The sequence below is a fragment of the Gymnoscopelus braueri genome (genome assembly GCF_963280865.1).
Source record: "Gymnoscopelus braueri genome assembly, chromosome: 7".
In the NCBI taxonomy this organism is placed as follows: Eukaryota; Metazoa; Chordata; class Actinopteri; order Myctophiformes; family Myctophidae; genus Gymnoscopelus; species Gymnoscopelus braueri.
This window is the reverse complement of record NC_137608.1, coordinates 53411855-53483943: the sequence shown is the minus strand read 5'-3', so window position 1 is coordinate 53483943 and position 72089 is coordinate 53411855. Positions and strand designations below refer to the sequence as shown.

General features: G+C 40.1%; 2 protein-coding genes across 2 annotated transcripts in view; both read left to right on the top strand.

Annotated features, from left to right (window-relative positions):
• Nucleotides 1-12612, top strand: part of LOC308089150 (HLA class II histocompatibility antigen, DP beta 1 chain-like) — a gene marked incomplete at its 3' end in the record, with an annotated part of 13596 nt that extends 984 nt beyond the window's left edge. Inside the window, exons 3-8 of the mRNA XM_080433717.1 lie at nt 883-966; nt 1806-1889; nt 2456-2710; nt 5168-5440; nt 8099-8312; nt 12579-12612. Coding sequence (XP_080289843.1) covers nt 1823-1889; nt 2456-2710; nt 5168-5440; nt 8099-8312; nt 12579-12612 — 843 coding nt within the window. The 5' untranslated portion in view covers nt 883-966; nt 1806-1822. The remainder of the gene's footprint in view (nt 1-882; nt 967-1805; nt 1890-2455; nt 2711-5167; nt 5441-8098; nt 8313-12578) is intronic.
• Nucleotides 12613-59097: 46485 nt separating this feature from the next.
• On the top strand, nt 59098-69159 carry LOC308089149 (HLA class II histocompatibility antigen, DP beta 1 chain-like; the record flags this gene model as incomplete). The annotated part of the gene is made up of 6 exons (XM_080433716.1): nt 59098-59255; nt 61128-61211; nt 64790-65044; nt 65997-66269; nt 67639-67852; nt 69135-69159. The coding sequence occupies exons 2-6, from the start codon at nt 61145-61147 to the stop codon at nt 69157-69159; spliced, it is 834 nt and encodes a 277-aa protein (XP_080289842.1). The 5' UTR covers nt 59098-59255; nt 61128-61144.
• Between the last annotated feature and the right edge of the window lie 2930 nt (nt 69160-72089).

Below are 72089 nucleotides of genomic sequence, written 5' to 3'. Positions count from 1 at the left end.
CTAAATAAAGACTAAGCTGTGATGACTAAAACTAAGACTAAATATATTGACAATTTCTTCAACAAATATAAACTAGACTAAAATGTTAGTGAGTGACGAGTGGAGAAGAGATCCAGTAGAACTAAAAGACAAGTCATTTTATGTCTGCGCTCGGGTGTTGTGCTCTGAAAATAGCAGATCTACAAGCTCACAACGCGTCGCGCTGCGATGCGTTGTGAGCTTGTAGATCTGCTATTTTCAGCACGCAACCAAGTGTAAAATCAGCCATAACGACGCCATCAAGGCACCGCCAAAACACATGTTAGTCGACTAAATGAACTGTAGATTTAGTCGACTAAAATCTTATGATATTTAGTCGACTAAAACTAGACTAAAACTAAAACATTTCAGTTGACTCCCCAAAATAATCATATTTGAACTCAGGACCCCCCACCCTGAAAAAGACTTGGAATTGTAGGAGTTGAGGCGTTACATTTAGTTTGACTCAGTTCGCACAGATAAATAGATCCACATGCTCTAAAAGAGCTTGTAGATCGGCTATTTTCAAAAATGTTGCTCTTTCTTATATTAATTGACAATTTGGCCAATGTTTGCCGAGTGTTTAGTATAGTTTGTTGATTACTTATGAAGCAGCAGCTATATAATGTTCATGATATGTGCAATAATCCAGACTGTCGTCTTTCTGGAAACAGATGATGTAACATCGTATCTTTAATCTGATTGGCTGATTATTCTAAACTACAGAACGAGTCCTCCTTCATTCTCTTTCAGACTCCAGAACTTCTCTTTCAGTAAACATCTGTTTATTCTGATCTGTTTATTCTGATCTGTATATTCTGATCTGTTTATTCTCATCTGTTTATTCTCATCTATTAAATTCAGTTTAGTTTTGATCAGTGGCGATAAAGATTACAGCCACCCTCCTCATCCTCTCCTCTGTACTTCATGTCAAAGCGATCCCAGGAAGTAAGTACATTATATTTATGTTATTATATAATATATACATTTATATACTGTTATTATATCAAAACAAATATGAACAATGCAAACTACAAACAAATGACGCACGCACACACACACACGCACACGCACACGCACCCGCACACACACACACACACACACACACACACACACACACACACACACACACACACACACACACACACACACACACACACACACACACACACACACACACACACACCTCTCATGTGAAACTTTGATCACATGACCAGTGTGTTTTTAAATACATTTGATGGTTTCAGCAGTGAGATGTAATGAGGCTTGGATTGATGTTTAATGAACATGAACAGCATTTTACCAGTGACGCTGAACACACAAACACACACACAGACACACACACAGACACACACACGCACACACACACACACACAAAAAACATCATATCTTTAATCTGATTGGCTGATTATTCTAAACTACAGAACGAGTCCTCCTTCATTCTCTTTCAGACTCCAGAACTTCTCTTTCAGTAAACATCTGTTTATTCTGATCTGTTTATTCTGATCTGTTTATTCTCATCTGTTCATTCTGATCTGTTTATTCTGATCTGTTTATTCTCATCTGTTTATTCCCATCTGTTTATTCTCATCTGTTTATTCTCATCTGTTTATTCTGATCTGTTTATTCTGATCTTTTTTATCCTGATCTGTTTATTCTGATCTGTTTATTCTCATCTGTTTATTCTGATCTGTTTATTCTCATCTGTTTATTCTGATCTGTTTATTCTCATCTGTTTATTCTCATCTGTTTATTCTCATCTGTTTATTCTCATATATTAAATCCAGTTCAGTTTTGATCAGTGATGATGAAGATTACAGTCACCCTCCTCATCCTCTCCTCTGTACTTCATGTCAAAGCGATCCCAGGAAGTAAGTACATTATACGTTATTATATAACATATATGTATATCTACTGTTATTATATAAAAACAAATATGAACAATGCACAATACAGCCAAATGACCTCACAAATGACCCTACAAACACACACACACACACACACACACACACACACACACACACACACACACACACACACACACACACACACACACACACACACACACACACACACACACACACACACACACACACACACACACACACACACACTCCTTTTACCTGTATATACAGTATTGGATCTTGAATGTTGGTCCAAATACATAAACATTAAAACAGATGTTAGGAACTGCTGTTGTAACATCATGAAATAAATCATTCTGTATTAATTACTTTCATAATAAAATAATAAAACAAAGAAACCATTTCAATCTGTTTCAGTGTGAATAAAACGTTTGACAGGAAGCTACTTTTAATATCCAACCTTTCACTTCATATAAGAACCAAACATGATTGTTTAACATGATGATTATGTGTTATTGTCACTGTGAAGAAGTTTGTTGTTGAATTTAATTTCATCTTTGTTTTATTTCCAGTGTTCCATGAGATGATTAATGTCCTTGGCTGTTCAGACACAGTTAAAGACTCATATAAAGAGTATATGGTGGGACTGGATGGTGAAGTGATGGTGTACACAGACTTCAACAAAGGGAAGATGGTGGATCTTCAGCCTCCATTTGTAGATCGTATCACCTTCCCAGGATTTTATGAAGCAGCTTTGAATCGGCAGCAGTACTGCAAAAACCAGCTGCACATCATTCGCACTGCCTTGAAGAAACCACCAGTGAAAGGTACATGAATACTATGAACACAATAGTTATTAACTAAAACGGTTGAATGTATTTAACATGAATGAAAATGTTTAAACATGTATATTATGCATTTATGGTTTTTAAGGTGAAATATTTTCTATATAATATTTATTTTTAGTAAACTTGAATATATGCTCGAGGTGCAGATAATAATGATTATACAACAGTTACCATCAAAATAAATATATCAAAATGTATTCATATTGTGAGACATTTTGTTCTAAAAAATATGGGCGTGGCATATCGGCTTGGGGGCGTGGTTTAAAGCTTTGGACGTCAAAAATAGCAGATCTACAAGCTCATAGCGTGGCACCGGGTGCCGCGCAATTAGCTTGTATATCTGCTATCAGCTGGGGGTGGACGTGGCCTATCATCTTGGGGGGGGGTGGTTTGAAGCTGTGAGTGTGGCCTATCACCTTGGGAGGTGTGGTTTTAAAATAATAATTCTACTGGGACCCCCCAAAATAATCCTATTTGAACTGGGACCCCCCAAAATAATCCTATTTGAACTGGGACCCCCCATATTTATCATATTTGAACTGGGGACCCCCCAAAATAATCCTATTTGAACTGGGACCCCCCAAAATAATCCTATTTGAACTGGGACCCCCCAAAATAATCCTATTTGAACTGGGACACCCCAAAATAATCCTATTTGAACTGGGACCCCCCAAAATAATCCTATTTGAACTGGGACCCCCCAAAATAATCCTATTTGAACTGGGACCCCCCAAAATAATCCTATTTGAACTGGGAACCCCCCATATTTATCATATTTGAACTGGGACCCCCCAAAATAATCCTATTTGAACTGGGAACCCCCCATATTTATCATATTTGAACTGGGACCCCCCAAAATAATCCTATTTGAACTGGGACCCCCCAAAATAATCCTATTTGAACTGGGACACCCCAAAATAATCCTATTTGAACTGGGACACCCCAAAATAATCCTATTTGAACTGGGACCCCCCAAAATAATCCTATTTGAACTGGGACCCCCCAAAATAATCCTATTTGAACTGGGACCCCCCAAAATAATCCTATTTGAACTGGGAACCCCCCATATTTATCATATTTGAACTGGGACCCCCCAAAATAATCCTATTTGAACTGGGAACCCCCCATATTTATCATATTTGAACTGGGACCCCCCAAAATAATCCTATTTGAACTGGGACCCCCCAAAATAATCCTATTTGAACTGGGACACCCCAAAATAATCCTATTTGAACTGGGACACCCCAAAATAATCCTATTTGAACTGGGAACCCCCCATATTTATCATATTTGAACTGGGGACCCCCCAAAATAATCCTATTTGAACTGGGACCCCCCAAAATAATCCTATTTGAACTGGGACCCCCCAAAATAATCCTATTTGAACTGGGAACCCCCCATATTTATCATATTTGAACTGGGGACCCCCCAAATCCTATTTGAACTGGGGACCTCCCAAAATAATGTCTGTGAGCTTGCAGATCGGTTATTTTCACGTTTGCCTCTTTCTTATTTATTTGACAATTTGGCCAATTTGCTATTAAAAAGGTCTTAAAAGTCATTACATTGTCACTTTATAAATGTGCAGATACCATGTATCCACTTATACTGTATGTTGGTTTGTTTACTGTTGAGTGAGAAAACAATGTTACCTATTAAGCTAATCATCTGGGGACCCCCAAAAAAAGGTATCTGGGGACCCCCCAGAAGTCAATGCATTCATTCAATTATTTGAATTGAATGATGATTTATTTGATACATTTGGGGGTTATATAAAATATTGCAATTTAATTTCAAAAGTAGTTGTTTAGTGTTTTCATTTAGGTTTGCAATGCAAGCTTTAATTACAGTATAAATAATGACCTTTATTTGTTTAATATAACTCAGCTGATTGTTGTAATGATTGACCTGGTATCCTATCGTTTCTTTGAGGCTCTACATTGTTCTCTCTACTCTCTACTTATGTGACTATTTACCTTGTTTATTGACTAGAGTTAGTGGTGGGAAAAGTACTCAACTGTTTTACTTAAGTAAAAGTATCATTACTGCAATCTAGAAGTACTCTGCTACAAGTAAAAGTCCAGAATTCCAAATTTACTTGAGTAAAAGTACAAAAGTATTGGCATCAAAATGTTCTTAAAGTACCAAAAGTAAAAGTACAAAAATGTTTGAAAATTGCAGGTCTACAAGCTCGTAGCGTGGCATATTTTCAAATAGCCTAGGTATAAAAAAAAGGGTTATCCTGGAAATACATGATGGGGTCAGACAGACAGACAGACAGACAGACAGACAGACAGACAGACAGACAGACAGACAGACAGACAGACTTTATGTAGTGACATATTTGGCCGATGGGGGGCAGTTAGCCTAGTGTTGATATTATACAGATGATAAGAAAACTGAACATTAATGACATTTTTAATTGTCTATTTCCAGATGGATATGTGTTCTATGAGACTCACCGTTGTGTGTTTAACTCCAGTGAGCTGAAGGACATACAGTACATTTGGTCAAATAATTTCGATGGTGATGAGCTGGTCAGGTGGGACAGTAGTGTAGATCAGTTTGTTGGATACACTGAGTATGGTGTGAAGAACGCAGAGCGCCTCAATAAAGATCCTACACAACTGGCTGTGATGAGAGCACAACGAGAGGCATTCTGCAAATCCAACACTGAGAACTACTACCCCCGTGTTCTGAACAAGAGAGGTGAGCTGATCTCAGAGCACTCAACACTCATCACCTCATAAACTATAACATGACATCATAATAAATCATTCTATTCAGAGATGATTAATGGTGTTAATATTGATCTGATAATGATTATAAAACATGACTTAATCTGCTGAGAAACATTTCAGATCCTCTTAAACACTTAAAGGGATAGTTCACCCCCAAAAAGATTTTTTTCTATCGATTAGTCACTCCATGGAGACTCGAATTCATGGATATTTATTTGTTTTTGTCGCATTTTTAAGCCAATAATTTGATGACCGGCAGCGGTTCCGGTAGGAGACACAAAGAGTCTCCTTTGTATCTCCTACCGGAACCGCTGCCTACCGGTCGGCTGGTCATCAAATTATTGTCTTAGGAATGAGACAAAAACAAAACAATATCCATGAATTCAAGTCTCCATGGGGTGACTAATCCATAGAAACAAATATTTTTTTGGGGTGAACTATCCCTTTAAGCCTGATTTATACTGTATCCTAACCAAGCCCCCAGAGTTGCTGAGAAACATTGAAGCTGCCACCCCAGTGGCCAAAGCTGGAACTGCAGGCGGGGAGAAATACATGCACGCGCAAAACATACTGAGAGATATTTATATTTATACATATAAATATGTAAACATATTATACATACATACATATGCATTTACAAATAAATGTGCATCTCGAGTGTATTTAATAAATATCTCGCGTTCAATCCTTGACACACGGGCTGCCGTAGAACGCAAAAAGGACACTATCGAACCAATAATTCTACTTCCGGCAGGTTTCCGGGTGCTTCAAAACGCCAGTGAGCACATTCATTGAAATGATAGCTGGGGGCGGGGCAATCCGCCCTCTAGTTATATTATACCTCTATGATCCTAACACGCTGTCACACAGTGGAAATAGCAGATCATCAAGCTCACAACATGTGGTGTCACCATCGTACACCGAGTATATATGAAACATATAGATCTATTTCTGAGTGTTTTCACCTACATATAATGACCTTCCTAAAACAGAGACACCAGGATTAATGTTTTTAAATTAACTTTAAAAAGAACCATGCAGGCTAAAACACACCTCTATACACTTAATTTGCACTATTTTCATTAAATGGTATTGCTTGGTTTATTTTTGTTTTTATAACTGTGTAACTGTGAATTATTTAATGTGTTTAAATTACATTATATATTTAGTATGTTAAAATTATATTATATAAATGCATTCTACTCTGTAGAAAACTGTAGACTATTGTAGAATCTACAGTATTCTATGAAATGTTGTTCTCTGGTGCCATCTGGTGGCCAAACACTGACATTTACAGTTTCAATTTCAATCAGACGCTCTTAATCCAGAGTGATTTACAGTAAGCAAGGAAAACACAAGGTAATACATCAAATGCATAGAAATAGTAATCTAGGATCATAGGTAAACCAATAACCTATCATCAGTCTAAACAGTATAATAAATAATAAATAATAATAAAATAAATAATCTGTACATTGAAACTATACAAACCGATAAAATACCAGGTCTACAATGAACCTGGCATCTGTCTACATAACATGATATCTAAATGACATTTTAGCCTTTGCATAAGCCTGCAAGGTCATCAAGGCTAGGTCTAGTGCTACAGGCTGAGGTGGAGTCTGAAGAGGTGTGTCAATGGGGAATTTTTGTTCCACCGCTTGGGAGCCAGAAGTGAGAAGAGTCTAGGACGTGTGGAGCTTTGTCCAGGGTGTTTTAGAGAAGGGAGAAGAGTCTAGGACGTGTGGAGCGTTGTCCAGGGTGTTTTAGAGAAGGGAGAAGAGTCTGGGACGTGTGGAGCGTTGTCCAGGGTGTTTTAGAGAAGGGAGAAGAGTCTAGGACGTGTGGAGCGTTGTCCAGGGTTTTTTAGAGAAGGGAGAAGAGTCTAGGACGTGTGGAGCGTTGTCCAGGGTGTTTTAGAGAAGGGAGAAGAGTCTGGGACGTGTGGAGCGTTGTCCAGGGTGTTTTAGAGAAGGGAGAAGAGTCTAGGACGTGTGGAGCGTTGTCCAGGGTGTTTTAGAGAAGGGAGAAGAGTCTGGGACGTGTGGTGCGTTGTCCAGGGTGTTTTAGAGAAGGGAGAAGAGTCTAGGACGTGTGGAGCGTTGTCCAGGGTGTTTTAGAGAAAGGAGAAGAGTCTAGGACGTGTGGAGCGTTGACCAGGGTGTTTTAGAGAAGGGAGAAGAGTCTAGGACGTGTGGAGCGTTGTCCAGGGTGTTTTAGAGAAGATTCAGACAGCTCCCCTGTGTTAGCTGATATGAGTGAGCGGGAGGGGTTGTAGGGTTGGATCAGGCTTGAAGATATGGGGGTGTCATATCTTTGGTTCCTTTTAGGCCAACAACAGTGTTTTGTACTCTGTGAGGGCAGCAGCTGGGAGCCAATGGAGGGAGAGGAGAACGGGGGAGAGCCGAGAAACGTGAACATTTTGGCTGGTTGACCAAGTGTATTGCGGCTTTCTGGATCATTTGGATCTAATTTGGATGATATACAATTATTAATGATAAAGACATGTTCCTATGACTGGCATATAATACTACTAGTACTACTACTACTACTACTACTACTACTACTACTACTACTACTAATGATAATGATAATGATAATGATAATAATAATCTTATTTATCCAGTGGAGCCCAAAGTGAGACTGAAGTCAGAGACTCCCCCTCGTCGTGGTGAACACACTCACATGCTGAGGTGCATTAGCTACGACTTCTATCCTGAAGTGATCCTGGTGACCTGGTGGATAGGTCAAGAGCCTTTGACCTCTGGTCTCTCCTATGCCGATCTGTCTGATGGAGACTGGTACTACCAGTACCACTCCTACCTGGAGTACACACCCAGGTACACACCTAACAGACACCTATACGTAGAAATACACACCTAACAGACACCTATACATTTATTATTTAAAAATAAAACAAGTGTTACTCACTTGCTGAAAATGGCCCATTAATTGGTAGGTTAATATTAAGTCACACACACACACACACACACACACACACACACACACACACACACACACACACACACACACACACACACACACACACACACACACACACACACACACATGAATACACACACAGGAATACGCTATAACGTGCGTATCTCGTTACTAAGTCTCTTCTGCCTCTTACCTTCCTATTTTTTCTGCAATGGGGAGGGAATAGTGGAATACACAATAAACACTAGAGCGGAGGAGAGCCCAGCGGGGCATTCACGCTCCTACACAATAATAGTCAAAAAAAATATGAACAAAGATCAACATGAATCAATGTGAATAGAATCGCGGCGCGATTCAGCATGTAGATCAGCTACTACTACTGTGTGTGTGTGTGTGTGTGTGTGTGTGTGTGTGTGTGTGTGTGTGTGTGTGTGTGTGTGTGTGTGTGCGCGCGCATGTGCATTACAGATCAGGAGAGAAGATCACATGCATGGTGGAACATCCCAGCCTGACCGCGCCTATCAAGATGGACTGGGGTCAGTTATTGTAATCTACTGTAATCTACTGTCTAAATAGCAGATATACAAGCTCATAGAGCGGCACCAAGTGCCGCACTATGAGCTTGTAGATCTGCTATTTTAGCAAATCTTTGAATATATATATTTTTTATGAACTTATTGATTTGATAAAAACATATACAAGACCAGATTGACTTGATAAAAGCAGATCAAAGAGTCAGCATGGTTTTATCAATGTGAAAACAAGACAGTTTTCTAAGACAGAACAAGCGCTGATGTTCTTTTTTACAAACTGCCTCACAGTTCTGAGTCTATGACTCTGTCCTAAGATACTTTCTGCACATTCCACAGCCTGCTTTATAATCATCATAGTAAAAGGTTGATTCATGTCTTCTAAAATCTATCATCATATCCTTTGTTTTGGATGTATTTATAGCTCTAAGAAGGACATGTCACATCAGGTGACAAACTCCTCAAGGACTGGACCAATAGGGTTGGACTCATTATTACTGAACAGACTCACAATGACTGTGTCGTCTGTTTATTGTTTAATGTAGCTTATTGTCAGACAACTCCATGTCAGAGTCAGTGAAGAACAAGGTGTTTTAATCTACTGTAATAATATGATATGATATCATATCATATAATATTTGTATTGTCAGATGACTCCATGCCAGAGTCAGTGAAGAACAAGGTGGCCATGGGAGCATCAGGTCTGGTTCTGGGTCTGGTCTTGTTCCTGTCTGGATTCATCTACTTCCAGTGGAAGAAACGAGGTGATTAGCATGTTTAATTAACTTATTTAATTAACATGTTTAATTAATTATTATACTACCAGTGGAAAAAATGAGGTCAGATCAACAGAGGATCACATGACATGTGGAACCCTCACAGAAATGCAAACAAACAAACAAACAAACATGTAAAACCACAACCTAAACAGGTTTATATTGGTTTAGAACCATAACCGGTTTAGACCAGTTTAGACGACCTAGTTAGAGGTCAAAGTGTGTTCTATGTAGTCACATTTAACTTTAATACATCAGTGTTACATTTAGTCCTAAATAAGAGTCAAATGTTCACATTAGTTCTGATGACTGAACCCTAATGTTGGTGTGTTGTTGTATTATTGTGTTATTGTGTGTACAATGTATGCATTTTATGTAGAAATACACACACAATACAACATTTATCTGTTTTTTGTCTCTCTTCTTCTTCTATCAGGTCGTATTCTGGTGCCGACAACCAATGACGATCTTTAGACTCCTCCCACACACCCAGGTTCACTTCCTCTTTCTTTTTAATAAACTTTTTTTTGTATAAAAGTGTATAAAACTAGAAAACATACACAAAACAACATGCTTGTGTAAGAAGTGAAACAACTAGCCTGGTCGTGTGAATTCACATTATCATGTGTCTTTTGCATAATTTATCATAATAATAAGGATAAGGATAATTCCTTTTAACAGGACGTTCATGAAAGTCCTTGCGGGCTTGTTTCCAATGAGGGTTAGGGTTAGGGTTAAGGGTTAATGAGCAATTAGGGGTTAAGAGTCTTGCTCAGGGACAAATTTCATTTCATCGACACGACACATATGCAGGCGTGGCCTGGAATCGTACCACACTGATGACAATGTGGTCAGACGGGGGGGGGGGGGTCCTCTTGGTAAACTAACAACTTGCTCATGATCTATTAACCATGTATAGCATAGTTTTAAATCATTAAACCATTAACAAACATTTGACAAGTTATGAGTAACACATTAACTGATCATTTGGGAATGATTAATTTACTATTATAAGGGGATGTTATTCTAAAGTGTTAACATGTTCACACAGTTAATACATTATAATTCTTATTGGTTTATTGTCTTTTCACAGAACACCTGGGTGTGTTTTCAGAGAAGCAGAGAGTCATCGCTGCCCTCTGGTGGAGAGAGGAGGAAAATTGTGTGTCCATTCATCTTTAAATACATTACATTACAGTCATTTAGCAGACGCTTTTATCCAAAGCGACTTACAATAAGTGTATTCAACATAGGTAGGGAACGAAAACTACTAATCACCAGAAGTCTTTAGTGCATTTTCTGCAAAAACAAGCAACCAAGAGTATACCTAGCGCTAAGGTAAAAGTGCAATATATCAGCCACCTATTTCCTTAAACAGATGAGACAAAAATAGCTAAATCAAATGAGCATGAGCTAAAACAAATAAGTGTATCGACTAAACAAGATCCAATAAACAATACAGCAATAGAAAACAAGCGTTCGTACAACTAGTTAACAACAAGTAGGTCAGGCAGAGAGGAAGGGTAGTGTTTCCTGAAGAGGTGGGTTTTCAGCCTGCGGCGAAATATGGGCAGTGACTCTGCTGTCCTAACATCAGTGGGAAGTTCAATACTCACAGCAGCAAAATGATGACATCATCCTCCTTTTTTACAAATGTGTCCTTTAAAAATGCTAATTGGCTAGCCAAGGCTAATGATAATTAGTGTGCGCCCATGTCGACGTGGTTTTGAGGTTTTTAGACATAGTTTCTGTGAGGTTAAAGGTCAGGGTTTAGGGTTAAGGTCAGGTTTATAGACATCGTTTTTGTGAGGTTAAAGGTCAGGGTTTAGGCGCCACCTGGGCGACACACCAAAGGAAGAGGGAGTCCCAATTAGTGTGGGCGGTTCATCAAATTACTTTGTATAGTTTTTGTCATCAGAAAACACAAACATAATATTTCAGTTCTAAACTATATTGAAACATTAAATAAATGATCACACACACAATCAGAGTTCTTCATAACATTAATATTAATATCCATCTGAATGGAAGTCAGTCAGCCATGTTTGTGAAAAAGGTTTTATTATTTTATAATTGACCATAAGTCATTTATTATGTAATCATTCATAATGTGTGATAATTAATGTGTTACGATCATTATGATGACATCACTGTTTCCCTGTGATGGGTGGACCTGATCCTCTAGGGTGGTCTGAGGTGATGGGTGGACCTAGACCTTCTAGGGTGGTCTGAGGTGATGGGTGGACCTAGACCTTCTAGGGTGGTCTGAGGTGAGAATGGTGGACTGCCACAGTCTATGACATGAATGGGAAATACTGATGACATGCAATCATTTATAATTGCATGTGCATATAAATCATTACTTAATATAATGATTTATATGTAATCATTCATATGTATAATGAGCAGGGGAGCAGATCTCATTACAACTGGGGGGGGGGGGGGGGGCACAAACAAGGAACATTCTCATCAATAATATCACCAACACAGAGTTCAGTTCTTATTTTTGGATCCTGATTTGACTAATGATCAATACATCCAGTAATCAATATCTACTGTAAATGATCAATATCTATAATGCTTAGAAAACTGGGCAGGGCTGCCTGTCAGTTATATATTAACCCCTGCCTTTCTTTCTGTGGTAAAACGTTCAGTAGGATAGACGTCGAATAATATTTTGATACAAAAAAATATATATATGTCATAAATAATAATTCATTACTCAGCACTAATTGAAGGACACATGGTGAAGTGTACTAAATGTGTCCTGTACATATAAACTTTAATTGAATACATGATCCATACATTCAGTCTATCCTGTCCCATTGTCCCATGAGGTTTTAATTATGTTAATTAGGAGAATGAGCACTCAGGGTGTGACAGTGACATGATGAGTTCTCTTTCAATGTTTTGATTGATTTTTTAACAATTAAGTGCACAACACTAGACACATAAGACAACACTCACAAATAAATAAATAAAACAGGACAGAATCAAGCCAGCAACCAACAATTGAGCGAAAAATATAATACAATTAAAATGAATAGTAGTCGTGTTTAAAGAACAAAATATGTGTCTAATTCCGACAGTTTAGATATTCCTTGGTCATCATTTCCGTTTTTCAGCTCCACTGTTGTGTTTCTAGCCGTTCATATTGGCTGAACTTCACTCATTAAACTAGTTAACAGCTCTGTGGACAAGTGATGATGATGATGAAGCTTGTGGATTTATGTATTTGGCAGTTGATGATCAGGACACAAGGGTGGCAAAAACAAAACTTAAAAAAAAAAGTGGAATCACTTTCTTGTAAATATATATTTTAAATTATATAATTTATTTCTAAATATTTTATTGGAGGAACATGTCAGACATGTCCCCTCCTTCCCCCCTGGGATCTGCGCCCCTGAACATGAATGGTTTGAAGTTCAGATGTTAGATTTTGGCTTTAATTTGCTTGGTTTGAATGGAATGTCACAATATCAATAAAGGAATGAGAAAACATAATTGTGCCTCATGTTCTCTTACATTTCACTGCAGGTGGGTTGCCAATTTCAGCCAATCAAGAGAGAGTGCCCATTCATCAGCTTAAACGTTCTAGTGTTCCAGTTTAAGTTTCATCACTTCCAATTCCACTTGTTTAATGTGTATCCTGTGTGAGTTCTCTCTCCTGATTGGATAAGAATAGTATCCAGAACTGAAAATGCATTTATTTAGTAAAGAGCTAGACTGGAGGATCCAGCCCCATCAAAGGTCTTGAAGGGCGGATCCAAAGCCTTGCGCTCGGTACCAGCGCTGCTTCCTATTGCTTCACCAATCTATGCACGGAACACGCTGATGTCACCAAATTTAGAGCGGCGCCCCTCTGCACTCTGATTGGTTAAGAGATAACAAGGTTTAGAAACCACCGTTCCTGCAACGTTCCCCTGCAGGCATGGGTTCCCGAGGCTAGTAAAGAGCTGGAAAGACATGGAGACTCCTGTTACTGAACAAACACTCTATAATAATGATTACTATCACAATATAGCTATTTTACACTGTTACTGAACAAACACTCTATAGCAATGATTACTACCACAATAGAGAGCTATTTAACACTGTTACTGAACAAACACTATAGTAATGATTACTATCACAATATAGAACTATTTAACACCGTTACTGAACAAACACTCTAGCAATGATTACTATCACAATATAGAGCTATTTAACAGAGCAGCAACACTAAGCAAGGTAGCTTTGATAACTTACAGTGTAGAGAAAGCTACACAGTGTGACTGAATGCATGTGTAACCATGGCAGAAATATAACAGATCAGTAACTTCGACTACGCCACCTTGGGAGTTTCACCCAAGGAATGAATTAAAGTGCTAAAGTAACCACACTGAATTATAACACAAGTTTGTTTATAAATGAATGGAGCAGAGACGTGCTTCAAGATAATCCAGTGTATTTATTATAAACCCCAACAGGATAATATTACCTCCCCAAATGGAAGTTACAGTTTAATTAAACACAATTTAATGTTAAAAGGGTAGAAAAGCACTATATCATAAAATACACAAGAGAAACCACAGTCAGACTGTAGGGGGAGGCGAGATAGAGGGGTTAGTAGAGTGAGGGTTCAAACACTTCTAAACTGTAAAACACAATTACACACTATAGGTGGGTTAGGTACACACTACAAACCACGCACACACAGCATGCAGTGGATAGAAGACAGTTCTCCCCCACAGTGAGACTGCGGTCGCCTCCAACTATCGGGGTACAAGAAATGACAATTATCACTATAAATGACAGTTGGGTTATCAATTAAAATAAAATACAATGCATAAGAAATAAGGATCTAACAAAGGGGAAAAGGCAGCAATGGAGCTAAGGAGCGCCTATAAAACAAAACAACAGTTAGCCCCCACAAGGCATTATAATTATACATCAAAATACATTAAAAAAAAAATACAGAACACTATAATACCTCAACAGTCAAGCTCTGTGTGTATAGGGCAGGGCACCTGACACATGGCAGGAGTACACAAGCCTACCTACATAATTATGTTAGAACCACAATATGAGGACACAATATATTCAAAGGAAACATTACTCTACATACCTCAGGTTAGGTGAGGTTTGGCCCTAACACCTGGCCTACAAACAGCCTCTTGGCCTCTGATCCTCAACCTCAACACTGAGGCAGAGAGGAGGGCGCCTGAGGAACATAGGACCATTAACAATAAATAAAATGTTCTAAACACACAGTTTAAAAGCAAAACAACAATCCATTGTCTACCTTTCTCAGACAAGCCAGTGCCTACAGAGAGCCAAACTGTAATGAGAGAATGAGCACCAGGCTTTATAGGGGAGGGGCTAATCAGTGACTACTTACACCTGAGTAATTGGGGCGTGGACACAGAAGCCTGAATGGAGACAGGTCTCCCTGTTACATATACATCTTTGTGTGTGTGTGTGTGTGTGTGTGTGTGTGTGTGTGTGTGTGTGTGTGTGTGTGTGTGTGTGTGTGGTGTCAGTCAAGTCCCTAGCAGGGACCCCCTGAGTCTATACATTTATGGAAGGATGATTGTTATTGCTTAAACATGTAACTATATAAGGTTGTGGGACATAATATGTTATATAGTTGTTAAAAAGCTACATAGAGCTGCTTTAAACAATGAATTGTCAGTGTATAGAGGTTAGTGGTTTTAACCCATTCAATCCGGGAACACATCTCTGTCATGTTAGATCTATTTGGCTATTCAAAAATAGCAGAGTGCCGCGCTATGAGCTTGTAGATCTGCTAATTTTGAAAAATCGTGATCATTTGTGTTTAGATATATATTTTCTAAAGCGAACATTTGTAAAATATGTTGTTCCAGGGACCTTCAGAAGCAAAGATTTGAGTTACCAAATGTTAGCTTTAAAAAATATATAAATATATTCAAATATTTGCAAAAATGTTCACGATTTTTCAAAAATAGCAGATCTACAAGCGTGTAGCTCATGAGCTTTATCTGCTATTTTTTTTATAGCCAAAGAAATCTAAAAGGACACGACGCGGAAGCTCACAACGCTTGTAGATCTGCTATTTTCAGAGAGCAACAGCTGAGCATAAAATGACTTGTCTTTTAGTTCTACTGGATCTCTTCTCCACTAGATCCCTCACTAACATTTAGTCTAGTTTTTATTTGTTGAAGAAAATGTCAACATATTTAGTCTTATCATAGTCATCATAGCTTAGTTTATATTTAGTTTTTATTTAGTTTTTATTTAGTTTTTATTTAGTTTATATTTAGTTTATATTTAGTTTTCGTCAGTGAAAAAAGGTCGACGAATATTTTTCCTCATTGACTATGAATTGAATACCAAGGACCTCAATGGAAACAAGACCGCAAGGATTTTTTAGACAAAGTATTTAAATGTAACTGTAATGTAATGTAGCTGTTTTACATGTTTGTCTAATAAAATATTAAATCAATCCATATTCAATGGTTTTAGTCCACAAAATCAACATTGCTTTTAACTCATTTAGAGCGGGAAAGAATCTGATTTTTTAAATTTCTTTGGCTATTAAAAAATAGCAGATCTACAAGCTCATAGTGCGGCATCGAGTGCCGCGCTATGAGCTTGTAGATCTGCTATTTTTTTAATTTATTTTTTATCTTTGAATATACGTTTTTTTAAAGCACACATTTTTTACTCAAATCTTTGCTTCTGGTGATTCTACTAATGTCTTCTAAATCATAACAGTTTTATGAAACACATGTTGCTATAATATCAGTGGTGCTCAAACTGTTTCATATCAAGGACCCCCCAAAATGACATTTAATGAGAGTATTTTGCTGCGGACCCTCATCTCAACATATTCTGTTCCAGGGACCCCCCAGAAGCAAAGATTTTAGTAAAAAAAAATGCTTGCTTTAAAAAATGTATATATAGAAAGATTTTTAAATAGCAGATCTACAAGCTCTTAGCGCGGTGCCGCGCTAAGAGCTTGTAGATCTGCTATTTTTGAATAGCCAAAGTATAAAATAATGGTTAAAGTGGTTAAAATCTAAAAGGACACAGAACCGTTCCCCGGTCTTAATGGGTTAAACCATTTAGACCCATTCTAAAACAGCTTCTAAATCCTGACCTGTTTTCTGATAAACTTCAAATATTTATTCAAAAATATCAAAAAAATAATATTGCTAAATACTGTACAATAAAGCAACAGGAACCCTAGAAGGGGTTCCTGTCCTGAAAGGTATATAGTTACAATAAGGGGTTCCTGTCCTGAAAGGTATATAGTTACAATAAGGGGTTCCCGTCCTGAAAGGTATATAGTTACAATAAGGGGTTCCTGTCCTGAAAGGTATATAGTTACAATAAGGGGTTCCTGTCCTGAAAGGTATATAGTTACAATAAGGGGTTCCCACCCAAAATGTGTTGTTAACCCATGCAGTACCATTTAGTGAGATGATGAAACGTCCGATAGCCTTTGTTCATTCTCAGACGCTGACACGATGGACAGACCTGATCTCTGACAAAGACGTGCTGATGGACCTTGTACCTCTCTCTCCACTGGAAGTAGAGCATGTACTCGGTGTGGTTGTTGTCCAGGTAAACCAGCCTCTCCGCCAGCTCCTTCGGGCCGCCGGGCGAAGTCGTCCACGTGAATGAAAGAGTCTCCCGGAACGTGGTCCTCGTAGTTGGCTCTGGAAGGGCCCAGGACCACGGGCACGGCCCCCATCCTCAGAGGATGGTACAGTCTGTCCGTCATGTAGTCCCTGTGGATGGAGTTCTCCCACGACAGGTAGAAGTTGCAGCCGTGCATCACCTTGACGTACTCTTCTGGAGTCACGGCGCGGTCGAAGGCTCTCCCGTAAACTTCTATCTTGACGTGGTTTTTCATCTCCTCGTAGACCTGGACTCTTTTATACTGAGGGTTCCAGTTGCTCACGATCCAGCACACCAGCTGGTCCTTCTCTGGCAGCTTGAAGCTCTCGTCCTCCTGTGTCACCATCACACATTTAAGTTGACCATTCATTGTCACTCAAATAAATGCGATTAAAGGTTAAAGGGATAGTTTACCCCCAAAATGACTTTTTCTCTATGGATTACTCACCCCATGGAGACTTGAATTCATGGATATTTTTGTCACATTCCTAAGCCAATAATTTGATTATCGGCAGCGGTTCCGGTAGGAGACACAAAGAGTCTCCTTTTGTGTCTCCTACCGGAACCTCTGCCTACCGGTGATGCTGGTCATCACATTATTGGCTTAGGAATGTTTTGGGTGAACTATCCCTTTAATTGTTTGTTTGGCCATTGAACATTATTGGAACATATGAATACAAAATACATTTCTGTTTGCCTTTTAGGCTTCATAATAAAAAACTGCACAGGCTAGATATGACAAATAACTTAAATATACAAAGAGATTATTGACATATTTAATCATTTTATACATTTGAAAATATAGCTCATCAACAATAGCTGATCTACAAGCTTACAACGCGTCACTTTGTGACGCGTTGTAAGCTTGTAGATCAGCTATTTTTTATTTTGTTTTTATATATTTGAAAATGTGTGAAAGATTTTCAATATGAAAATGATTATGACGATTGAGCGAAAAATAATTGCGATTATCTCAAATAATTGCTATTAGACGATAATGTAATAATTGTGCCAGGCCTATCTGTGTCACCGGGACGAGGGACCCGTAAGGCACCGGGATGTGAGAGTCTAGCCGATAACTGCTGGTCAGGTTGAACAGGTCGTTGAGCGCGGGGATGTGAGGAGAATTCAGCGGCGACTCCCAGTTAAACCAAATCCACTTCTGGAACCAGGGCCGTGGTTCTGGCGGCATGTTGTCCAGCCCGCCATGGATTTCTCTGTGGTGGAACAGGACGGCGTGGATGTCTCTGTGGTGGAACAGGACGGCGTGGATGTCTCTGTGGTGGAACAGGACGGCGTGGATGTCTCTGTGGTGGAACAGGGCGGCGTGGATGTCTCTGTGGTGGAACAGGACGGCGTGGATGTCTCTGTGGTGGAACAGGACGGCGTGGATGTCTCTGTGGTGGAACAGGACGGTGTGGATGTCTCTGTGGTGGAACAGGACGGCGTGGATGTCTCTGTGGTGGAACAGGACGGCGTGCGCTTCGTGGTAAACGCTCCGGTCGTCCTTCAGCCGACATCCTTCCATGTCCAACTCACTGCACCTGAGACATTGGTGGGAAAAAAGTATTCAATTGTTTTACTTAAGTAAAAGTATGTAGAAACACTCTGTTACAAGTGCAAGTCCGGAATTCAAAATTTACTTGAGTAAAAGTTGTACAAGTATTGGTATTAAAATGTACTTAAAGTACCAAAAGTAGAAAGTATAAATCATGCAGAATGTCCCGTTTCACAAGTTTTCAAATGTATAAAATGTATTTAAAAAGATGCAGATCTACAAGCGATGCGACACATTGTGAGCTTGTAGATCGGCTCTTTTCAAATGGCCTGAAATGTATATAGGGCTGAAGTGGTTAATGTATGTTTTGTAATAATAATCCAAATCTACAAAGTAACTACTGTAGTAACTTAAGTTTTCTAACAATTGTAGTGGAGTAAAAGTACAATATTTACCTCTGAGATGTAGTGGAGTAGAAGTGAAAGTACTGAACATTTGAAATACTCCAGTAAAGTAAAATAAAATACCTCAACATTGTACTTAAAGGGTAAGTTTAAGTTTAAATGATTGGCTTAGAAATGCGACAAAAACAAAAGAATATCCATGAAGTCTCCATGGGGTGACTAATCCATAGGGGAAAAAAAAGAATTTGGGGGTGAACTATCCCTTTAAGTACAGCACTTGAGTAAATGTACTTAGTTACTTAACACCACTGACCTGAAATCAACCTTGTGGCCAAACGGCCAGAACCACATCAATATCAGAATGTGGTTCTCTGTGTGAACGGACTGTGGAACCATCTGCTTGTCTGGTGGTGTGGTGCAGTTTGGGTTGAGGAGCTGAAGGGACGTGTCTGGTCCTGGTCTGGAGACCTTCTCCTTCTTACAGATGCTGAAGGAGGTCAGGTTGATGTCCAGGTTGTAGAACATCAGATACCACAGCAAACACAGGAGGAACAGGAAGCCCATGCACAGGTGTTGTCTGGTGCACTGGAACCATGACGTCATGGTTCTAGCTCTGAGAGAGAGAACACAGTCACTTCATTACACAATCTATACACAGTGGTGGAAAGTAACTAAGTACATTTACTCAAGTACTGCAGAATGTCCCATTTCACAAGTTTTCAAATGTATACAATGTCTACAGACATAGTACAATTTAGATTTTTACTTTACTGGAGTGTTTCCAACTTTTCAGTACTTTTACTTCTACTCCACTCAAGGGGCCAGCCTGAGATTTTTACATTGACGCCAATACGGAAGAGACAGTTCCAAACAAGCACAAAACCAAACACTTTCATGAGGAGGAGAAGCTATCAAAGGTTTATTTCTGAAGTATTATGCGACTCACTCCTCCGTTCAAGCAATGAAGTCCAGTGGTCTGTTGAATCCACCTTTTCTATTCATATACTGCCTGTAGTTTCGCTGTTTTACCCCTGCTGGTGTCAGAGATAATTGATCTCAATGAAAGCGGATGGGTTTTGACAAACTTTACTAGTTTTTTTTTAAACTAGATTTTCTTACCTTAATAAAAATGGTCATAAATAGTATATGCTTCCAGTCGCTAGTTTAAAGTCTCCTTTCAATCATCATGATATGCGTTTTGGTAAATTATGGTCCCATTTATTTGAAAATTGACGATAAAGTAGGTTATGCTCTAGGAGGGGCGGGATGATTTGATTGACAAGCTACCCAACCAATAGCATTCATTTCAGGTTGCAAAGCATTATGACGCGATATTGAAAGATGGCGGATTGCACACAACTGAACAATCGGCTGCATTTTCGGTCTGTAGAAACCAATGGCGTGACGCTGTCCATTCTTTTTATACAGTCTATGACTCCACTACATCTCAGAAGAAAGTATAATCATTTTACTCCACTACAATTATTTGAAAACTTTAGTTACTTTGTATATTGTGATTATTATTAGTCAGTTCTGTGTGATGTGTTTTACATCGTGGTGTTGCTTCAACAGACGACATCATTTGCATCATTAACCCATTCAATTCAGGAACGCATCTGTGTCATTATGTATGTATTTTAAAGCAAACATTTGTAACTCAAATATTAAATAATAATAATAATAATAATAAATAATAATAAAATTATTGTCTCCTGCACCTGGCTCACTGATAACACACTATCATTACACCTGACTCACTGATAACACACTATCATTACACCTGACTCACTGATAACACACTATCATTACACCTGACTCACTGATAACACACTATCATTACACCTGACTCACTGATAACACACTATCATTACACCTGACTCACTGATAACACACTATCATTACACCTGACTCACTGATAACACACTATCATTACACCTGTGGGTAAAAAACTGAATCCATTATTTTGGGGTCCAGAATAAACCTCTACAAGGCCAAAGAGGGTGACAATGTTATCACAAGGAAAGATGAAATAATGACCTACCTGGGTTCTATCTTAGAGGACAACGTCTCCAGTGGAAAAATGGCAAAAATAAAGTAATGATATAAGTCAACCAAAGAAGAGGTTTTGTATTCAGGATCTCCTCTGTGGTTCAGCAGGAACACACTGAGGACACTAGCAGGAGCACTCACTCATCCAATGTCATTTTGACTTACTTTAGCACCACAAAGGCATTAAAAACAAAGCTTCAGACCCTCTCTAAACAAACAGGTCAGGTTAGGTTACTACTTTTACTTCTACTCCACTACATCTCAGAGGCAAATATTGTACTTTTACTCCACTACAATTATTAAAAATAAAGTTACTTTGCAGATATAAATTATTACATTATAAAACATACATTAACCACTTTAGCCCTATTTTATACCTAGGCTATTTTAAAATAGCCGATCTACAAGCTCACAACGCGTCGCATCGCGACTTTAAGTACATTTTGATACCAATACTTTTGTAATTTACTTTTACTCAAGGAAATCTTTATTCCGAACTTTTACCCTTGTAACAGAGTACTTTTACATTGCAGTATTGACACTTTTACTCAAGTAAAACATTTGAGTACTTTTTCCACCACTGCTCAAAACAAACTGGTCAGGTTACTGGTTACAGCGAAGGCCCGATCCCCCCGGGTTACTGTGACCTCCAGGAGGGCCTTATCTGAGGATCTTTTTTTTTTTTTTTTTTTTTAAATGGGGATTTTCACTGTGTGTAAATCATAAAATTGAAGAAACTTTTACATTTAAAACGTACATTTTACTAATAATAATAAAAATTAAAAAAGGATCATGTACCCAAAATGCACTTGACTTCCTGCCAAAAGTTCACAGACGCGTGACTCCTATGCGCGCGACCGGGACCCGGCACGGCAGCGTAACATAAACATGCAGAACTGGCTAAAAACAGGGAAACTGTCAGGTGGACGTGGTGAATCTAAAGTTAATGAAAGTAATGAAAGTAATGAAAGCGGACAGGAGGAAGAGGCGAGAGCAGCGGAGAGCAGCGTTGTAGTGGAGACAGAGAGTGATGATGACAATGACACGGGGGAAACTGAAAAGGGGGTTTGTGGGGCACAGACACAACAGCCAGGCCCTCCATCAAGAAAACGGGCTAAAAGAGACAACGAGACTGGGCGAAAGACTGGAATAAGAAAAAGGAAATATGATGAAAATGATCTGTGTCTCTGGGCTTCACTTGGATTGGTGATGTGGATCACCCAGACCCCCAGTGTGTGATGTGCAGTGACGTCCTATCTAACAGCAGCATGAAGCCTTCATATCTACGTCGCCACTTAACCACTAAGCATGCCGACGTAACTAAAGAACCCCTTGCATTTTTCAAATCAAAAATTGGCGGAGTTGAAAGACAGACAAAATAAACTGCAGTTTCATTCATGTGGTGGCTCTACCAAAAAGGCACTAAAGGCTTCTCATCTGGCAAGTTACAGAATTGCTAAAAAAAAAGGGCTACCTCACACACTTGTGGAAGACGTGTGCCTGCCAGTTGCCAAAGATATGGTTGAATGTATGATTGGAGAGAAAGAAGCAAAAAGACATGATCCCTGTGTCCAACAACACTGTGTCAAGACGCATCGATACATGTCCGAAAACATCCTGGCTACGTTAGTCAGTCGCGTGAAAAACAGTGAGTTTTATTCTCTCCAAGTAGATGAGTCCACAGATGTGGCAAATCTGGCTAATCTGTTGGTGTACGTTCGTTACCTATTTGAAGGAACGGTGAAGGAGGATTTTTTGTTCTGTCGGCCTCTTGTTACCCGAACAACAGGAGAAGAAACCTTTAATTTGATGAATGCCTTTATGAGGTCCAATGGAATCGACTGGACGCGCTGCGTTGGATTGTGCACTGATGGGGCAAAGTCGATGACAGGGAAGCATATAGGGCTTATAGCTCACATCAGGAAAGTCTGGCCATCCGTTGTGTGGTCACACTGCAGTGTTCACAGGGAGGCCCTCGCTGCAAAAAACATGCCAGCTGATCTACTTTCAGTCCTCCATGATTCTGTGAAACTGGTTAATTTCATCAAAGCTCGTCCGCTAAATTCAAGGCTGTTTACTGTGTTGTGCAATGAAATGGGAAGTGAACATAAAGCATTGCTTTTGCACACTGAGGTGCGCTGGTTGTCGCGAGGCAAAGTATTGACAAGGCTCTTTGAACTGCGACATGAACTTCAACAATTCTTTGAAGACAACCCGTTCCATTTGGCCTCTAAACTGCATGATGAGGATTTTCTGCAGAAGCTTGCCTATCTGGTTGACATATTTTCAGTTCTGAATGAATTGAATTTAGGTTTGCAGGGAGTCAGTGTTACACTGTTCAACACACACGACAAGATCGAGGCCATGGTAAAGAAGCTACGGTTCTGGGCTCGCTGTGTGAGTGGGAATATGCTCCTGTGGTTCCCTTCACTTCATGCGTTCTTGGAGGAAAACGAAGTTGCCATGAGTGAACCTGTAAACATCTCAACCAGCTCGCTGAGCAGTTACGGAAATATTTCCCACCTATGGATGCATCTCAAACGTGGATTCGCAACCCATTTGAAGTTTCCCCTCCTGTCCCACAACTGTCACTACAACAGCAGGAACAGCTGATTGACCTGTCATCTATGGAGCGCTGCTGCTGTGTTTCAAACGAAAGCCACTTGTACATTTTTGGACAGAGGCAATGACAGCACACCCCGACCTGCAGGGTTTTAATGCCCTTTGCCACAACCTATCTATGCGAGGCTGGATTCTCTGGTCTCACAGTGAAGACAAAATATCGGCAAAGACTGAATGATGTTGAGAAGGACTTGCGCATTAAACTCTCTTCAATTGCACCAAACTTCGCAGAGCTTTGTGCACAGATGCAGGCCCACCCGTCGCATTAACGTGGGTAAGTAATTAACCATCAATATCATTATTGCAGTGCTGGTTTTCATATATTAATTTTAAATAGAATCGCAGGTAGAACATGATTCCACATAACAGAGAAAACAACACAAACCCAAGCAAAAGCAATTGAAATTATGATTAATCTCAGCTACTGGGAATAATCACGCCTTTCTTTTTCTCTCTCTCTCTCTCCCTTCCCTCTCCCTCCCTCCCTCTCTCTCCCCCTCTCTCCCTCTTTCTCCCTCTCTCTCGGCCCCCTCGCTCTCTCTTTCTGCAGGCTGAACCTCCTGCACTGCACTTGAAAATCCTTAAAAATCCTTTTTGTTTTAGTTTTTTGGCCAATCTGTTTCAGAGCCTACACATGTCATTTTTATTTGTTGCAATTTGAGTAAAATGACTAGTGTTACATTTTCGCTAATAACTGCTGCTGATTGATAGCTGGTTAATCGTTAGTTGTGGCTCCATAAGGGGAGCATAATGTTTACTTGGTTTCATATTATTATTCTGAATTCTCCCAATTTTTGTGAATGTGAGAGCTCATAGGCCTACTGCACTTTTGTATGTGTTCTTATTGGATTAAAACTGATATTGTTAGTGCGGATATAAATAGACTGTGTTGCCTTTTTTATGTTGGGCATTGGGGGGTCAGACCGGCCGACAGGCGGGGATGAAGGGGACAGTCGCAACAAAGACGTCGCAAACTTCTTAACTTAAGAATTAATTTAATGTATATTTGTGTGGCGGTGGACTGGTGGAAATGCACGCTGCGTGCGTCGCATTTGAACCAGTATGTTTATTTAGACTTCTGTAGGAGAGTCTGTGTTACCTTTTACAACTGAAAGTGATACAGGGAGAGCATTTAGTTTCAGGGAATGAGGATGTTTGTTGTTCCTGTTCCAGTGCATGAAATGTCTCTCATTTCAGAGTTGCTTCATGGAGAAGTTCACATGGGGGCAGTGGTGGAAAAAGTACTCAAATGTTTTACTTAAGTAAAAGTATCAATAATGTGATGTAGAAGTACTCTGTGTTACAAGTAAAAGTCTGGAATTCAAAATTTACTTGAGTAAAAGTACAAACGTTTTGGAATCAAAATGTACTAAAGTACCAAAAGTAGAAAGTACTCATTATGCAGAATGTCCCATTTCACAAGTTTTCAAATATATGAAATGTCTAAAAAATCTTTTGAAAATAGCAGATCTACAAGCTCACAATGCGCCTTGTGAGCTTGTAGATCTGCCATAGACACACACACACAGACACAGACACACAGACACACAGACACACAGACACACACACACACACACACACACACACACACACACACACACACACACACACACACACACACACACACACACACACACACACACACACACACACACACACACACACACACACACTATACAGAACCTTTCACAGTTACAAAATGAATAAATTCTGTATGGGACAAACAACAGACATCCTTTAATTAAATCTAATCTGTGTACAAAATGAATGCAATGATTTAATGTTCCACTCTCATGTATTTTAAAGCTCAGCTGCTGTCAATACTAACTGGAGATAAAGTTTCAAAAGGTTGACTTTTTGTTTCTTTCCAAGACTGAAAAAAAGTTAATAATTTATTATACATCACAGATAAACATACATTTAAGAATGTGCTTATTTACCTGTGTTGTGTTTCACTGATTGATCTGCAATAAACCAGTGGTTCTCAACCTTTTCAGACCACGACCCCCCAAAATAATCTTATTTGAACTCGGGACCTCCCAAAATAATCATATTTGAACTGGGGACCCCCCAAAATAATCATATTTGAACTGGGGACCCCCCAAAATAATCTTATTTGGACTCAGGACCACCCAAAATAATCTTATTTGAACTCAGGACCCCCCATCCTGAAAAAGACTTGGAATTGTAGGAGTTGAGGCGTTACATTTAGTTTGACTCAGTTCGCACGGATAAATAGATCTACATGCTCTAAAAGAGCTTGTAGATCGGCTATTTTAAAAAATGTTGCTCTTTCTTATATTAATTGACAATTTGGCCAATGTTTGCCCAGTTTTTAGTATAGTTTATTGATTACTTGAAGCAGCAGCTATATACTGTTCATGATATGTATAATAATCCAGACTGTCGTCTTTCTGGAAACAGATGATGTAACATCGTATCTTTAATCTGATTGGCTGATTATTCTAAACTACAGAACGAGTCCTCCTTCATTCTCTTTCAGACTCCAGAACTTCTCTTTCGGTAAGCATCTGTTTATTCTGATCTGTTTATTCTGATCTGTTTATTCTCATCTGTTTATTTTGATCTGTTTATTCTGATCTGTTTATTCTCATCTGTTTATTCTCATCTGTTTATTCTCATCTATTAAATTCAGTTCAGTTTTGATCACTGATGATGAAGATTACAGCCACCCTCCTCATCCTCTCCTCTGTACTTCATGTCAAAGCGATCCCAGGAAGTAAGTACATTATATTTATGTTATTATATAATATATACATTTACATCTACTGTTATTATATAAAAACAAATATAACCGATACAAACAAATGACACACACACACACACACACACACACACACACACACACACACACACACACACACACACACACACACACACACACACACACACACACACACACACACACACACACACACACACCTCTCACTTTGATCACATGACCAGTGTGCTTTTAAAGACATTAGATGGTTTCAGCAATGAGATGTAATGAGGCTTGGATTGATGTTTAATGAACATGAACAGCATTTTACCAGTGACGCTGAACACACACACACACACACACACACACACACACACACACACACACACACACACACACACACACACACACACACACACACACACACACACACACACACACACACACACACCTCTGAAGTAACACTTTGATCACATGACATGATGGTATCATCAGTGAGATGTAATGAGGCTTGGATCAGAGGAGCGTCTGTGAGTTCAGTTTACAGGTTCAGGTTCCCGGCTCTTCCTGGCTTCATAATTAAAGTGTCCTTGAGCAAGGCACTGAACCGCGTCATTCCAAAACCTCTTGTGCTATAACCACGCCCACTTCTGTGACGAAGGAGTAGCTGCCTCTCAGCATCACATTCAACACATTCTAATACAGACTGAAACCAGGGTTGATTTAGTCGACTAAAACTATGACGAAGAATGTTGGTCGACTTTTTTTCACTGACGAAAACTAAATAAAAACTAAATAAAAACTAAGCTGTGATGACTAACACTAAGACTAAATATATTGATAATTTCGTCAAAAAATAATAACTAGACTAAAATGTTAGTGAGTGACGAGTGGAGAAGAGATCCAGTAGAACTAAAAGACAAGTCATTTTATGTTTGGTTGCGCTCGGGTGTTGTGCTCTGAAAATAGCAGATCTACAAGCTCACAACGCGTCGCACTGCGTCAGCACACAACCAAGTGTAAAATCAACCATTACGACGTCAAAATACATTTTAGTCGACTAAATCAACTGTAGATTTAGTCGACTAAAATCTTATGATATTTAGTCGACTAAAACTAGAATAAAACTAAAACATTTCAGATGACTAAAATATGACTCAAACTAAATGTAATTTTATTCAAAAGACTATGACTAAAACTAAATGTAAATCAACACATCCTGAAACCTCATTACAGCACCTGGTCTGGTGGCGTGCCTCACTAATCATTAGACTGACAACCCTAACCTCCTGGTATCGTTTCCCGCTGCCGACACTCTTTTTACAACCACTATTTGTTTTGATGATTAACTCATTGACTGCCAGAGTTAAAACATCGTCTATAGCTGACCTACCGACCGACTGACTTTTTTTATTATCAGAATATCAGAAAAAGACACTCACACACACGCACACACACACACACACACACACACACACACACACACACACACACACACACACACACACACACACACACACATACACACACACACATACACACACACATACACACACACACACACACACACACACACACACACACACACACACACACACACACACACACACACTCCTTTTACTACCTGTATATTCAGTATAGAATCTTGAATGTTGGTCCAAATACATGAACATTAAAACAGATGTTAGAAACTGTTGTTGTGACATCATGAAATAAATCATTCTGTATGAATTACTTTCATAATACAACAAAACCACAAAAAAAACATTTGAATGTGTTTCAGTGTGAATAAAACGTTTGACAGGAAGCCACTTTTAATATCCAACCTTTCACTTCATATAAGAACCAAACATGATTGTTTAACATGATGATTATGTGTTATTGTCACTGTGAAGAAGTTGTTGTTGAATTTAATGTCATCTTCTTTTTTTTGTCCAGTGTTCCATGAGGAGATTCTACTCTTTGGCTGTTCAGACACAGTTAAAGACTCATATAAAGAGTGGATGTTTGCACTGGATGGTGAAGTGTTGGTGTACGCAGACTACAACAAACGGAAGGTGGTGTACCCTCAGCCTCCGTTTGTAGATCCAATCACCTACGCAGCAGCTTATGAATCAGCTTTGCATCGGCAGCACTACTGCAAAGCCCAGCTGGACACCATTCGCACTGCCTTGAAGAAACCACCAGTGAAAGGTACATGAATACTATGAACACAATAGTTATATGGCGTTGGAACAACAGATGTTCAGGAGGCGGGGATACACACCTTTACTCCGCCCCCTTACCAATCTACCTGGCGCTATTTATACTTTGTCAGAACTACCCAGAAGCCCCTTATTCGCTTTCGTACATCCGTACTCAAGCTCATAACGTTTTCAGCATGATGAGCAGCAAGAGCACCTTACCTCTTCCAGCCAGTCCAAGTCCCGCCGTTCCATTTCTCCCAGCGCCTCCGCTTTCTCCAGACACCTCAACTTCACGTCGTTCTACCATCATCCCACCATCCGGTCAACCGCGACATCTTTCAGGTCGGTCCCACGCACCCACACAACATCGCCCGACTTCTGGGAACGGGAGCGGGGCCGAACCGCAAGGAGGCCACCACCGAGCAGCTCGGCGTTCCCGACGGCCAGCAACGCCACCGTCACCGCTAACGCTCGCTTCACGGCTCCCCCAGTCTGTGCCACCACGGCTCCTCCAGCTGTTAGCTAGTAGCTACTAGCTACAGCCACAACGCTAACTACAACAGCCGGCACTACAACAACACCGGGGCCTTCGTTCGCGCCAGTCGCGGTCCGATGACGTCACGCACCACTGAAGCTACCGCGGCGACTCCGGATGACGTCACCCGCCGCTCCGGAGGCTTCAGGACTGCCTGCCCAGAAGAACACTGCCTCCACCAGCCCACATATCTCCTTTTCCAACTACTACTCTTCCAATACATTTCCAATCTTTAACCCTGTGCCTGCTACCCCCCCCCCCCGCTTTCACTTTCGAGCATGCCACCCAATCAAACCCCGTTGCCACAACCAGCGGTGGCATCGCCTCACTCTCCTCCCCTTGTCCTTTCCTGTCCTCCCCTCAATAACCCCACCCCCCATCCCCCCCCCCCCTTTTCTGCTGCTCCCTCCATTCATGAGCTACGCTAGCATCATGCTCCCATGCTAGTTCTTACTATACTACCAAAATTGCTCCCACAGCTGCTATAGCCATCACTACAAGTTCCTACCGAACTACTGTAACACGTGTTTCTTCCTAACACTGCTGTCCCCTCCATTCATGAGCTATGCTAGCATCATGCTCCCTTGCTAGCTTCTTACTATACATACTACCAACATTGCTCACGTGGCAACAGCTGCCACTGCTATTATTACAACTGCTACTGCTATTATTACAATGTTCCTACCGAACTAACATCGTCTCCTTCCTAACATTGCTGCTCGCTCCATTCACGAGCTTGCTAGCATTCATACCCGACATACTACCAATATCGCTCCCGTGGTTAGCCGCCACCGCCATCACTACAATGTTTCCAACTAACTAACATTGTTTCCTCCACAGAGATGGCTGCTTGGCACTACTAACATGTTTCCTCAACAGATCGTTTCCTCCACAGAGATGGCTGCTTGGCGCTACTAACATGTTTCCTCCACACAGATATGGCTGCGTGGCGCTACTAACTTTGCTTTTTCCAGTCCACAGACATTGCTGCATGGTGCTACTAACATTGCTTCTTCCAGTCCACAGACATTGCCAGTCCACAGACATTGCTGCCCGGTGCTACTAACACTTTTAGCTCTATCCACAGCGCTCCCTCCACTACAGCGCTCTCCACAGTGCGCTCGCCCCTAGCGCTCCCCCCACAGCTCTATTGCAGCGCGCTCGCGCCCACAGCGTTCTCTCCCCTCCCTTCTCCCCTCCATCTTCTCGCCGCCCTCTCCCCCATTCCCCTCGCCCTTTTCACCCTCCATCTCATCTCCCTCCTTTCTCTCACCCTCCCCATTCTAGCCCTGCCACACGGCAACAACGGTTACCCCTGCATATTGCCAGTACCATAGTCACAATCACGTTTCCCGCCCCAGAGTTTCCAACTCTCCTTCCTTTCTAGCCCTGCCACACGGCAAAGACGGCTACCTCTGTTCCACTCCAACAGGCTCCTGCCTCTGAGATTCCAACTCTCCTTCTTTTCTAGCGCTGCCACACAGCAACAACGGCTACTTTCTTTCCATCCTCCTTTCCCACTCCTCCACACCTCAGTTTCTCATCAGTCAGCCACTCGGTCATTCCGAATTTCTTCCCCGTTCTAGACCAGTTTGCCGTGTTTTTTATGGGGCCCGTCAAAACAGAGCAGGCTTCCTTAGTCTAGTAGTTGCTCTCGTTGTCTCTTTTGGGGGGTATCGGTCCATGAGTGCCGTGCGGACTACGCCATCGGCCGTCCACGTGTACTGTGCTGACTACGCTAACGACCTCCTCCCCAAAGACTCCAGGGTCGGCGACCCTCCCCGGAACCCCTTTCACTTCCCTCCATTACATTCTATGTATTCAATAAATACCCTAAACTTTCCATAAAGGTGTGTTTCTTTGCCTAGTGAATAACTAAAACAGTTGAAAGTATTTAACATGAATGAAAAATGTTAAACATGTATATTAAGCATTTATGGTTTTTATGGTGACATATTTTCTATATAATAATTATTTTTAGTAAACATGAATATGTGCTCGAGGTGCAGATAATATGATTATACAACAGTTACCATCAAAATAAAACATCAAAATGTATTCATTGTGATGCATTTCTCTCTCAAAATAACAACCTTTCTGTGAGTGTTATCTCTGTTATCCTGGAAATACATGATGGGGTCTGACAGACAGACAGACAGACAGACAGACAGACAGACAGACAGACAGACAGACAGAGTTTACGCCACATGGCCGGATTAACCCTTCGTGGAGCCCGGTGCTACAGTACGACCCGTTTCGGTGGCGGGGGGGGGGGTGTTGATTGCTGCTGCTGCGAGGAAAATGTACGCTTCACTGGTGCGTTTCACCGTCTTAGCTCTCCTCCAGCGCTACATTTAGGTGCTTTTCGCTATCAATACTGAAATCTAGAAGTAATTCAGTAACACGATAGTTCATGTAGACACGGAAGGCAGAATGTTTATGTTCTTCATTCACACTCCCCGGACCCCCCCCCCATTCGCTATCAGTTATACAGTCGTACTCCTTTAAGTCAGTACGTTCAACCTCTTGTCATTCTCATTCGCTTCAAGCTAATTACTCACGCCCTCATACCCACAGTGCAACTCGGGCGGTTCATTTAAGCAGCCTCTGTTCTCTGTTCAGTCTGCGTACTTCGCTGTCTAAGCGGTGGGTTCAGCTGCTTGTTTTCAAATTGGTTCGGGTGGTTTCAAACTTTTCATCAACTTGTTTGCTGCAACTCACCAGTAATCGCGGATTGTGCTCGTTATTGTCATTGAATTCATCTGCAGGAGTGTCATTCTGATCACGAATAGCAGTTGTGTTTGGGTGAAAGATCAGGTGGGGCACGACGCTAAACAGCGTGGTTCAAAGTGGATGTCAATGGTTTCATTGTCGCTGCTTTAAGTCTGTAACGTATCCTGGTAATTTTCAACACAAGTCGACATCGAGGCGGATCTGCGCTGCGAGTCATTTCTGTGAACACAGCCACATCCAAGCTGCTTGCAATTATTTCCTGATCGTCTTCAATGATCTTTCATGCCAGGTGATGCTATTAATCTTCTCTGTGTGTGATCATTATGGAGATTAAGGTCATCGTGCATGTGATTATTTTGTGGTGTTAAATAGCGTCGGTCAGGCAGACGGAGTTTGGTTTAAACGCACACACATTCTCACACACAAACTGTTGACGAGTCAACGTGAAGTAACCAGAACCATAGAGGGAGAGAGTTCCGTCACTATTTGATCCCGCTGCAAAGCTGGTTGCTATAGTTCCTAACATTGGAACTTCTCATTGAGATAGTCAGAGCGTTTCTGCATTCCATTCTATGGGAGTCTATGCTAGTGTTGTCACTCTCACACTAGATCACGCTGGGAGTATACAGGAAGTGGCTCTCAGCAAAGCATTATGGGTAATGTAGTCCATGCAACCGCCACATTCATAGTATATTAGGATTAGTTAGTTTAATTCTACTGTGTTAGAGTAATGTGAAGAGGCAAGAGTGATTCTTAACTGGATGGTGGAATGTGCAGGCATTATGGTAATGTTAACTAGGCAGTGTTATGTTAAGTAGGTACTTACTAAACGGGATATTCAAGTATATAATCCACTCAGTGAAGCTGTTGATCATTTCTGTTGGGTTATTCAACTCATTTGTCCCTTAAGTTACAGGTAGCTATAATGGGGGTTTTAGTTTGTAGATGCTCAACTAGATAATTACTGTTGCCACCGAGTTTGCTTTTAGAGTTGTTTCCAAGGTCAGTGTAATAGGTTCTTATACTAGAAGTACTGTTCCTGAAGAAACTGTGTGGGATATCTAAGGTTGTTTATAGTATTGATGGTAAAGGTATTAAAGTGTTAGTAGTGTTAAAGGTTAAAGTATTAGTAGTTTAAGGTTTTAAGTATTAGTAGTGTTAAAGGTTTTAGAGTTAAGTATTAATAGTCTTAAAAGGTTATGGTTCTAAGGTTAAGGCTCTAAGGACGTTTATTAGGTAATTGGTATTAAATAATGAATAAAGTTAAAGGGTAAAGTATTAGTAGTGGTAAAGGTTTAAAGAGTAAAGTTTATTTGTGGTAAAAGCGTTAAAGTTAAGGTGGTAGTAGTGTTTAAAGGTTAAGGTCCTATAGGTTTAAATTTTAAAGGTGTTAAGGCGCTGTTGTCTATTAGAACTGACTTTATGTTCGTAGTTTGGCGCCCTCTAGTGACACTGGGGTAATTGTACCTTTCTTGTGGGTTTGCGACCTAGTGGACACTAATTGTTCCTAGTAAACTCAGTTCAGTCTGAGTCTTTATACCATGCGGTTCCAGTGCATCGGCTTATCTTCCCACTTCAGTAATATGCTTGGAAGTATCGTTGTAGGGTAACTTATTTGCAATCATATGCTGAGATGCTTGTGCATTGTAGCCATGTGGCGTTCGATTATCTTGATTTCCCCAATGCAGAGTTGTGTTTGGCACTGGGCTAATGCTAGCATCCAGGTTTTGTTTCATGCTAGCTAATGCTAGTTTCCATTTCTGGTAGCCTTATGCTTGTGTTATTTCATTGGATGTATGTAGTGAGCATTATTTATTGGTGCTACCCCTCATGATTGTTTCAGTTTAAAACTGGTTTGGAATTTTGGTTGGAGAGGTATAAGCATTCAAACTTTACACTGCTTCTTATCGTCTCTTCAAGCTACTGTTAGCTGTCTATTGTGTACCACCACACGCGTTGAGAGGTCATAACATGGCACTAATTATTCACTAGGTTGGATTGTGATTATATTAATGAAACACGAATGAATTAACTTGGATGTTATCTTCTCTTTTAGCTTAACCATGTCATTGTAAGGGATATTTGTTCATTGCTTGATCTGCTTCTGTTTTCTGTTTCATGAGCGACTGCCCATTATGGTGATCCAAGGTTGATGATGGCATGACCTTCTGTCCACCATGGATGCTGGGAATCTTCAGGTTCTGGGTTGCTGCCAGTCTTCATTTTTACTGCAGCGCCATGGTCATTGCACAGCAGTAATCAAGATCACCTCGGTGGTATACCTGGATCTACTTCTGCTGAAGCCATGAGAGGCAGGTCATTCATTAATCAAATCTAAAACTCATCCTGGTTAAGTCTACTGAAAGCCTTGTCGGCTGCTCACTGCTTGATCTGCGTATCCACTCACACTCAATGTTATAAGGATTCAGCGTCTATACAATTCAGGTGTATAATATCAAATGGTATGGATTGTTAATGATCTTGGATATTTAAGTAGTCTGGGATGGTTGCTTTGAGCTAATTTCATGGATATTCAAATCGCTACATTCCACGTTGGGGTTGTGATATTGTGAAATATCAATTAAATCATGATTTGACTCAAGAGTAGCGGTGGATCACTCGGCTCATGTTTTGATGAACGCAGTTAGCTGTGAGAAGTAATGGGAATTGCAGGTCACATTAATCATCGGATTAAGTTTTATTAAGTGGAGAAAGGAACTATCTAATGTAGATATTGTGTAGATATTGTTTGGAATTAGTTCTATCAGCATCTTATGGGTTCTTAGATATGGGAGATGCATTGCTTTGCACTGAAAGCTCACATGTTTCAATTAAGCACTCCTAATCAGTTATCATCCTAATGGAATATCATTTATTGTAAGAACTGATACCGCTTTTTGTCCGTTCTTTTCTATGTCTGCTACCTGAAATGGAGGTTAATCCTGGAGGAAATGATCCTGTCGTCTTGGATGATGGGAAGGCATGTCAAGGGCGTGGTTTGCTGCCAGGCTGTGTTCAGTGTGCCAGCAATGTGGACTCTGCCCCAAGCGTATACTCCTCACTTCTTTCGGCTCGGCGCAGCAACCTCAGCAGCATTGTTGGTCTTTATTCACTTAAAAGCCATGGGTCCCTGGTCGTCTGCTGCTTACGAACATTATATTCGTTTAAATACGGATGAAATTCTTGCAGCTCAAAAAGCTATGAGTGTTATAATTCAGGAGTTGCATAATTGATCGTGTGTTAAGTATTGCTCTTGTCAGAGCGCAGGTTGGGGGTCAGGTACATTTAAGGGATGGTAAATCACTAAGGTGGTAAACCACTAGTAGCATGGTCGTGTTGGGTCTCACGTTGCTACAGTGGTATTAATGATGGGTGGTAAAGTAGCATGGTCGTGTTGGGTCTCACGTTGCTACAGTGGTATTAATGATGGGTGGTAAAGTAGCATGGTCGTGTTGGGTCTCACGTTGCTACAGTGGTATTAATGATGGGTGGTAAACCACTAGTAGCATGGTCGTGTTGGGTCTCACGTTGCTACAGTGGTATTAATGGTAGGTGGTAAAGTAGCATGGTCGTGTTGGGTCTCACGTTGCTACAGTGGTATTAATGGTAGGTGGTAAAGTAGCATGGTCGTGTTGGGTCTCACGTTGCTACAGTGGTATTAATGGTAGGTGGTAAAGTAGCATGGTCGTGTTGGGTCTCACGTTGCTACAGTGGTATTAATGGTAGGTGGTAAACCACTAGTAGCATGGTCGTGTTGGGTCTCACGTTGCTACAGTGGTATTAATGGTAGGTATGGTAGCCACTAGTAGCATGGTCGTGTTGGGTCTCACATTGCTACAGTGGTATTCCATTAAGCATGGTCGTGTTGGGTCTCACGTTGCTTAATGGTGGTTTAGAAGGTAGGTTTAGCATGGGTTATACACTAAATAGTATATTCCGTCTATCAGGTCACCGCTCGGGCGAGCGAGACTTGCCTTATAGGGTTCGCATTGCTGCCATCATATAGAGGGAATTTGACATTGCTGTCTATACACATAGTTATGCATAATTCATAGTTTATTTCCTTTAACATCAAAACACAGTAGTGTTTTGCCAAATGTGCATCTAATAGTTGCTGCTGGCGCAGAATGTCGGCTTTTAGATGTGAAGGGCATCTTCGGTATGCATTTAAAGGAAATGTGTCATCGCTGACACTCACATAGTTAATTCATGTAGCATATGAATGAACTGTGGTTCTATGATTCTGTGTATTGTACTATGTTTTTGGATTGTACTATGATTGTGGTGTTTAATTATGCATTGAAGGTTCAATGTTATGTTAAACTGTATTTTATGTTTCATGCTTTCTGTCTCTCCTCTGTCTCTCCCTCTCTCTTTTCCCCCGACACGGTCGAGGCAGAAGGCCGCCACCCTAGAGCCTAGGGTCTGCCTGACGTTTTCTCCAAGTTAAGAGGGAGTTTTTTGTTGCCACTGTCGCAAATTGCTTGCTCAGGGTGGGATTGTCGGGTCTCTTCTCTACATGTAAAGTGTTGAGACAACTTGTTGTGATTTCACACTTGAATTGAATGCTCTGCTCTGGGGGTTTGTGATTGAATGATCTGTGACATGTTGCACAGGAATCTGTAATATCACATGAGCAGAGTCACACCGCCAAACTTGAATGCAATATCATTGCATATATGGGTTATGGTTAATATGGTAATGGTTAATAAATGGTTCATTAACTGTCTGGTTATTTCTGAGCTGAAGTGTCTAAATGAACTCTGTTACAAGTAAAAGTCCGGAATTCTAAATTTACTTGAGTAAAAGTACAAAAGTATTGGCATCAAAATTTAAAGTACCAAAAGTAAAAGTAGTCAAATATTTGAAAATAGCAGATCTACAAGCTCGTAGCGCGGCACTCGGTGCCGCGCTATGAGCTTATAGATCTGCTATTTTCAAATAGCCTAGGTATAAAAAAGGGGTTATCCTGGAAATACATGATGGGGTCTGACAGGCAGGCAGGCAGACAGACAGACAGACAGACAGACAGACAGACAGACAGACAGACAGACAGACAGACAGACAGACAGACAGACAGACAGACAGACAGAGTCCTTGTTTACTCAGCCACTCTAGTACTTGACAATTCAAACACACACAGTGATGATATTATATACAGATTATAATAAAACTGAACATTAATGACATTTTTCATTGTCTATTTCCAGATGGATATGTGTTCTATCAGGCTTCCCGCTGTGTGTTTAACTCCAGTGAGCTGAAGGACATACAGTACATAATGTCAGGTAATTTCGATGGTGATGAGATCATCAGGTGGGACAGTAGAGTAGATCAGTTTGTTGGATACACTGAGTTTGGTGTGAAGCAGGCAGAGCGCTGGAATAAAAATCCTACAGTACTGGCTGTGACGAGAGCACAACGAGAGGCATTCTGCAAATCCAACACTGAGAACTACTACCCCCGTGTTCTGAACAAGAGAGGTGAGCTGATCTCAGAGCAGCACTCAACACTCATCACCTCATAAACTATAACATGACATCATAATAAATCATTCTATTCAGAGATGATTAATGGTGTTAATATTGATCTGATAATGATTATAAAACATGACTTAATCTGCTGAGAAACATTTCAGATCCTCTTAAACACTTAAAGGGATAGTTCACCCCCAAAATGACTTTTTTTCTAACGATTAGTCACTCCATGGAGACTCGAATTCATGGATATTTATTTGTTTTTGTCGCATTTTTAAGACAATAATTTGATGACCGGTAGCGGTTCCGGTAGGAGACACAAAGAGTCTCCTTTGTATCTCCTACCGGAACCGCTGCCTACCGGTCCGCTGGTCATCAAATTATTGTCTTAGGAATGAGACAAAAACTAAACAATATCCATGAATTCAAGTCTCCATGGAGTGACTAATCCATAGAAACTAATATTTTTTGGGGTGAACTATCCCTTTAAGCCTGATTTATACTGTATCCTAACACGCTGTCACACAGTGGAAATAGCAGATCTACAAGCTCACAACATGTGGTGTCACCATCGTACACCGAGTATAAATGAAACATTTACAGTAGATCTATTTCTGAGTGTTTTCACCTACATACAGTGGTGGAAAAAGTACTCACATTTCTTACTTAAGTAAAAGTATCAATACTGCATTGTAGAAATAATCTGTTACGAGTAAAAGTCCGGAATTGAAAATTGACTTGAATAAAAGTACAAAAGTATTGGTATCAAAATGTACTTAAATTACCAAAAGTAAAAGTATTAAAATGTTTGAAAATAGCCGATCTACAAGCTCACATCGCGACGCGTTGTGAGCTTGTAGATCTGCTATTTTCAAATGGCCAAGGTATAAAATAAGGCTAAAGTGGTTAATGTATGTTTTATAATATAATAATTTATATGTGCAAAGTAACTAGTAACTAAACTTGTCAAATAATTGTAGTGGAGTAAAAGTACAATATTTGCCTCTGAGATGTAGTGGAGTAGAAGTGAAAGTATTGGAAATTGGAAATACTTAAGTAAAGTACAAATACCTCAAAATTGTACTTAAAGTTGTACAATGCAGAATCACAAATAACGATTTTTAGCAACCTCTGCTGGTCACTACCGTCACTGCATACAATTTCCCTAGTCCTCGATTACCCAGAATTCCATTCGTTTTCACCGGAAGCCGGAAGCGTTTCAAAAAACGATCTTTTAATTGTTTTATACTATCTACGGATCGTTTCTCTTAGCCAGTGGAGCATTAGTTACCATGAGCTGTGCTTTCTTTTTCTGTTCTTTTTCGATCTTCCAATCCTACATTATCTTAAAATCAGCGTGAGGTTCCTTTTTGTTAATAGCGCGGTAGTTCCTGGCCAAACAGGAAACCGTTGCGGTAGTTCCTGAGGACGTCGGCCACGACGTCATGACGTTGGCCAGGAACGTCATTTTCCCGGGAAAGTCCCCCCCGTACACGTTCAATAGAAAATATATAAATAAAAGGCTTCCGGGGGTGAAATTCACGGAGTGGGTGTTGTGAAACTTTTGCCACTCGCAAAAGATATACAATTTAACTTTAGTTTTGTTGAAAACGTTACCTAGTATTACTTTAAGTACAGCACTTAAGTAAATGTACTTAGTTACTTTTCACCACTGCCTACATATAATGACCTGCCTAAAATAGAGACACCAGGATTAATGTTTTTAAATGAACTTTAAAAAGAACCATGCAGGCTAAAACACACCTCTATACACTTCATTTACCCTGATTTTATATTTTAATTATTGTCTCTTGTATGTTTTTAATCACTTTATTAATATTATACAGGTTTATGTTTATTGTTTTGTTTGTTTCTACTCTAGTTCATTCGAACTATTTTCATTAAATGATATTGATTGGTTTATTTTTGTTTATGTAAAGCACTGTGTAACTGTGAATTATTTAGTATGTTAAAATTATATTATATAAATGCATTCTACTCTGTAGAAAACTGTAGACTATTGTAGAATCTACAGTATTCTATGAAACGTTGTTGTCATCTGGTGGCCAAACATGACATGATTTATCAGACGCTCTTAATCCAGAGTGATTTACAGTAAGTAAGGAAAACACAAGTTAATACATTAAATGCATAGAAATAGTAATCTAGGATCATAGGTAAACCAAGAACCTATCATCAGTCTAAACAGTATAATGTCAAACAAATAAATAATCTGTACATTAAAACTATCCAAACTATAGGATGCCAGGTCTACAATGAACCTGGCATCTGTCTACATAACATGATATCTAAATTACATTTTAACCTTTGCATAAGCCTGCAAGGTCATCAAGGCTAGGTCTAGTGCTACAGGCTGAGGTGGAGTCTGAAGAGGAGAGTCTTCAGATTATGGTGGAAGATTAGGAGTGAGTCTGCAGTTCTGACTGCAATGGGGAATTTGTTCCACAGTTTGGGAGCCAGAAGGGAGAAGAGTCTAGGACGTGTGGAGCGTTGTCCAGGGTGTTTTAGAGAAGAGAGAAGAGTCTGGGACGTGTGGAGCGTTGTCCAGGGTGTTTTAGAGAAGGGAAAAGAGTCTGGGACGTGTGGAGCGTTGTCCAGGGTGTTTTAGAGAAGGGAGAAGAGTCTGGGACGTGTGGAGCGTGGTCCAGGGTGTTTTAGAGAAGGGAGAAGAGTCTGGGACGTGTGGAGCATTGTCCAGGGTGTTTTAGAGAAGGGAGAAGAGTCTAGGACGTGTGGAGCGTTGTCCAGGGTGTTTTAGAGAAGATTCAGACAGCTCCCCTGTGTTAGCTGATATGAGTGAGCGGGAGGGGTTGTAGGGTTGGATCAGGCTTGAAGATATGGGGGTGTCATACATTTGGTTGCTTTGTAGGCCAACATCAGTGTTTTGTACTCTGTGAGGGCAGCAACTGGGAGCCAATGGAGGGAGAGGAGAACGGGGGAGAGCCGAGAAACGTGAACATTTTGGCTGGTTGACCAAGTGTGTTGCGGCTTTCTGGATCATTTGGATCTAATGTGGATGATATACAATTATTCATGATAATGACATGTTCCTATGACTGGTAATAATAATAATGATAACAATAATGATGATGATGATGATGATGATAATGATAATGGTAATGATAATAATAATAAATGTAATAATAATAACTAGAAAAAGTGCTCCTCAGAGCACAGGTCTCCGCCAGGTCAGGTACGTTATTCTGGCCTCCTGGTGGCGCTATAATAGGCCAATGTGAAAAGGGTGCCAACCTTGCCATTTATTCTTGCATTGACACTGCATTCATGATTTGAGGCATTTTGTTCCAAAAATGTGTTTTGCTAAATTAGACCTGCTGGTGGCGCTATAACAGGCCAATGTGAGAAGGGTGGCATTTCTTCCTCGGCCTAGTGGGAATGTGCGTGTGAAATTTCACGGAAATCCCAAGCTGTGTGTATACTTTGAGGCTTTTTGTTCAAAACGGACCAATCCTGCAAACTTTGGAAGCGAACCTCAGACAATGAGGATGGAATATGGGAAATCGGACAGATCCGTGTTGATCACATGACTATAGAGATACTGTGTACCGATTTGCATGACGTTTGGATAAAATTTGTAGGAGTAATATAAAAAAATGGGTTTTTGGTTTTTGGTCTCTCGCCAAGCCTTCGGCCTGGCGGAGACAATAATAATAATAAATATAGCTGCAAGCAGCGATAACACGGGGCCAGTGAAAGAGACATGGAGACTGAATAGATTGAAGAGAGAGAGACAAGGAAACTGGAGATGGAGAGAGAGAGACAGACATGGAAACTAGAGAGAGAGAGAGAGAGAGAGAGAGACATGGAAACTGGAGAGAGAGAGAGAGATGGAAACTGAATAGATTGAAGAGAGAGAGAAAAAGAGACATGGAAACTGAAGAGAGAGAGAGAGAGAGACAGATCATCATGATCGCCTCAACACATCGTCGGGGACAGGGATCGAACCGGTGACCTCCAGACTCATAGGCTGCCTTTCTTCTCATTGAGCTAGAGATATGATAGTTCTGGTAGTGTCTGTTGATATATATAAGTCTTTCCGTCCCTGACGGACCAGGCCTTTGTTTCGCTAACTACTCTTAGATCACTGGTTCCCTAACCATCTACCGATAGAGAAATTGTATGTCTCCTCGGAACAGAAACCAGTGAAAGTAGCCGATCTACATGATGATGAGAGAGAGAGAGGCAGAGAGAGAGAGAGAGAGAGAGAGAGAGAGAGAGAGAGAGAGAGAGAGAGAGAGAGAGAGAGAGAAAGAGAGAGAGATAGATAGAGAGAGAGAGAGTAAGCGAGGCAGTGAGAGAGAGGCAGAGAGAGAGAGATAGAGAGAGGCAGTGAGAGAGAGAGAGAGAGAGAGAGAGAGAGAGAGAGAGAGAGAGAGAGAGAGAGAGAAAGAGAGAGAGAGAGAGAGAGAGAGAGAGAGAGAGAAACGGAATAGATTGAAGAGAAAGAGACATGGAAACGGAATAGATTGAAGAGAGAGAGACACAGAAACATAATAGATTGAAGAGAGAGAGAGATGGAAGCAGAATGGATTGATTGGACATCTCAACCTATTGCCATTAACAGGAATCGAACCATCAACCTTCGAATTGACAGGCTGCAACACTACCTATAGTGCTATAGCTTTGTCCAGGCTGAGGTTGTCTGTTGAAGATAAAAGTGAACCAGTGAAAGCAGCCGATCTACAAGCTCAGAAAGAACGTTGCTATCTGAAAGGTTTTGAGATTGTAGATCGGCTATTTTCAGAATGAAGTATGTCATACATACTTCATACCCTCTCAAATAAGCATTTCAGGTTATCTTTATCAATTGCATATGTATTAATTGACACAATTACTGGTAGTAGTCTGTTGATATTTATAAGTATTTCCGTCCATTATGAACCAAGCCTCTGTGTCCCGAACTACTCTAGATCACTGGTTCACAAACCATTTACCAATAAAGGCATTTTTGTGTCTCCTCGGAACGAGAACTAGTGAAAGTAGCCGATCTACAAGCTCACAAAACGTTGCTATCTGAAAAGTTGTGAGATTGTAGATCGGCTATTTTCACAATGAAGTTTGTCATACATTGCAAAAACATACTCTCTCCAAGAAGCATTTCATGTTACCTTTAACAGTTGCACATGCATTAATTGAGAGAGAGAGACATGGAAACATAATAGATTGAAGAGAGAGAGAGATGGAAGCAGAATGGATTGATTGGACATCTCAACCTATTGCCATTAACAGGAATCGAACCCTCAACCTTCGGATTGACAGGCTGCAACACTACCTATAGTGCTATAGCTTTGACCAGGCTGAGGTTGTCTGTTGAAGATAAAACTGAACCAGTGAAAGCAGCCGATCTACAAGCTCAGAAACACGTTGCTATCTGAAAAGTTTTGAGATTGTAGATCGGCTATTTTCAGAATGAAGTATGTCATACATTGCAAAAACATACCTTCTCAGATAAGCATTTCATGTTATCTTCATCAATTGCATATGTACTCATTAATAAAGTCTTGTTGTTTCAATGCACTTTAAATGAAGTCTCCACCAAGTGAGGCTTGAACCGGCAACCTTGATGTTATGAAACATTCACTTAAGCGGGAAGCCATTGGACCAACAGACCTGATCCAGAGAAAACGGAGGTCAGACAGATGATACCATTTCACGCAAATAACAGAAAAATCCTGGGTTTAAGTGTTTTTCAAACTGCTCAAAATTGCGGACAATCTAAGGGCGGAGAGAGAGACATGGAAACGGAATAGATTGAAGAGAGAGAGACATGGAAACAATAGATTGAAGAGAGAGAAAGATGGAAGCAGAATGGATTGATTGGACGTGTCAACCTATTGCCATTAACAGGAATCGAACCCTCAACCTTTGGATTGACAGGCTGCAACACTACCTATAGTGCTATAGCTTTGACCAGGCTGAGGTTGTCTGTTGAAGATAAAAGTGAACCAGTGAAAGCAGCCGATCTACAAGCTCAGAAACACATTGCTATCTGAAAAGTTTTGAGATTGTAGATCGGCTATTTTCAGAATGAAGTATGTCATACATTGAAAAAACATACTGTCAAATAAGCATTTCATGTTATCTTTACCGTTTGCACATGTATTCATTGATACAGTCATGTTTTTTGCAATTCAACTTAAATGAGTCTGCATCAAGTGAGGCTTGAACTGGCAACCTTCAGGTTGTGAGGCACACGTTGAAGGGAGAAGCCATTGGACCAACAGACAAGAACCTGTGAAAAAGGAGATCACTCAGATGATACAGTTTCACGCAAATAGCTGAAAAATCCTGTGTTTAAGTGTTTTTCAAACTGCTCAAAATTGCGGACAATCTAAGGGCGGAGCTTACTGGTCAACGTGATACATGTGTTCCTCATGAGTCAAGGCACATGTGTAAGCAGGTTTAATGGCTGTCGGCCAAACGAGGCATGACTTTTGCCTGTTTAAAGTTAGCATTTTCAAAAAATCGCTATAGCGCCCCCCTTTGACCAATTGGAGTAAGATTGGTTTCAGTGATATTTGGAATGACCCTCAACATTACCGCAAAGTTTCAAAGAAATGTGAGTCTGCATGTATATGTTAGGGGCAGATGAATAATTGTCATAAAACTGCAATATTCATTGGCTCATTAAAGCTTCATTTTTTCATTTATGGAAAATCTTTTGCACATGTTTGTCGGCATAGGTCCAAAGTTCATGTGTAAAACGTTTCGTTCAGATTACTCAAAAATCCCAGGAGGAGATAGGTTTTAACAGTTTTTCATATAATTCAAAATGGTGGGAGATCTAAAGGTCAGAGGTCAAAAGTCAGAGTGTGGAAGTTGTTGATCATGAGTAGACGCATATGTATATTGAAGTTTCATGGCTGTAGGTCAAACAGGGCATGAGTTGTACCTGTTCAAAGTTGGCATTTTGCTATAGCGCCACCTTTTGACGAAAGATTGTGAGAATTATTTCTTGATAGTTTTTCATGACCATCTACCATATGGCCAAGTTTCGTAAAAAGCGTATGCACGGTTCAGCCAGAACTGCCAAAAGTGGCAGAAGAAAAAAGAGGGGAACATTAAAACAGGTCCAGAGCTGAGCTCTGGCCCCGTAATAATAATAATAATAATAATAATAATAATAATAATAATGATGATGATGATGATGATGATGATGATGATGATGATGATGATGATGATAATAATCTTCTTCATCCAGTGGAGCCCAAAGTGAGACTGAAGTCAGAGACTCCCCCTCGTCGTGGTGAACACACTCACATGCTGAGGTGCAGCAGCTACGACTTCTATCCTGAAGTGATCCTGGTGACCTGGTGGATAGGTCAAGAACCTTTGACCTCTGGTCTCTCCTATGCCGATCTGTCTGGTGGAGACTGGTACTACCAGTACCACTCCTACCTGGAGTACACACCCAGGTACACACCTAACAGACACCTATGGAAATACACACCTAATAGACACCTATACATATATTCTTTAAAAATAAAACAAGTGTTACTCACTTGCTGTAAATGGCCCATTAAATGGTAGGCTTATATTAAGTCTCTCTCTCTCACACACACACACACACACACACACACACACACACACACACACACACACACACACACACACACACACACACACACAGGAATACGCTATAACGTGCGTATCTCGTTACTAAGTTTCTTCTGCCTCTTACCTTCCTATTTTTTCTGCAATGGGGAGGGAATAGTGGAATACACAATAAACACTAGAGCGGAGGAGAGCCCAGCAGGGCATTCACGCTCCTACACAATAATAGTCAAAACAAATATTAACAAAGATCAACAGATCAATGTGAATAGAATCGCGGCGCGGTTCAGCATGTAGATCAGCTACTACTATTGTGTGTTTGTGTTTGTGTTTGTGTGTGTGTGTGTGTGTGTGTGTGTGTGTGCGCACGCGTGTGCATTACAGATCAGGAGAGAAGATCACATGCATGGTGGAACATCCCAGCCTGACCGCGCCTATCAAGATGGACTGGGGTCAGTTATTGTAATCTACTGTAATCTACTGTCTAAATAGCAGATATACAAGCTCATAGTGCGGCACCGAGTGCCGCACTATGAGCTTGTAGATCTGCTATTTTTGAAAAATCGTGAACATTTGTGCAAATCTTTGAATATATATTTTTTTAAGCGAACATTTGTAACTGTCAAATGTCTGTCAACACATGTCTAAGTTTTTCTGAAATATATCAGTGGTGCTAAAACCTTTTCTTGTCAAGGACCCCCCAAATGTTTTTGGCCGCTGATCCCCATCAAAATATGTTGTTCCAGGGACCCCCCAGAAGCAAATATTTGAGTTAAAAATGTTGTTTAAAAAAATATATAAATTATATTCAAATATTTGCAATGTTCAGATTTTTCAAAAATAGCAGATCTACAAGCTCATAACTTGGTGCCGCGCTATGAGCTTATTGATTTGATAAAAACAGATCAAACACCAGATTGATTTGATAAAAACAGATAAAAGACCAGATTGATTTGATAAAAACAGATCAAAGAGTCAGCATGGTTTTATCAATGTGAAAACAAGACAGTTTTCTAAGACAGAACAAGCGCTGATGTTCTTTTTTACAAAGTGCCTCACAGTTCTGAGTCTATGACTCTGTCCTAAGATACTTTCTGCACATTCCACAGCCTGGTTTATAATCATCATAGTAAAAGGTTGATTCATGTCTTCTAAAATCTATCATCATATCCTTTGTTTTGGATGTATTTATAGCTCTAAGAAGGACATGTCACATCAGGTGACAAACTCCTCAAGGACTGGACCAATAAGGTTGGACTCATTATTACCGAACAGACTCACAATGACTGTGTCGTCTGTTTATTAGGGTTAGGGTAGGGTTAACCCATAATATGATATGATATGATATGATATGATATGATATGATATGATATGATATGATATGATATGATATGATATGATATGATATTTGTATTATCAGATGACTCCATGCCAGAGTCAGTGAAGAACAAGGTGGCCATGGGAGCATCAGGTCTGGTTCTGGGTCTGGTCTTGTTCCTGTCTGGATTCATCTACCTCCAGTGGAAGAAACGAGGTGATTAGTTTAACATGTTTAATGTTTAATTAACATGTTTAATTAACATGTTTCATTAATTATTATACTACCAGTGGAAAAAATGAGGTCAGATCAACAGAGGATCACATGACATGTGGGACCCTCACAGAAATGCAAACAAACAAACATGTAAAACCACAACCTAAACAGGTTTATATTGGTTTAGAACCATAACCGGTTTAGACCAGTTTAGATGACCTAGTTAGTGGTCGAAGTGTGTTCTATGTAGTCACATTTAACTTTAATACATCAGTGTTACATTTAGTCTTAAATAAGAGTCAAATGTTCACATTATTTCTGATGACTGAACCGTAATGTTGTTGTGTTGTTGTTGTATTATTGTGTTATTGTGTGTACAATGTATGCATTGTATGTAGAAATACACACACAATGCAACATAGGATTTATTTGTGTCTGTTTTTTGTCTCTCTTCTTCTTCTATCAGGTCGTATTCTGGTGCCGACAACCAATGACGATCTTTAGACTCCTCCCACACACCCAGGTTCACTTCCTCTTTCTTTTTACTAAACCTTTTTTTTGGTAATGTATAAAAGTGTATAAAACTATAAAACATACACAAAACAACATGCTTGTGTAAGAAGTGCAACAACTAGCCTGGTAAACCATCCCGGTCGCGTGAATTCACATTATCATGTGTCTTCTGCTTAATTTCTTATAATAATGAATCTAATAATCAAATGTAATAATCAAATGATTTGTTGTATCAGACAACACTGATGACAATGTGGTCAGATGGGGGGGGGGGTCCTCTTGGTAAACTAACAACTTGCTCATGATCTATTAACCATGTATAGCATAGTTTTAAATCATTAAACCATTAACAAACATTTGACAAGTTATGAGTAACACATTAACTGATCATTTGGGAATGATTAATTTACTATTTTAAGGGGATGTTATTCTAAAGTGTTAACATGTTCACACAGTTAATACATTATAATTCTTATTGGTTTATTGTCTTTTCACAGAACACCTGGGTGTGTTTTCAGAGAAGCAGAGAGTCATCGCTGCCCTCTGGTGGAGAGAGGAGGAAAGTTGTGTGTCAATTCAGCTTTTAAATACTCATAACAGCAGCACAATGATGACATCATCCTCCTTTTTTGCAAATGTGTCCTTTAAAAATGCTAATTGGCTAGCCAAGGCTAACGATAATTAGTGTAGGCCCAGGTCAACGTGGTTTTGAGGTTAGGGTTAAGGTTAGGTTTATAGACATCGTTTTTGTGAGGTTAAAGGTCAGGGTTTAGGGTTAAGGTCAGGTTTATAGACATAGTTTCTGTGAGGTTAAAGGTCAGGGTTTAGGCGCCACCTGGGCGACACACCAAAGGAAGAGGGAGTCCCAATTAGTGTGGGCGGTTCATCAAATTACTTTGTATAGTTTCTGTCGTCAGAAAACACAAACATAATATTTCAGTTCTAAACTATATTGAAACATTAAATAATGATCACACACACAATCAGAGTTCTTCATAACATTAGTATTAATATCCATCTGAATGGAAGTCAGTCAGCCATGTTAGTGAAAAAGGTTTTATTATTTTATAATTGACCATAAGTCATTTATTATGTAATCATTCATAATGTGTGATAATTAATGTGTTACGATCATTATGACATCACTGTTTCCCTGTGATGGGTGGACCTGGACCCTCTAGGGTGGTCTGAGGTGATGGGTGGACCTAGACCTTCTAGGGTGGTCTGAGGTGATGGGTGGACCTAGACCTTCTAGGGTGGTCTGAGGTGAGAATGGTGGACTGCCACAGTCTATGACATTAATGGGAAACGCTGATGACATGCAATCATTTATAATTGCATGTGCATATAAATCATTACTTAATATAATGATTTATATGTAATCATTCATATGTATAATGAGCAGGGGAGCAGATCTCATTACAACTTGGGGGGGGGGGGGGCACAAACAAGGAACATTCTCATCAATAATATCACCAACACAGAGTTCAGTTCTTATTTTTGGATCCTGATTTGACTAATGATCAATACATCCAGTAATCAATACCTTCTGTTTATTATCAATATCTACTGTAAATGATCAATATCTAAAATGCTTATAAAACTTGGCAGGGCTGCCTGTCAGTTCATAAATAATAATTCATTACTCAGCACTAATTGAAGGACACATGGTGAAGTGTCCTAAATGTGTCCTATATGTATAAACTTCAATTTAATACATGATCCATACATTCAGTCTATCCTGTCCCATCGTCCCATGAGGTTTTAATTATGTTAATTACGTTAATTAGGATAATGAGAGCTCTGGGTTGTGACAGTGACATGATGAGAGTCAACAATAACAGAAAGGTTGAGCAAACTTTACTAAAGTAAAGAATGAGCGCGCCCTTGTCCTTTAGACCGAAAAGTTGATTTAGTCCTAACGTCTCAAACGCTTCTATTAATACCTTCTGTCGCTTAGTAGACCAAGACATTATGCACACTGTAACTCAGCCTTACCGTGTCTCCTATAACTTATTACCTATACAACCAGCACCCAATTCGACCCGTTTTCTACACCCTGCCCAAGATACATAAATCTTTAGAGAATCCTCCAGGTCGGCCTATTGTGGCTCAGACCGACTCCTTGCTGTCTCCTTTATCTGCTTTTGTAGATACTCATATTAAGCCATTTGCACAGTCTCTACCGTCATACATTAAAGATTCCACAGACTTTATTAATACGATTTCTAGCCTTAAAAATATCCCTGATGATGCCTTAATAGTTACCTTGGATGTGACAAGTGTGTATACTAACATACCACATGATGGAGGCCTAGAGGCATTGAAGTTTTTTCTATTGCATGGAGATGACTCGACAAACCCCCCAAATGATTTTATTATTGAATTGGCAAACCTCGTCATGAAACATAACTATTTCAAGTTTGACAATGAGTTTTATCATCAGGTTTCAGGCACCAGCATGGGCTCTATTTGCGCCCCTAACTATGCTAATCTATGGGATAGTTTGAGCACACTTTTGTTTCCAACCTGGACATCGACAGCCATTCGAATAGAATTTTAAAATGGTACCGGTACATTGATGATGTCTTTTGTATTTACCAGGGTAATGTGGATGAACTATATGTTGTTTTGAGACTGTTGAATAGTTTTGACTGTAATTTACAATTTACAATGGACCACAGCACAGAGAAAGTACATTTTCTAGATATGTGGGTCATGAAAGGCAATGGAGATTTATTCACTACTTTATACAGGAAGGAGACTGATAGAAACACACTCCTTTTGGCCACGAGTTTTCACCCTACACCACTGAAAAGGGGCCTCCCCAAGAGCCAATTTTATAGACTAAGACAGGTTTGTCATTCTACAGAAGATTTTACTGAGAAGGCCTCAGAGATGCGAGATAGCGCCCATGTAATCTACATGATTCAGTGCCCTTGTGGCCTAGCATACTGTATGTTGGCAAAACTACCCGTAAATTAAAACAACGCATCAGTGAGCACAAAAGCTCAATACGCAGGAATGATCGCGAATATCCTGTCGCTATTCATTTTAATGATGCTAAACATGACATATCCTCTTTTAGATTCCAGGGGATAGAACAGATCAAGATGCCACCTAGGGGTGGTGATATAGAACTTCTCCTAAAGAGAGGAGAAGCCTACTGGATCTTCACACTCCAAACACTGGCCCCAAAAGGCTTAAATGATGAATTTGTACTTAATGTTATGCTGTGATTAGTCATGTGTTATTTGGATGGACTAGCTATGTAATAGACCTGTGCTTTTAATTTGTTGGAGTTTTGTGCTTGATTCGTTTATTTTTTACCTTTATTCTCACTGTGTGTCTTTTTATTATTATTGGGTCCACTAATATTATCTCTTTCTTTATAGATATTGAAGACCTGGCCCGATGACATGTACAGGCCTTTTCCTCTGCTATTCAGAGCCGTAATTAGTGTTGCCGTGACCCAGAAAAATATGTATTTTGTGAATGGGATTGGTGTTGCTTTAATATGATGGTGGTGGGAGTGGCTTTAGGTCTGAGATTGCGGGTGCAGCCAATGGGTTGCATGTCCGATGACCTTCACTTGGGAGGTGTAGCCTTTAAAATGTTTGGTGGTTGATGTGTTCTGTATTGTCTGTCCTGATGAAGGTCTAACGACCGAAACGTCGAAATAAAGAGCTACATTTTTTTTGCAAGTTCCAGACGGTGTTCGGGTCCCATTCTTTGACTTAACCATCAGAGATCTCCTCCATAATTTATACTTTTTTTACTTACGCACCTGTCGCCAACCCTGGAGGTGAGCATCGGCCTCCTTTACAATTTTTTTTTATTTATTCAAAATCTTTGAATATACGTTTTTTTTAAAGATGGGGTGCCATGATATTTTTCAACCCTAAAACCTGATCATAAGGTATTATTATTATAGAAGGATTTTTTTCAAAAAAAAAAAAAGTGTACAGTAAGTGTTAAAATGTTGTTTTTATGTGGACACGCCTCCAGTTCATTAAGTATACCTGGTTCTCACCTTAGCACCTCCTCCACCACCTTAGCACCACCCACCTGTCCTAGTCCCTCCTCCTCCTCATGCCCACACCTGTTGTGTTATGATAATGAGGGGGAGGGTATAGCTTTGTGATGTCACTAAAGCGCTGTTTCTCTATTGGCACGTTTGACCCTCAAGGTTTCAGCCTCCAGGAAGAAACTCCAAATAGTCAGAGAAGACATAAAACACCATAAAAACACCACGGGGGGCTTAATGAAGTTCTATCAACCTCATAGACACATGAAAAACAGAAAAAGTGCAAAAATATGGCACCAGCTCTTTAAAGCAAAATGTTTTACTCAAATCTTTGCTTCTGGTGATTCTACTAATGTCTTCTAAATCCTAACAGTTTTCTGAAACACACATGTTGCTATAATATCAGTGGTTCTCAAACTGTTTCATATCAAGGACCCCCAAAATGATTTGTATTTGGCTGTGGACCCCCATCTCAAAGTATTTTGTTCCAGGGACCCCCCAGAAGCAAAGATTTTAGTAAAAAAAATGCTTGCTTTTAAAAATACATACATTGAAAGATTTGCCAAAAAATAATTCAAGATTTTTTTTAAAATAGCAGATCTACAAGCTCTTAGCGCGGTGCCACGCTAAGAGCTTGTAGATCTGCTATTTTTGAATAGCCAAAGTATAAAATAATGGTTAAAGTGGTTAAAATCTAAAAGGACACAGAAGCGTTCCCCGGTCTTAATGGGTTAAACCATTTAGACCCATTCTAAAACAGCTTCTAAATCCTGACCTGTTTTCTGACAAACTTCAAATATTTATTCAAAAATGACAAAAAAATTATGTTGCTAAATACTGTACAATAAAGCAACAGGAACCCTAGAAGGGGTTCCCGTCCTGAAAGGTATATAGTTACAATAAGGGGTTCCCGTCCTGAAAGCTATATAGTTACAATAAGGGGTTCCCGCCCAAAATGTGTTGTTAACCCATGCAGTACCATTTAGTGAGATGATGAAACGTCCGATAGCCTTTGTTCATTTCCAGATGCTGACACGATGGACAGACCTGATCTCTGACAAAGACGTGCTGATGGACCTTGTACCTCTCTCTCCACTGGAAGTAGAGCATGTACTCGGTGTGGTTGTTGTCCAGGTAAACCAGCCTCTCCGCCAGCTCCTTCGGGCCGCCGGGCGAAGTCGTCCACGTGAATGAAAGAGTCTCCCGGAACGTGGTCCTCGTAGTTGGCTCTGGAAGGGCCCAGGACCACGGGCACGGCCCCCATCCTCAGAGGATGGTACAGTCTGTCCGTCATGTAGTCCCTGTGGATGGAGTTCTCCCACGACAGGTAGAAGTTGCAGCCGTGCATCACCTTGACGTACTCTTCTGGAGTCACGGCGCGGTCGAAGGCTCTCCCGTAAACTTCTGTCTTGACGTGGTTTTTCATCTCCTCGTAGACCTGGACTCTTTTATACTGAGGGTTCCAGTTGCTCACGATCCAGCACACCAGCTGGTCCTTCTCTGGCAGCTTGAAGCTCTCGTCCTCCTGTGTCACCATCACACATTTAAGTTGACCATTCATTGTCACTCAAATAAATGCGATTAACGGTTAAAGGGATAGTTCACCCCCAAAATGACTTTTTCTCTATGGATTAGTCACTCCATGGAGACTTGAATTCATGGATATTTATTAGTTTTTGTCTCATTCCTAAGACAATAATTTGATGACCAGCGGACCGGTAGGCAGCGGTTCCGGTAGGAGACACAAAGGAGAATCTTTGTGTCTCCTACCGGAACCGCTGCCGGTGATCAAATTATTGGTTCAGGAATCTTAGTAATGTGACAAAAACAAAAATATCCATGAATTCAAGTCTCCATGGAGTGACTAAATCTACAGAAAAAAGTCATTTTGGGGGTGAACTATCCCTTTAAAGAACTAATCCAGTATAATGCAGTCAGTTCTGTGTGATGTGTTTTATATTGTGGTGTTGCTTCAACAGACGACATCATTAACCCATTCAATTCAGGAACGCATCTGTGTCATTTTAGATTTGAGTTATAGCCATTGTTTTGTACTTTGGCTTCTCAAAAATAGCAGATCTACAAGCTCATTGCCGCGCCATGAGCTTGTAGATCTGCTATTTTTGAAAAATCTTGAAAATGTGTGCAAATCTTATGTATTTTAAAGCAAACATTTGTAACTCAAATATTGTCTTCTGCACCTGACTCACTGATAACACACTATCATTACACCTGGCTCACTGATAACACACTATCATTACACCTGACTCACTGATAACACACTATCATTACACCTGACTCACTGATAACACACTATCATTACACCTGACTCACTGATAACACACTATCATTACACCTGACTCACTGATAACACACTATCGTTACACCTGTGGGTAAAAACTGAATCCATTATTTTGGGGTCCAGAATAAACCTCTACAAGGCCAAAGAGGGTGACAATGTTATCACAAGGAAAGATGAAATAATGACCTACCTGGGTTCTATCTTAGAGGACAACGTCTCCAGTGGAAAAATGGCAACAAAAAAAGTAATGATAAAAGTCAACCAAAGAAGAGGTTTTGTATTCAGGATCTCCTCTGTGGTTCAGCAGGAACACACTGAGGACACTAGCAGGAGCACTCACTCATCCAATGTCATTTTGACTTTCTTTAGCACCACAAAGGGCATTAAAAACAAAGCTTCAGACCCTCTCTAAACAAACAGGTCAGGTTAGGTTACTACTTTTACTTCTACTCCACTACATCTCAGAGGCAAATATTGTACTTTTACTCCGCTACAATTATTTGAAAAATAAAGTTACTTTACAGATATAAATTATTACATTATAAAACATACATTAACCACTTTAGCCCTATTTTATACCTAGGCTATTTTAAAATAGCCGATCTACAAGCTCACAACGCGTCGCATCGCGACGCGTCGTGAGCTTAGATCGGCTATTTTCAAACATTTTAGTGCTTTTACTTTTGGTACTTTAAGTACATTTTGATACCAATACTTTTGTAATTTACTTTTACTCAAGGAAATCTTTATTCCGAACTTTTACCCTTGTAACAGAGTACTTTTACATTGCAGTATTGACACTTTTACTCAAGTAAAACATTTGAGTACTTTTTCCACCACTGCTCAAAACAAACTGGTCAGGTTACTGGTTACAGCGAAGGCCCGATCCCCCCGGGTTACTGTGACCTCCAGGAGGGCCTTATCTGAGGATCTTTCTTTTTTTTTTTTTTTTTAATGGGGATTTTCACTGTGTTTAAATCATAAAATTGAAGAAACTTTTAAATTTAAAACGTACATTTTACTAATAATAATAAAAAATAAAAAAGGATCATGTACCCAAAATGCACTTGACTTCCTGCCAAAAGTTCACAGACGCGTGACTCCTATGCGCGCGACCGGGACCCGGCACGGCAGCGTAACATAATGTTAGAACTGGCTAAAAACAGGGAAACTGTCAGGTGGACGTGGTGAATCTAAAGTTAATGAAAGTAATGAAAGTAATGAAAGCGGACAGGAGGAAGAGGTGAGAGCAGTGGAGAGCAGCGTTGTAGTGGAGACAGAGAGTGATGATGACAATGACACGGGGGAAACTGAAAAGGGGGTTTGTGGGGCACAGACACAACAGCCAGGCCCTCCATCAAGAAAACGGGCTAAAAGAGACAACGAGACTGGGCGAAAGACTGGAATAAGAAAAAGGAAATATGATGAAAATGATCTGTGTCTGGGCTTCACTTGGATTGGTGATGTGGATCACCCAGACCCCCAGTGTGTGATGTGCAGTGACGTCCTATCTAACAGCAGCATGAAGCCTTCATATCTACGTCGCCACTTAACCACTAAGCATGCCGACGTAACTAAAGAACCCCTTGCATTTTTCAAATCAAAAATTGGCGGAGTTGAAAGACAGACAAAATAAACTGCAGTTTCATTCATGTGGTGGCTCTACCAAAAAGGCACTAAAGGCTTCTTATCTGGCAAGTTACAGAATTGCTAAAAAAAGGGCTACCTCACACACTTGTGGAAGACGTGTGCTTGCCAGTTGCCAAAGATATGGTTGAATGTATGATTGGAGAGAAAGAAGCAAAAAGATTGGACATGATCCCTGTGTCCAACAACACTGTGTCAAGACGCATCGATACGATGTCCGAAAACATCCTGGTTACGTTAGTCAGTCGCGTGAAAAACTGTGAGTTTTATTCTCTCCAAGTAGATGAGTCCACAGATGTGGCAAATCTGGCTAATCTGTTGGTGTACGTTCGTTACCTATTTGAAGGAACGGTGAAGGAGGATTTTTTGTTGTTACCCGAACAACAGGAGAGGAAACCTTTAATTTGATGAATGCCTTTATGAGGTCCAATGGAATCGACTGGACGCGCTGCGTTGGATTGTGCACTGATGGGGCAAAGTCGATGACAGGGAAGCATATAGGGCTTATAGCTCACATCAGGAAAGTCTGTCCATCCGTTGTGTGGTCACACTGCAGTGTTCACAGGGAGGCCCTCGCTGCAAAAAACATGCCAGCTGATCTACTTTCAGTCCTCCATGATTCTGTGAAACTGGTTAATTTCATCAAAGCTCGTCCGCTAAATTCAAGGCTGTTTACTGTGTTGTGCAATGAAATGGGAAGTGAACATAAAGCATTGCTTTTGCACACTGAGGTGCGCTGGTTGTCGCGAGGCAAAGTATTGACAAGGCTCTTTGAACTGCGACATGAACTTCAACAATTCTTTGAAGACAACCCGTTCCATTTGGCCTCTAAACTGCATGATGAGGATTTTCTGCAGAAGCTTGCCTACCTGGCTAACATATTTTCAGTTCTGAATGAATTGAATTTAGGTTTGCAGGGAGTCAGTGTTACACTGTTCAACACACACGACAAGATCGAGGCCATGATAAAGAAGCTACGGTTCTGGGCTCGCTGTGTGCGACGTGAGTGGGAATATGCTCCTGTGTTTCCCTTCACTTCATGCGTTCTTGGAGGAAAACAAAGTTGCCATGAGTGAACCTGTAAAAGGGCTAATAACAGAACATCTCAACCAGCTCGCTGAGCAGTTCCGGAAATATTTCCCACCTATGGATGCATCTCAAATGTGGATTCGCAACCCATTTGAAGTTTCCCCTCCTGTCCCACAACTGTCACTACAACAGCAGGAACAGATTGACCTGTCATCTGATGGAGCGCTGCTGCTGTGTTTCAAACGAAAGCCACTTGTGGATTTTTGGACAGAGGCAATGACAGCACACCCCGACCTGCAGGGTTTTAATGCCCTTTGCCACAACCTATCTATGCGAGGCTGGATTCTCTGGTCTCACAGTGAAGACAAAATATCGGCAAAGACTGAATGATGTTGAGAAGGACTTGCGAATTAAACTCTCTTCAATTGCACCAAACTTCGCAGAGCTTTGTGCACAGATGCAGGCCCACCCGTCGCATTAACGTGGGTAAGTAATTAACCATCAATATCATTATTGCAGTGCTGGTTTTAATATATTAAATTTAAATAGAATCGCAGGTAGAACATGATTCCACATAACAGAGAAAACAACACAAACCCAAGCAAAAGCAATTGAAATTATGATTAATCTCAGCTACTGGGAATAATCACGCCTTTCTTTTTCTTTCTCTCTCCCTTCCCTCTCCCTCCCTCCCTCTCTCTCCCCCTCTCTCCCTCTTTCTCCCTCTCTCTCGGCCCCCTCGCTCTCTCTTTCTGCAGGCTGAACCTCCTGCACTGCACTTGAAAATCCTTAAAAATCCTTTTTGTTTTAGTTTTTTGGCCAATCTGTTTCTGAGCCTACATGTCATTTTTATTTGTTGCAATTTCAGTAAAATGACTGGTGTTACATTTTCGCTAATAACTGCTGCTGATTGATAGCTGGTTGATCGTTAATTGTGGGCTCCATAAGGCGAGCATAATGTTTATTTTAGTTTTTTGGCCAATCTGTTTCAGAGCCTACACATGTCATTTTTATTTGTCGCAATTTGAGTAAAATGACTAGTGTTACATTTTCACTATAACTGCTGCTGATTGATAGCTGGTTAATCGTTAGTTGTGGCTCCATAAGGGGAGCATAATGTTTACTTGGTTTCATATTATTATTCTGAATTCTCCCAATTTTTGTGAATGTGAGAGCTCATAGGCCTACTGCACTTTTGTATGTGTTCTTACTGGATTAAAACTGATGCCTGTTAGTGCGGATATAAATAGACTGTGTTGCCCTTTTTATGTTGGGCATTGGGGGGTCAGACCGGCCGACAGGCGGGGATGAAGGGGAAAGTCGCAACAAAGACGTCGCAAACTTCTTAACTTAAGAATTAATTTAATGTATATTTGTGTGGCGGTGGACTGGTGGAAATGCGCGCTGCGTGCGTCGCATTTGAACCAGTATGTTTATTTAGACTTCTGTAGGAGAGTCTGTGTTACCTTTTACAACTGAAAGTGATACAGGGAGAGCATTTAGTTTCAGGGAATGAGGATGTTTGTTGTTCCTGTTCCAGTGCATGAAATGTCTCTCATTTCAGAGTTGCTTCATGGAGAAGTTCACATGGGGGCAGTGGTGGAAAAAGTACTCAAATGTTTTACTTATGTAAAAGTATCAATAATGTAATGTAGAAGTACTCTGTGTTACAAGTAAAAGTCTGGAATTCAAAATTTACTTGAGTAAAAGTACAAACGTTTTGGAATCAAAATGTACTAAAGTACCAAAAGTAGAAAGTACTCATTATGCAGAATGTCCCATTTCACAAGTTTTCAAATATATGAAATGTCTAAAAAATCTTTTGAAAATAGCAGATCTACAAGCTCACAATGTGCCTTGTGAGCTTGTAGATCTGCCATAGACACACACACACACACACACACACACACACACACACACACACACACACACACACACACACACACACACACACACACACACACACACACACACACACACACACACACACACACACACAGTTACAAAATGAATAAATTCTGTATGGGACAAACAACAGACATCCTTTAATTAAATCTAATATGTGTACAAAATGAATGCAATGATTTAATGTTCCACTTTCATGTATTTTAAAGCTCAGCTGCTGTCAATACTAACTGGAGATAAGGTTGACTGGAAAAAAGTTAATAATTTATTATACATCCCAGATAAACATACATTTAAGAATGTGCTGATTTACCTGTGTTGTGTTTCACTGATTGATCTGCAATAAACCAGTGGTTCTCAACCTTTTCAGACCACGACCCCCCAAAATAATCTTATTTGAACTCGGGACCTCCCAAAATAATCATATTTGAACTCGGGACCCCCAAAATAATCATATTTGAACTGGGGACCCCCCAAAATAATCTTATTTGAACTCAGGACTCCCCAAAATAATCATATTTGAACTCAGGACCCCCCACCCTGAAAAAGACTTGGAATTGTAGGAGTTGAGGCGTTACATTTAGTTTGACTCAGTACATGCTCTAAAAGAGCTTGTAGATCGGCTATTTTAAAAAAATTTGCTCTTTCTTATATTAATTGACAATTTGGCCAATGTTTGCCCAGTTTTTAGTATAGTTTATTGATTACTTATGAAGCAGCAGCTATATACTGTTCATGATATGTGCAATAATCCAGACTGTCGTCTTTCTGGAAACAGATGATGTAACATCGTATCTTTAATCTGATTGGCTGATTATTCTAAACTACAGAACGAGTCCTCCTTCATTCTCTTTCAGACTCCAGAACTTCTCTTTCGGTAAGCATCTGTTTATTCTGATCTGTTTATTCTGATCTGTTTATTCTCATCTGTTTATTTTGATCTGTTTATTCTGATCTGTTTATTCTCATCTGTTTATTCTGATCTGTTTATTCTCATCTGTTTATTCTCATCTATTAAATTCAGGTCAGTTTTGATCACTGATGATGAAGATTACAGCCACCCTCCTCATCCTCTCCTCTGTACTTCATGTCAAAGCGATCCCAGAAAGTAAGTACATTATATTTATGTTATTATATTATATATACATTTACATATACTGTTATTATATAAAAACAAATATAACCGATACAAACAAATGACACACACACACACACACACACACACACACACACACACACACACACACACACACACACACACACACACACACACACACACACACACACACACACATACACACACACACACACACACACACACACACACACACACACACACACACACACACACACACACACACACACACACACACCTCTCACGTGACACTTTGATCACATGACCAGTGTGCTTTTAAAGACATTAGATGGTTTCAGCAATGAGATGTAATGAGGCTTGGATTGATGTTTAATGAACATGAACAGCATTTTACCAGTGACGCTGAACACACACACACACACACTCACACACACACACACACACACACACACACACACACACGCACACACACACACACACACACACACACATACACACACACCTCTGAAGTAACACTTTGATCACATGACATGACGGTATCATCAGTGAGATGTAATGAGGCTTGGATCAGAGGAGCGTCTGTGAGTTCAGTTTACAGGTTCAGGTTCCCGGCTCTTCCTGGCTTCATAATTAAAGTGTCCTTGAGCAAGGCACTGAACCACGTCATTCCAAAACCTCTTGTGCTATAACCACGCCCTCTTCTGTGATGAAGGCGGAGCTACCTCTCAGCATCACATTCAACACATTCTAATACAGACTGAAACCAGGGTTGATTTAGTCGACTAAAACTATGACGAGAAATGTTGGTCGACCTTTTTTCACTGACGAAATCTAAATAAAAACTAAATAACAACTAAGCTGTGATGAAAACTAAGACTCAATATATTGACAATTTCATCAACAAATAAAAACTAGACTAAATTGTTAGTGAGTGACTAGTGGAGAAGAGATCCAGTAGAACTAAAAGACAAGTCATTTTATGTTTGGTTGCGGGTGTTGTGTGCTCTGAAAATAGCTGATCTACAAGCTGATCTACGTCTACAAGCTCACAACGTGTCCCAGCGCGACGCGTTGTGAGCTTGTAGATCGCCTTGTAGTATTTGATATTTTCAGCATGCAACCAAGTGTAAAATCAGCCATTACGACGCCATCAAGGCACCGCCAAAATACGTTTTAGTCGACTAAATCAACTGTACATTTAGTCGACTAAAACTAGACAAAAACTAAAACATTTCAGATGACTAAAATATGACTCAAACTAAATATAATTTTATTCAAAAGACTATGACTAAAACTAAATGTAAATCAACACATCCTGAAACCTCATTACAGCACCTGGTCTGGTGGCGTGCCTCACTAATCATTAGACTGACAACCCTAACCTCCTGGTATCGTTTCCCGCTGCCGACACTCTTTTTACAACCACTATTTGTTTTGATGATTAACTCATTGACTGCCAGAGTTAAAACATCGTCTATAGCTGACCTACCGACTGACCGACTTTTTTTATTATCAGAATAAAAGACACAGTTAAAAAACTCAGCTATAATTATCTGACCTCTGACCTCTCCCAGTGCTTCATTTCAGTCTTATGGCCCTCAGGATGAAGGAGTTCTAGAATCTATCTGTGTTAAACTGATATAAACCTATCAGTGAATGTATCTATTAAACTGATATAAACCTATCACTGAATGTATCTATTAAACTGATATAAACCTATCACTGAATGTATCTATTAAACTGATAGAAACCTATCAGTGAATGTATCTATTAAACTGATAGAAACCTATCAGTGAATGTACCTTCATTCTCTTTCAGACTCCAGAACTTCTCTTTCAGTAAACTGTTTATTCTCATCTGTTTATTCTCATCTATTAAATTCAGTTCAGTTTTGATCAGTGATGATGAAGATTACAGCCACCCTCCTCATCCTCTCCTCTGTACTTCATGTCAAAGCGATCCCAGGAAGTAAGTACATTATATTTATGTTATTATATAATATATACATTTATATCTAATATTATTATATAAAAACAAATATGAACAATGCACAATACAAACAAATGACACACACACACACACACACACACACACACACACACACACACACACACACACACACACACACACACACACACACACACACACACACACACACACACACACACACACACACACACCCACACAAACACACATCTCATGAGACACTTTGATCACATGACCACTGTGTTTATATAAAAACAAATATGAACAATGCACAATACAAACAAATGACACACACACACACACACACACACACACATGCACACGCGCACGCGCACACGCACACGCGCACACACACACACACACACACACACACACACACACACACACACACACACACACACACACACACACACACACACACCCCCTCTGAAGTAACACTTTGATCACATGACATGATGGTATCATCAGTGAGATGTAATGAGGCTTGGATCAGAGGAGCGTCTGTGAGTTCAGTTTACAGGTTCAGGTTCCCGGCTCTTCCTGGCTTCATAATTAAAGTGTCCTTGAGCAAGACACTGAACCACGTCATTCCAAAACCTCTTGTGCTATACACGAATCCACGGAGCGCTGCCCTGCGCGCAGCCATTGCTGCGGTGTCAACGCTCCGCGGACGCGACACCGCAGCAATGGCCACCTACAGGCAGCGCGTCTGTGGATTCGTCTATAGGTGGCGGGCAAAAGGCGTGGCCAAGCTTAGGTTGAAGTAGTTCCGGTGGCCATATTAGGTGGGCTCCATAACAACAGCTCGTATCAACAACATTGACAGTTACCCACGAGTCACGACGTGTCCTGAACTACAGCGAATTTATTGGTAAAGGACAGAAGATGGACCGGGCAATGAGTGACAGAGAGATACCATACAGAGAGAAGCTGAAAGCAGACGCAAAGGCACGCTACCTGGAAAAAAGTCATTACATCTGTGCCCTAGACCAGATGTAATGACAGTGCCCAGTCAGTCACAATCATTCATTTTACCTGAAAAGAACAACGTTTTGTTGCTTAGTTGTGTAACCGAAATAAAATAGTCATCTTGAGTACTGATTATGTATATATATATATATTTATAATATTATTATAGTGAAGTATTATTATTAATTTTATATTGTTCATTGATCATTGAGAAAGTGCACAACGGACCTGTTGCGATCAGTGTTGCCATATTTTGCGAGAGAAATAAGCAACTAGGTCTATGAAAACAAGCCCAAAATAAGTGGCTTAGTGACATCGGCTACTTGAAAATAGCCGATCTACAAGCTCACGTGAGCTTGTACATAGGCTATTAAAAAAAACTCTTGCAATAAAATAAAGAATATTTGGAATATTTTTTTAAACATTCTAACAACACAAATGCTCCCTGGCACAAAACATTTTCATGAAAAGATTTGAGAACCACTGGTTTAATTTTTTTTTTTTTTTTTAAAGCCTAAATAAGCAAGTACCTAAATAAGCCTAAATAAGCAAGTACACTTTATAAATAAGCCACACAAAACTACAAATTTTACAAGCAACTTTACAGAAAAAGAAGCCCAAAGTCGCTTATAATAAGCCGACATGGCAACGCTGATGCTCGCCTCGCCCTCGCCTCCAACAGATGTTTATATTTTTGATTGTGTGCTGTCATGCTCGTTTGAGCTTATATGTGTTTGGGAATGTTGTTGAAGGTTATGTTATTTCGTCAGCTGACACCCAAGCCATACTACATTTATTTGATATCTCTGACGTCTGAACACATGCTGACAGACAGACAAGCGTCCCTGGCTGTTTCCTCAGCCACCGTGACTGTGAGCCACCCACGTTAGACAACGTTTCTCAGACTGGACACATAGAGAAACACAATGTAGCTGTTAGCTCAATCTCATTGTATTTAAGATACCCAAGCCAAGCCATACGACGTTTCTTTGATATCTCCGACATCTGATCTCCAAAGCTTTTCTTCCAGGTTGGAAATGTGTGCAATTTAACTTTTTTAATTTAACGTCTGAAACCTTGGCATTGCATCCGATAATGCAGCACTGTCGTACCATTGCTAAATTAGAGCAACAGACAGGTTAGAGATAGATATGAATGTACACCGTCTACTTGCTGGACAACAAACACAGGACTACAGACTACACTACACTACTCTACACTTGTGGCAGCTGTCAATCTACTCACTCAAGATGGCGGCGAAAGTGGGCTGATTTAACGGTGTCTCGACCCTGTGACGTCGCTATGCCCGGCCCCTATAACCACGCCCACTTCTGTGATGAAGGCGGAGCTGCCTCTCAGCATCACATTCAACACATTCTAATACAGACTGAAACCAGGGTTGATTTCCTCGACTAAAACTATGACGAAAAATGTTGGTCGACCTTTTTTCACTGACCAAAACTAAATAAAAACTAAATAAAAACTAAATAAAAACTAAATAAAAACTAAGCTGTGATGACTAAAACTAAGACTCAATATATTGACAATTTCATCAACAAATAAAAACTAGAAATGTTAGTGAGTGACTAGTGGAGAAGAGATCCAGTAGAACTAAAAGACAAGTCATTTTATGTTTGGTTGCGCTCGGGTGTTGTGCTCTGAAAATAGCAGATCTACAAGCTCACAACGCGTCGCACTGCGTCAGCACACAACCAAGTGTAAAATCAACCATTACGACGCCATCAAGGCACCGCCAAAACACATTTTAGTCGACTAAATAAACTATAGATTTAGTCGACTATAAACTAGACTAAAACTAAAACATTTCAGATGACTAAAATATGACTCAAACTAAATGTAATTTTATTCAAAAGACTATGACTAAAACTAAATGTAAATCAACACATCCTGAAACCTCATTACAGCACCTGGTCTGGTGGCGTGCCTCACTAATCATTAGACTGACAACCCTAACCTCCTGGTATCGTTTCCCGCTGCAGACACTCTTTTTACAACCACTATTTGTTTTGATGATTAACTCATTGACTGCCAGAGTTAAAACGTCGTCTATAGCTGACCTACCGACTGACCTTTTTTTATTATCAGAATATCAGAAAAAGACACTCTCTCACACACACACACACACACACACACACACACACACACACACACACACACACACACACACACACACACACACACACACACACACACACACACACACACACACACACACACACACACACACACACACACACACACACACACTCACTACCTGTATATTCAGTATAGAATGTTGAATGTTGGTCCAAATACATGAACATTAAAACAGATGTTAGAAACTGTTGTTGTGACATCATGAAATAAATCATTCTGTATGAATTACTTTCATAATACAACAAAACCAAAAAAAAAATGTTTTGAATCTGTTCCAGAGTGAATAAAACATTTGACAGGAAGCTACTTTTAATATCCAACCTTTCACTTCATATAAGAACCAAACATGATTGTTTAACATGATGATTATGTGTTATTGTCACTGTTAAGAAGTTTGTTGTTGAATTTAATGTCATCTTTGTTTTTTTTTTCAGTGTTCCATGAGGAGATTCTAGTCCTTGGCTGTTCAGACACAGTTAAAGACTCATATAAAGAGTTCATGTATGCACTGGATGGTGAAGTGTTGATGTACGCAGACTACAACAAAGGGAAGGTGGTGTACCCTCAGCCTCCGTTTGTAGATCCAATCACCGTGACAGCAGCTTATGAATATGCTTTGAATGATCATCACTACTGCAAAGCCCAGCTGGACACCATTCGCACTGCCTTGAAGAAACCACCAGTGAAAGGTACATGAATACTATGAACACAATAGTTATTAACTAAAACGGTTGAATGTATTTAACATGAATGAAAATGTTTAAACATGTATATTAAGCATTTATGGTTTTTATGGTGAAATATTTTCTATATAATATTTATTTTTAGTAAACATGAATATGTGCTCGAGGTGTAGATAATATGATTATACAACAGTTACCATCAAAATAAAACATATCAAAATGTATTCATATTGTGATGCATTTCTCTCTCATAAATAACAACCTTTCTGTGAGAGTTATCTCTGTTATCCTGTAAATACATGATGGGGTCTGACAGACAGACAGACAGACAGACAGACAGACAGACAGACAGACAGACAGACAGACAGACAGACAGACAGACAGACAGACAGACAGACAGAGTTTACGCCACATGGCCGGATTAACCCGGTGCTACGACCCGTTTCGGTGGCGGGGGGGGGGGGGGCACGTTTCACCGTCTTATAGCTCCTCCAGCGCTACATTTAGGTGCTTTTCGGTATCAATACTGCATCTAGAAGTACTCTGTTACAAGTCAAAGTCCGGAATTCAAAATTGACTTGAGTAAAAGTACAAAAGTATTGGCATCAAAATTGACTTAAAGTACCAAAAGTTAAAGTAGTAAAATGTTTGAAAATAGCAGATCCACAAGCTCATAGCGCGGCACTCGGTGCCGCGCTATGAGCTTATAGATTTGCTATTTTCAAATAGCCCAGGTATAAAAAAGGGGTTATCCTGGAAATACATGATGGGGTCTGACAGACAGACAGACAGACAGACAGACAGACAGACAGACAGACAGACAGACAGACAGACAGACAGAGTCCTTGTTTACTCAGCCACTCTAGTACTTGACAATTCAAACACACACAGTGATGATATTTTATACACATTATAATAAAACTGAACATTAATGACATTTTTCATTGTCTATTTCCAGATGGATATGTGTTCTATGTGGCTCGCCGCTGTTTGTTTAACTCCAGTGAGCTGAAGGACATACAGTACATACAGTCAGATAATTTCGATGGTGATGAGATCACCAGGTGGGACAGTAGAGTAGATCAGTATGTTGGATACACTGAGTTTGGTGTGAAGAACGCAGAGCGCTGGAATAAAGATCCTACACTACTGGCTGTGATGAGAGCAAACCGAGAGAGATTCTGCAAACACAACATTGAGAACGACTACCCCAATGCTCTGAACAAGAGAGGTGAGCTGATCTCAGAGCAGCACTCAACACTCATCACCTCATAAACTATAACATGACATCATAATAAATCATTCTATTCAGAGATGATTAATGGTGTTAATATTGATCTGATAATGACTATAAAACATCCCTTGGTCTGGGCCGTAGCGTGACGGTCCAGGCACCCCAGGCTGCAATGCCAGCCTGACAGCGTGTACGGGGTTCGACTCCCGATCCCGACGACCTTTGCTGTGTGTCACCCCCTCATCTCTCTCCCCATTTACCTGTCAGCCTACTATCACTATCCCTCTCTCTAGAAAATATAAAAAATAAACATTCAATCCGGGAACGCATCTCTGTCATTTTAGATCTTTTTTGGCTATTCAAAAATAGCAGATCTACAAGCTCATAGCGGAGTGCCGCGCTATTAGCTTTTTTTTAAACTATATTTTCAAATCAAATCTTTGCTTCTGGGGGGTCCCTGGAACAACATATTTGACAAATGTTCGCTTTAAAAATATATATATTTAAAGATTTGAACACATTTTCAAGATTTATCCAAAAAAATAGCAGATCTACAAGCTCATAGCTTGTCTACAGTATCTGCTATTTTTGATTAGCCAAAGAAATCTAAAATGACACAGATAAGTTCCCGGATTGAATGGGTTACTATTCTTAGAAACAGTCTAAAGTGGAGTCTGAAGAGGAGAGTCTTCAGACTATGGTGGAAGATTGGGAGTGAGTGAGTCTGCAGTTCTGACTGCAATGGGGAATTTGTTCCACAGTTTGGGAGCCAGAAGGGAGAAGAGTCTAGGACGTGTGGAGCGTGGTCCAGGGTGTTTTAGAGAAGGGAGAAGAGTCTGGGACGTGTGGAGCGTTGTCCAGGGTGTTTTAGAGAAGGGAGAAGAGTCTGGGACGTGTGGAGCGTGGTCCAGGGTGTTTTAGAGAAGAGAGAAGAGTCTGGGACGTGTGGAGCGTGGTCCAGGGTGTTTTAGAGAAGGGAGAAGAGTCTAGGACGTGTGGAGCGTTGTCCAGGGTGTTTTAGAGAAGGGAGAAGAGTCTAGGACGTGTGGAGTGTTGTCCAGGGTGTTTTAGAGAAGGGAGAAGAGTCTAGGACGTGTGGAGCGTTGTCCAGGGTGTTTTAGAGAAGATTCAGACAGCTCCCCTGTGTTAGCTGATATGAGTGAGCGGGAGGGGTTGTAGGGTTGGATCAGGCTTGAAGATATGGGGGTGTCATACATTTGGTTGCTTTGTAGGCCAACATCAGTGTTTTCTACTCTGTGAGGGCAGCAACTGGGAGCCTTGGATCTAATGTGGATAATATACAATTATTCATGATAATGACATGTTCCTATGACTGGTAATAATAATAATAATCTTCTTCATCCAGTGGAGCCCAAAGTGAGACTGAAGTCAGAGACTCCCCCTCGTCGTGGTGAACACACTCACATGCTGAGGTGCAGCAGCTACGACTTCTATCCTGAAGTGATCCTGGTGACCTGGTGGATAGGTCAAGAACCTTTGACCTCTGGTCTCTCCTATACCGATCTGTCTGATGGAGACTGGTACTACCAGTACCACTCCTACCTGGAGTACACACCCAGGTACACACCTAACAGACACCTATGGAAATACACACCTAATAGACACCTATACATATATTCTTTAAAAATAAAACAAGTGTTAATCACTTGCTGAAAATGGCCCATTAAATGGTAGGCTTATATTAAGTCTCTCACACACACACACACACACACACACACACACACACACACACACACACACACACACACACACACACACACACACACAGGAATACGCTATAACGTGCGTATCTCGTTACTAAGTTTCTTCTGCCTCTTACCTTCCTATTTTTTCTGCAATGGGGAGGGAATAGTGGAATACACAATAAACACTAGAGCGGAGGAGAGCCCAGCGGGGCATTCACACTCCTACACAATAATAGTCAAAACAAATATTAACAAAGATCAGATGTAGATCAGCTACTACTATTGTGTGTTTGTGTGTGTGTGTGTGTGTGTGTGTGTGTGTGTGTGTGTGTGTGTGTGTGTGTGTGTGTGTGTTTGTGTTTGTGTGTGTGTGTGTGTGTGTGTGTGTGCGCGCGCGCGTGTGCATTACAGATCAGGAGAGAAGATCACATGCATGGTGGAACATCCCAGCCTGACCGCGCCTATCAAGATGGACTGGGGTCAGTTATTGTAATCTACTGTAATCTACTGTCTAAATAGCAGATATACAAGCTCATAGTGCGGCACCGAGTGCCGCACTATGAGCTTGTAGATCTGCTATTTTTGAAAAATCGTGAACATTTGTGCAAATCTTTGAATATATATTTTTTTAAGCGAACATTTGTAACTGTCAAATGTCTGTCAACATACTGTATGTCTTAAGTTTTTCTGAAATATATCAGTGGTGCTCAAACCTTTTCTTGTCAAGGACCCCCCAAATGTTTTTGGCCGCTGATCCCCATCAAAATATGTTGTTCCAGGGACCCCCCAGAAGCAAATATTTGAGTTAAAAATGTTGTTTAAAAATATATATAAATTATATTCAAATATTTGCAATGTTCAGATTTTTCAAAAATAGCAGATCTACAAGCTCATAACTTGGTGCCACGCTATGAGCTTATTGATTTGATAAAAACAGATACAAGACCAGATTGATTTGATAAAAACAGATCAAAGACCAGATTGATTTGATAAAAACAGATCAAAGACCAGACTGATTTGATAAAAACAGATCAAAGACCAGATTGATTTGATAAAAACAGATCAAAGAGTCATCATGGTTTTATCAATGTGAAAACAAGACAGTTTTCTAAGACAGAACAGGCGCTGATATTCTTTTTTACAAACTGCCTCACAGTTCTGAGTCTAAGACTCTGTCCTAAGATACTTTCTGCACATGATTCCACAGCCTGCTTTATAATCATCATAGTAAAAGGTTGATTCATGTTTTCTAAAATCTATCATCATATCCTTTGTTTTGGATGTATTTAGCTCTAAGAAGGACATGTCACATCAGGTGACAAACTCCTCAAGGACTGGACCAATAGGGTTGGACTCATTATTATACCGAACAGACTCACAATGACTGTGTCGTCTGTTTATTAGGGTTAGGGTTAACCCATAATATGATATGATATGATATGATATGATATGATATTTGTATTATCAGATGACTCCATGCCAGAGTCAGTGAAGAACAAGGTGGCCATGGGAGCATCAGGTCTGGTTCTGGGTCTGGTCTTGTTCCTGTCTGGATTCATCTACCTCCAGTGGAAGAAACGAGGTGATTAGTTTACATGTTTAATGTTTAATTAACATGTTTCATTAATTATTATACTACCAGTGGAAAAAATGAGGTCAGATCAACAGAGGATCACATGACATGTGGAGCCCTCACAGAAATGCAAACAAACAAACAAACAAACATGTAAAACCACAACCTAAACAGGTTTATATTGGTTTAGAACCATAACCGGTTTAGACCAGTTTAGACGACCTAGTTAGAGGTCAAAGTGTGTTCTATGTAGTCACATTTAACTTTAATACATCAGTGTTACATTTAGTCTTAAATAAGAGTCAAATGTTCACATTAGTTCTGATGACTGAACCGTAATGTTTTTGTGTTGTTGTTGTATTATTGTGTTATTGTGTGTACAATGTAGAAATACACAAACAATGCAACATAGGATTTATTTGTGTCTGTTTTTTGTCTCTCTTCTTCTTCTATCAGGTCGTATTCTGGTGCCGACAACCAATGACGATCTTTAGACTCCTCCCACACACCCAGGTTCACTTCCTCTTTCTTTCTACTAAACCTTTTTTTTGGTAATGTATAAAAGTGTATAAAACTATAAAACATACACAAAACAACATGCTTGTGTAAGAAGTGCAACAACTAGCCTGGTAAACCATCCCGGTCGCGTGAATTCACATTATCATGTGTCTTCTGCTTAATTTCTTATAATAATGAATCTAATAATCAAATGTAATAATCAAATGATTTGTTGTATCAGACAACATCTGATGACAATGTGGTCAGATGGGGGGGGGGGTCCTCTTGGTAAACTAACAACTTGCTCATGTTCTATTAACCATGTATAGCATAGTTTTAAATCATTAAACCATTAACAAACATTTGACAAGTTATGAGTAACACATTAACTGATCATTTGGGAATGATTAATTTACTATTATAAGGGAAGGTTATTCTAAAGTGTTAACATGTTCACACAGTTAATACATTCTAATTCTTATTTGTTTATTGTCTTTTCACAGAACACCTGGGTGTGTTTTCAGAGAAGCAGAGAGTCATCGCTGCCCTCTGGTGGAGAGAGGAGGAAAGTTGTGTGTCCATTCAGCTTTTAAATACTCATAACAGCAGCACAATGATGACATCATCCTCCTTTTTTACAAATGTGTCCTTTAAAAATGCTAAATGGCTAGCCAAGGCTAACGATAATTAGTGTGCGCCCATGTCGACGAGGTTAGGGTTAAGGTTAGGTTTATAGACATAGTTTTTGTGAGGTTAAAGGTCAGGGTTTAGGGTTAAGGTCAGGTTTATAGACATCGTTTTTGTGAGGTTAAAGGTCAGGGTTTAGGCGCCACCTGGGCGACACACCAAAGGAAGAGGGAGTCCCAATTAGTGTGGGCGGTTCATCAAATTACTTTGTATAGTTTCTGTCGTCAGAAAACACAAACATAATATTTCAGTTCTAAACTATATTGAAACATTAAATAATGATCACACACAATCAGAGTTCTTCATGACATTCAACTCAATTCAATTCAATTTTATTATAGTGTCAAATCACAACAAGTTGTCTCAAGACACTTTACATGTAGAGAAGTGCGCAGTGTAATAACACAACCAAACTAACGCACTTTAGACATCCACACACAGGAAAAAATAGTTTCCTATTAGAAGTATCATCACCTGTGATAGCACCCATGTAATCTACATGATTCAGTGCCCTTGTGGTCTAGCATACGTTGGCAAAACTACCCGTAAATTAAAACAACATCAGTGAGCACAAAAGCTCAATACGCAGGAATGATCGCGAATATCCTGTCGCTATTCATTTTAATGATGCTAAACATGACATATCCTCTTTTAGATTCCAGGGAATTGTCCTTCTCCTAAAGAGAAGAGAAGCCTACTGGATCTTCACACTCCAAACACTGGCCCCAAAAGGCTTAAATGATGAATTTGTACTTAATGTTATGCTGTGATTAGTCATGCGTTATTTGGATGGACTAGCTATGTAATAGACCTGTTGTGCTCGATTCGTTTATTTTTACCTTTATTCTCACTGTGTGTCTTTTTATTATTATTGGGTCCACTAATATTATCTCTTCCTTTATAGATATTGAAGACCTGGCCCGATGACATGTACAGGCCTTTTCCTCTGCTATTCAGAGCCGTAATTAGTGTTGCCGTGACCCAGAAAAAAATGTATTTTGTGAATGGGATTGGTGTTTCTTTAATATGATGGTGGTGGGAGTGGCTTTAGGTCTGAGATTGCGGGTGCAGCCAATGGGTTGCATGTCCGATGACCTTCACTTGGGAGGTGTAGCCTTTAAAATGTTTGGTGGTTGATGTGTTCTGTATTGTCTGTCCTGATGAAGGTCTAACGACCGAAACGTCGATTAAGAATAAAGAGCTACATTTTTTGCAAGATCCAGACGGTGTGCGGGTCCTATTCTTTGGTCTAACCATCAGAGATCTCCTCCATAATTTGTACATTTTTTACTTACTCACTTGTCGCTAACCCTTGGGGTGTGCATCGGCCTCCTTCACAAAAAACTAAAGTAA